General features: G+C 37.3%; 1 protein-coding gene across 5 annotated transcripts; it reads right to left on the reverse strand.

Annotated features, from left to right (window-relative positions):
• Positions 1-3,088: 3,088 nt before the first annotated feature.
• On the reverse strand, positions 3,089-43,181 carry LOC149843450 (protein REDUCED CHLOROPLAST COVERAGE 1-like). Of its 5 annotated transcripts, none has more exons than XM_089999808.1 (27): positions 42,859-43,181; positions 40,174-40,266; positions 38,756-38,817; positions 37,892-37,984; positions 37,755-37,805; positions 37,214-37,286; positions 28,742-29,032; positions 28,594-28,661; positions 28,273-28,404; positions 27,366-27,407; positions 26,688-27,212; positions 26,410-26,567; positions 25,711-26,230; positions 24,492-24,554; positions 24,294-24,395; positions 23,803-24,120; positions 23,606-23,698; positions 23,390-23,491; positions 23,193-23,297; positions 12,464-12,597; positions 11,722-11,905; positions 11,036-11,167; positions 10,849-10,961; positions 10,426-10,516; positions 7,275-9,924; positions 3,728-3,806; positions 3,089-3,307 (listed from the first exon to the last, which is right to left on the reverse strand). In XM_089999808.1, the coding sequence occupies exons 2-25, from the start codon at positions 40,232-40,234 to the stop codon at positions 7,468-7,470; spliced, it is 5,970 nt and encodes a 1,989-aa protein (XP_089855934.1). In that variant the 5' UTR covers positions 40,235-40,266; positions 42,859-43,181; the 3' UTR covers positions 3,089-3,307; positions 3,728-3,806; positions 7,275-7,467. The 5 variants fall into 5 exon arrangements, with proteins under 5 accessions (XP_089855934.1, XP_089855933.1, XP_089855936.1 ...); XM_089999807.1 differs by having other exon boundaries at positions 28,742-29,035; XM_089999810.1 differs by lacking the exon at positions 37,755-37,805.
• Positions 43,182-72,089: the final 28,908 nt, after the last annotated feature.

Consider the following 72,089-nt stretch of genomic DNA (forward strand, 5'->3'; position numbering starts at 1 on the left):
TGGGTTACAGGTGCAGCTCTGGTTGTATTGACTGCATCCTTTGACGTAATTGGTTATTCTTTACCTTAAGACCAATTGGTTATTGGGTAGTCAAAATCGTAACTTGCATACCCTAGGCTATTCCTGCAATGGGATCGCCTTGATAGAGTTATTACATGAAAGTGCTAGCATGGGTCAATTCACTTTGACCCATTCTTACAGTTTACACACTTTTGTATTATCTCTTCTTACAACCATATTTATGTTAATCCAAACAACTCCATGAACACCATGAAGCCGTATCAAATCCGACGGTTGCCCAAGACAAGGGGATGGTAGTACTTTTCTTAAAGATGCAGATCATTACTCACAAATGAGTAATTAGATAACATGAAAGAAATCATGTATAGATAAATATCCAAGAACCAAACAGACCAGGCAATTGAGTAGCTAGCACCTGGGTGTTTCAAGGGAGTCTCACTGGAATACATTCAAGGATCGTGTTAGGGGGCAAATTCAGTTGTGTGCTGCTCGTTTGTTATCTAGGGCAGGTCGCTTAAACCCGGTGACGGTCAAGATTTTCCCCATGAGAGATCACTTTTTGCAAGTTTTCAGATTGCCAAAAAAGGTTGAAAAATGCCTCATAGCTATTTTCCAACAATTTATATGGTCGGGTAAATCCAAAGGTTTTGGTGAGTTGGTTTGCTATTTTCAAACCCTTCGATTTAGGGGAACTGGAAATCCATAATTTGCATACCTTGAATAAGGCTTTCCTTGCAAAATGGTTGTAGAAGATTTACAAAAAAGGAGGACCGGCTTGCAGTTATTTTCATTGAAAAGTATGATATTATCCGATGACCTTCAAGCTGGTCTGAAAATCAGAAATGAAAGAATGGCTCGGGGATTTGGAAGAGATGGGTTTCGATCCTTGCCGATTTTCATCAAGGGATTAGATTGGTTGTTGGGGATGATTGCACCACGCTCTTTTGGTAAGATAATTGGTGGGGCAATGAAAGTCTTCGAGATACTTTTCCTAGCCATTATGACGTGACTAGAGAAAAGTTCCCAAAAGGTTAGGGATGTATAGTCCTCTACTGATGGTACTTGGGAACATAGTGTTGCCTCGAATTTGGCTTTTCAATAATAGTCGGCCCTAGGGGTGGCAATCGTGTCGGGTTGGCGGGTCAGCATACCTCAACCCGAACCCGACCCGTTTATTAAACGGCTGTGGCAAACACGAACCCGGCCCGTTTAATAAACGGGTAACCCGACATGACCCGCCAACCCATTTAATAAATGGGTTGGGTCGGGTAAACGGGTTCTCAGGTTGGCAGGTTGGCGGGTCGGGTTGGCGGGTTGACCCACCCACCTAACCCGTTTATTAAACGGGTCAGGCGGGTTGGCATACCCCTAACACGAACCCGACCCGTTTAATAAATGGGTTAGGCGGGTCGACCCGTTTATTAAACGGGTTCATTTTTTCCAAACCCGAACCCGCCTAAGAGGCGGGTTGGCGGGTCGGCAGGTCGTGTCAGGTTTTGCCACCCCTAGTCAGCCCTCACTATAGTCAACCAGCTCATTTCTCGCGCACACAATGTGAAGATCAACCTTGATGGACGCTTACTAGCGATGGCTCTTATGTTAATTCCTCTTTATACAAAACCTTGGGATCCCCAAATGCACAACTTCCTCAGAATGTGTTGTGGGGAAGGAGCCTCCCTCTTTGAGGTTCTTTGCAAATTCTCAACGAAAAACTCAACACGAAAATCAGGTTGAAGGAACGAGGGTTCTCTCTAGATAGTCGATGCAGTTTTATGACAACACACAGAGAAAACGCTTCCCCATCTATTTTGGACATCTTGCTGGACCATGCTTGGGGCGACCTTCGTCTCGATTGAGAGGGTATTTCCTTTCCTAAGGACATCCTGACCACGCCCACGCCATATCTTAGCGGGAGAGGAAAGCACTGGAAATTGATTTGGCGTATCTGGATGGAACATGATCAATGCATATTTAGGGGACTACTCGGCGATTATACTGACACTCTAGACAAGTTGAGGTGGAAAGTTTCGGACAAGGCTCGCTCTAAATGGCCAGGATGCCCGATCGATTGTATCGGAGGGAATTGAGTGATCTTATGATGGTTTTTGCAGCGACTGATTTGCAGATTTGGTTCTTGTGTGTTCTTTCTGTATTCTGTTCTTTCTCTTGTATTTGATTTGTTTGGTCCTCTATTTCTGTATTAAACTGGCTGTCCAAATGATACCTCATCGTTTGGTCAGCCATTGCTACCACTTTCTGATTAATGATATTATTCTTTCAAAAAAAAAACATTTGGGTAGCTAGCACCAGCTTCTCTGAGTGAGTCTATAGCCAGTTGGGCCCAATGAAAAGGGCAGGGATGATCACATCTGCACATCACAGCACCAGATATCGCCCAAGCACATAATCAGTCACTCTGGTGCAAATGCATCAAAGCACTATGGTGATGTGGACACAGTGGCTGAAGTTTCAAGCACTAAGATAAACAGTATACATGCATTCAATTAACTGCATGCCTCAGAACACTACATAGTGCAGCAAAGACCATGCACATTAGGACAAAGCCAAGCCAGTTCGCCTAGTTGGGAGCCCTTGTGTGCGACTTAGAATGTTCTTAGTTTAGCCAGAGTTCAGTAGTCGTTCTGAACAACAAATGATGGTAGCAGAAGCATGTAATGAAATAAAAGAACTGAAGCTGCAGTGACTTGAAATCCATTAATATAACACAACCATAAATACCATTTCACTCATAGCACTAGCACAATAGGACATTTTAACATGAAGCAAGCCCACCAAGAAAGATGATGAAAGCCATCGTTCTTGATGGATCTGCCTCCTTAGGTTGAAATACAACCTTGAAAGCTACAAACATGCTACCCAATACAAGGTAGATCTCAAAGAATTTACGGGGCAACCAAAGCCTACTTTTGCCTTTTCTGTATTCAATCAAAGGAATTAGTAGAATGAATGTGAACCAATTCCAAATTAAAGAACATTCTCACACAAAAGAAAGTAACAAAATTAACAAACAATTTGACAAAATTGTGGGAGAATTATTCAACAAAAGGAGGAAAACTGAAGAAATTGAAATTCTTCAATTATTCGTTTAATCAGGATTCAATGTCTGTATTGGTTAAAACAATGACATTGTTAATAATACTTTCTACTCTCAATTCATTGTACAAAACTAAATTGCAAAAAGTCTGTCTCATGATTGGAAGTTACGAGGAAATTATTTGGAGATATCGCAAAAAATTTGGAAAAACTAACTCCGCCTGAAAGATACCTGCAAAGAACCAATCCCCTGCATCAGTTGGGAACCATGGACAATTCATTTAAAATGACGGAGATTGAGGGCTGTCTTAAGGTTTGCATTTGTTGATGACAGCTTAACAAGAAAACTAGCAAACCTTCCATTTGTTTAAGAGGGGAGGGGGAAACCTCCTGAGTTTATAAACAATTTAGTTTTTGAAAGATTCCCTGAATTTCTCAAATTACATACTATCTTATTTTAAATGATACAAAACCTCTCATAGTTCACCATTTCATGAAGAAATTTTCAAATTGCTCCATACAAATGACAATGAGGAGCAGCATGGGGTTGACTATGACCCGCTAAGAAATTAAATTTTCCTAAAAGTGGCAGATAAGGAGGTTTATCAGATTCCTTATTAGAAAGAAAAATCGGAGGCTGTAGAAAGTATACCTGAAAGGATCAACTAGAACTCGTGATTGGCAATACTAGGCGGTTAGCAAATGGACTGGCATCCTCAAAGCATGTGTGCCTGTGTTGGAAACATTAGAGACAGTTTAAAACCTTTAAATAATGACAATAATGTCAAAATAATGGCTGATATTGAATAAGTCAATGATTATGGCAATTTTAAAGATTTGTTAAAGCCAGCATTATGATAGTAGATGAGTAACAGATGTTGCTGATGATGACAGTTGTGGTAGTGGCATGGTGGCCACATCGCTCAGACGATGATAGTTGATAAAAAAATGACAATGATGGCAAGAATGTTTTAAGTAATAAACAAAACCAGAGGAATGGAGTAAATGGTAATGTTGATGATCACAACATCAGTAGTACCATATGTAATGAAACCAAATGTGCACAAGTACAATGCCACTAATGGGCAACAAAGAGTGCACAAACACAAAAGCCTCTAATGGGAAAAATACAATAAGCCACAAAGGCTAGCACAAATAACTCACAAAGAATATTAGAGAGAGAAAACACAAAATATAAAAAATATTTTATATTGAAAATGCTTGAGATAAGCATACCAAAGAGAGGCAAAAGGCCTCTTTAAATAGGCCTTTACAAGGCTCTAAGAGACACTGGGAAGCCGCCGATGGCTTTAAGGGCCATTTACAAGAATGCTCATTCAAAAATGCGAAAGGGCCAAAATACAAAAATAACAGAAAAATAAAAAGTACAATGATATACCATCTGCGGTAGAAACAAAGGAATTAAAAAAGTTGGTGCTTTGCTCGGATAGAAGTGAAGCATTTGAAGTCATATGAAAAGAAGCACCCGAGTCAAGTATCCAAGAAGACACCGAGAGGTGATGAGACCACGACATCGGAAGTGGATGGGGTAGAGGAGTTGTTTTTCATAAATTGTTGGAGAGCTTCCGTAAGTTGAGTGATGGATTCTTTAATGTCTCTATCCCTCTTTGATTCTTCATTTGCTTTGAACGACTTCTCTTCAACGAAAGTCACTTTCTTCTTAAGCTTGGGACAATCGGGTTTGATATGTCCTGGCTCATTGCAAAAGTGGTATACAATTTTTGTCCCTCTACCATAGTTATTCCTTACAAAGTGAGGAGGCTTATATGTCTTTATGTTGTTCTCTGATCTAGAAACTGCATGTACTTCATCAACTTCCCTGTTCATTGAAAGACGAGTATCTTCTTGGCAAAGTTTGGCAAGTGCTTCATTAAGAGGAGGATGAGAGGTTCTATGAAGTAAAGATCCTCTACTTGCTCAAATTTGGGACGAAGGCAATGAAGAAATTGAAAGAATTGTTCTTTCTTTATTTGACATTGCTTCATCTCAATAGTTCCTCCTTCCCATTGAGCTTCAAAAAGAGCAAGTTCATCCAACAATGAGGATAAGGTACTAAAGTAATCACAAATAGACATATCGCCTTGCTTTGTAGATCTTTTTCTTGCAAGAAGAAATGCCTAGCAAGGTCCTTCATAAAAATCTAAGCTTCATTGGCTTTTCTAAATTTTGCAAGATTAGCACAAATTGAGTTCAATGTTATTCATGAACCATACCAATATCTTAGCATGTTCACTTTCTCAATCCTTCATTTTAGATTGATATTCTTGGATAGCCTTTTCCTTTTCTTCTTCATTTATAGCTCTCTCTTGACCTCCTTCCTTTTTAGTGAACTTTAATTATGGATCGGGAACCATGTTGCTCACATAGTCACAAAGTTTCTTTTCTTTGAGGTTGTTCTCCGTAGCGACCACCCACATTATATAGTTGGTTCTAGTGTTGTATCATTACTTTGGGGGAAAACGATATGATACACACTCGTATCTCGATACATGTGTGTATTGCACCTTTATCGAGTGTATTGTATAATACAGCCCCTGTATCGTACGATACATATCTTTTTTTAAATCGCATTTCATAAACTTGGTTATTTTATTTATGTTTATGTAATATACATGTAATATTATCTATGATTCTATATTAGTTGATGTTTGATGATGTCTTATATCATAGAGACATAAATGTGATTTTATGGTTGTATTTTGTGCAATTCATCATTGTTTCATGTGTTACTAATTTTTTTTTTCAAGATTTTTTTTTTTATTTAAAAAAATTATAAGAAATTTACAATACATTTACGATACAATACAATGTTACTTTGGGCCCGACCGATACAGGTAACGATCTGATACTTACACCCTTGGTTGGTTCTATTCAACTTAAATGAAAGATCGATCTTTGCATCTTTGTCAGCCATGACGAAAAAAAGAGATTTGCTTAAGGAGTACAACCTTCACAAGCACTTCAAACAATAAGGCCCAAGGGTGTAAGCACCAAGGTGCTCTGATACTATGTAATGAAACCAAATGTGCACAAGTACAATGCCACTAATGGGCTACAAAGATGCACAAACACAAAAGCCTCTACTGGGCAAAATACAATAAGCCACAAAGGCTATCACAAATAACTTACAAAGAGTATTAGAGAGAGAGAGAACACACAAAATATAAAAAATGTTTTATATTGAAAATACTTGAGACACACATACCAAAGAGAGGCAAAAGGCCTCTTTAAATAGGCCTTTACAAGGCTCTAAGAGCCGTTGGGGAGCTCCCAACGTCTATAATTATAGCCGTTGAGAAGCCCCCAATGGCTCTTAGGGCCATTTACAAGAATGCCCTTTCACAAATGTGAAAGGGCCAGAATGTAAAAATAACAGAAAAATAAAAAGTACAATGCTGCCCCTAATGGACAGCTCCAATTACATAATAAGGAAATCACAAAAATGCCCCTATAGGACATTAATAATTACAAATCATGTAAGCATAATATATATACATATAAATGTATATATATATATATACATAAACAAGTCAATATATATACATATATAAATATGTATATATTTTAACACCATCATGGCTGTAACTAGAATTTCCTAAAACAAACAAAATAATAATTATGATGTTAAAGATTGATGTTGAGGTCTCATTGAAAAACAAAAAGAAAGAAAGAAAGGACTGATGCTGAGCTGAGGGCCATACATGAAATGATTAAGAAAATGAAAAAGAAATTGATGCTGATGTCATCTCATATATGCCTTTTGAACTTTGAAGCAAGTATTTTACAAAGAAAACGTAAAGAAAAAATATCAATAATCAACCAGATTATAAATACTAGGATATAGAAAAATAAGGAAATAAAAAAGCTGTGAACTGGACAGGCCTATTAATTTTGATGTTCGAACTCTTATGACACACACAATCTGACAAGAACCACCAAGGCCAAGCCCATACCCGCTGGCACTCATGAGACAGCAAAACATGAATGTAGTCCTTTCTGAATTGACTGACTAAATTCCAACTTGGATAATTCCAATGAAGCCATTTCTATCCAAGTTGAGTACATAACAACTCACCCAATGCATCAAATGCCCTAACTTGACACAAAAAGCTTAAAACAGCATTAATGTGCTGAAACTCACTGAAACAAAAAGGTTAAGTACCAGCAACAGGACTTACCTGCGTTTCTTTCAGCAGGCCCAGTGAGAACCCCAAAATGATTAAGATAGGAATGTCCAGTGCCATGTAGCCGTAGTATGTGCGGATTGTGAATAAAGAGGCAAAGTCCAATAGCCTGTGAAATGGGAAATAAATCCAGCAAAGTGAAGCAATATATGCATCATGTCTCTTATGAAGGTTAATCACCAGAGTTTTACGGAGCACTAGACTTAGCCTCAGGAGCCTGAGTTGATAAACCATCTTGAGAAGAAGAAACATTTGTAGATTTGGGAGCTTCACTCCCTCTTACCACTCTGTTGTAAATAACCTTGAATGACTGTGATCCGTATGGTCTATTCAGCAAACTCATTGGCAACCTAAGATTCTGCTTTCTTGTTCTTCTCCCTTTTATCAAAATGTTAAAGGTACCATCCCCCTCAGTTCTGCTGTTCCTGGTATTTCTATTCTCGCTGCTTCTCTGAGATTGATCTCCTGAGATGGTGGTTTCTTCACTTGGCAGTTTACTGCATCCCTTGTCACTGTCACCAATTTCAATTCTACTTGAACCTGATTCCTCATCTTTTATCTTCTCTCCAGGTGCATCATCAGATAAAGTAATTGTACCACTTGCAACTTGCAATGAATTAGCCACAATTTTAGCTTCATCTCCAACCATTGATTCAACTGAAGGGATTGAAGTAGAAGTTTTTGAGTCATCAGATGGTACTATATTCATCTCTTCAACTGTGGGTTTGGGTGCTGGATCAATGACAGGATGTAAGATGGAGATTTCAGGTTGACAACCTGGCCATACCATTCCAGGCACAAATTCTACTGCATTTGGGTTCATATTGCACTGCCACAGATTGTTTGCATGAAAATAATTGCTGTTGACAACAAAAGTGCGACTTGGTAATGGTTGGGGTTGGGGGTAAGGAGGATACATAAAGGGCAATGGGTGTAAGATATTAGGAGATCTTGGGGATGCATATGGATGATGTGGGGAGGTGCAAATGGGTGTTATGGAAGGTACTGCAGTGGGGCTGGGATGAAGAGGTAAGCTCACAGGCCAAGGTGCTACAGGAGGCATGGTGCTTGCACCTGGATGGAGATTGATGTTCATAGCCATGACTCCATGAACAACTGCAGAAGGGTTGAATGGAGCTGCTGATGCAGACAATTTCTTGCCGTGGATCTCTGAAGCATCCCTTATTTCTGGAGCAGATGCTCCCCCTTCTATCTCGCTTTCTCTGGTTGCCAAATTGTTCTTTGCTGGATTTTCCCCTTCTTTAGGTGACGGAACACTAAAAGATTCAGCTTCTTCCACAATATTCATTTTCTTGTTCTCGTCTGCTGACAACTCACAGGTGCCGGGAACAGATTCTGCTTCTTTTATCTCTGATGACTGACCTTCTCCAACACCCATATTGCCACTGGCAGGAACTTCTCCTTCAGATACATTGACGTTTACCCTCTTATCCATCAGAATGTTGCAGGATTCAACTTCTTCAAGATCTGGAGAGACGAAATAAAAAGTATTTTGCACCTCTCCAGCCTTTAACTGGCTCTCCTCTTGCATATTTGAAGCATCCATATGAAGAGGCTCACTTATTCCTACATAATGCTGGTCTTGCTCATGGTTCTCTAAGACTACACTTCCCTCTTTTACAATCAAAGAGTTCACAGCATTATCCTCACTCGTTGCTTTTTCAACTTTGTCTTTCAGTTCTATAACAGCTGAAACTTCAGGTGACACCAGCATAAGATTCTCTGTTTCATTCTCTGTGAATACTTCTATACTTTGTCCACTCTTATCTGAAATAAAGGATTCCTGAGTCTCACTTTCACCCATTGAATCTGGATTATCAGCATTTTGTTCATTGGGATGTCCACTATGCACCCTCACAATTGCCCCTGGTGGTGCCAGTGCAACGTCCTTGTAAGAAGGAGTTTTCCCAAGGCTTGCTGTCAAGGTGGAGGTCGCAACTGCAGAGTTCTGAGGAACTGCAACATTTTGATCACTTTTAGTCATTGTTCTCAGCCCATCTATTGTTTCAGATGTCAGTTGAGTTCCAGTTACTGGATTGGACACCTCACTGCCAATTCTTGTAACACCAGCAATATCAACATTAGCAGATGAAGGTGTTGTCTTAACCCGGTACGTTACAGACTTTACTATTTTTCGACTGAATATGTCGGCAGGAGAGGTGCCTTTGGTTGATTGATTCTCCATATTACTACCAGAAGTAACAGTTTGCTTTTTCAACATATAATAGTGACTGTTGGGATAGGAATTTCTTGATCTGGGTTGTAGTGTTTCTGTACCACCTGGTTCCTTCTTCTGATACACAGAGAGCTTTCCAACATTTGGTTGCTTCTGTCGGGTTTTTTGCCCAGTGAGGGTGGCAGATCTTGGCCTTTGAACAGCTTGCCATCCATCTTCTCCCTCAGCATCGACAACAGGGGATGCATTTCCCCCGACACCATACATCTCGGTGAAGGTTTCTTCTGCAGGAGGTTTAGACTGCAACTGCATAGCACTGACCAAGTTATCTGATTCACCAACATCAGTTTCACTAGGCCTTGTATCTTCCTCAGGGATATCCACTGAATCTTTCAAAGATTCTTCAGAGCTTGCTCTGACATAATTTTGGTTTGGTTTTCCTTTAACCTGAAATGAGGAATTCAATTTCAATTGCTTGTACTACTATTGTTCTTGGCTAGTTAACTCAAGAAAGGATTTCCTCATATTGTGTTTCTTTATTGATGTTAAAAAATAAGGCAAATATCTATGAATAGATAAAACCCCTTTTAAATATATGCATGAAAAGCTTCTGACATCTCAGAACTGACAAAGCCCCTGTTTGGTAGATGATACTGACACACCTGAAATGCTTCCTTTCCAGCATGACAATAATCTTTCATTTCAATTTCTTTTATAAAAAAATGCTAGTTACATATGACACTTCAAATGGAGAGAAAGGAAGTGTTTGAGAACAAATTTTGGGTTTTCTTGCCTACGTTTGAAATGAACTGAACCTTTCTGAGCATCACTATGATTTGACTAGGTCAAAGTGGAGAACAAAGTCCGAACTATAAACTTGATAGAGTTATGCAAATTAATGCTGAAGTCATACCAAAAAAGCTCAAGCTTGGAACTACTTGAACATACCTTTGTACCGATACCTCTTCTCTTGCCACCCTCAGCATCTCTTCCCTTAAGATCATGGTTGGGATTTATGTAGTCAAGCAAATCTGACACACTGCCACAAAAGAGGGAAAAACAGAACAAACTCATCAAAAAAATGAAGTGAGCAACAATATGCACTTCCCTCACAGTGATGATATTTAAGGAAATGATACCACCCAGGTGTGTTTGTGCACTTCATATCACTAAAAAACATGTTTGCCATAGGATTTTTTTAGAGGATTCTTTTTAGTATAGTTCTGTGGCATCTCTCAGTTGCCAATACTCCTAGAAATAATATATCAGCCGGCATATCTAGTTGCTACATTTTATAAGAGAAACTAGCATGTGAACAATCTCTAAATTCTTCACGACTGGGCAGTTTCTGTTACTACTCTATTTGACTACCTCAGGTGGCCTTTACTGGCAATGGATGCATCAGGCTTCCGAGTTCCATTTCGAGCAGCTTCTTGCTGCTCAAAAGCCTTAGATTCAAAATACTCAAGCCAAGCAGCAGCATCCTGCAGTATTCAACAATCAGTTTATATATTTAAGACAACTGACAGCTGATTCTGAGTTACCCACAAACAAGTACCTGAGTACGCAGGTCGTCAGGACCTAGTTTGGCCCTAAGAATCTGCAATGTCGTCTGCTCATGTTGAACACTCAGAGGATATGCTTCCATTAAGGACAGAGCAATGGCAATAGCATGGTAGCTTGCAGCAGTCTGTAGAAACATTAGGAAAAATAAGATTGCTTATGCCTCAAAGTAAGGAACCAATTAAATTTGATAAATAAGAGAGACTCATGAAAAGCAATGAATCCTAAAAACTTAGAAAGCCAAACCATAATTAGCAACTTCCACATGGAAATGCACAACAGTAATCCACCTAAAATGTGTCGGCACAGTGAAAGGTTGAGATACACAGCCACTCGAAAACAGGCCACAACAATTTAAATTCATGGAAAGAAAATCAGCATTCAAGAAAAAACATGGCTTTTCTTCTTGGAGAGAGGGAGAGAGAAATTTCATGTCAATTTGAGGAGGACTAAGATAGGTTTTATATGAACTCTATCTGATTTGCAAAGAATATGTGTAGCTATACTGCAGTATCTGAAACTGAGTTTGGGACACATTAGACCAACTTCTGTGACAGTCCTACCTTACTCTGGAGCAAGTAAAATGCCCTCAAACACCACGTCATATGCATGTCTAATATTTGTTCCAAGACAATAGAAAAGAAAAAAATTAAAACAAATTGATCCAAGTGTAAAAGGAACCTGAATATGATCTGGACCAAGCAACTTTTGGTTACATTTGAGGGCCTTGTGCAAATATCGAAGTGCCACATGTACATTTCCTAAGCCCTCCTCCATCATAGCAACATTGATATATGTAGCAGCCGTGTTTGGATGAGATGGCCCACATGTAAGATGTAATAGATATAATGCACGCTTCACATACCTGATTGACCCAGGAGATAATATGAGAGAGAAAGAGAGAGCACTTTTATTGAAAAATATAGAGTTTTGAGATAAAGAGGTAGTAGTGAATCAACAATGCCAAGTGCAAGAAGAAGCCTTGATCTACCAAGAATTTGCAGCTAAAAGCACTAGGTATGATGTTTAATAAGCAATAAACAATTTGAAGAACATGTAGCACCGAATATTCTGTGCTAGGATAATTTGGTCAGCCATATATTGTACACAAGGACCAAAATAATCTGCATGCACATACATATTCACATAGATAAATATATCAATCACACACACATTCATTTATTTTTGTTTACATATTTTATGTTATATTTATTTATAACAAAGTAGACACAACACACACATACATACACACACAGGCACACACAACATACATATATATAGCCATTTTTTCTGCCAATACATCTACTAATTTATACATAACAAAGTGGATTGTTCTTAGTAACATGAATGCTTCTTGTAAAATAAAAAGAAAAGAACTTGCAGCAAATGCATATTAAACAAAGCTATAAAAGAGTATTTGTACTTCAATGCCAGTTCTGTGTGTTGTAGGCGATAATAGAATACTGCAAGGTCCCCATAACTCTTCATAGTATCTGGATGGTCAAGGCCAAGCTCTCTCTCATTAATATCCAAAGCTTTTTGCTGATATATGGTCGCCTGTGAAGTTCAACAAAATTAAAAAAAGACCATTTACAACTAAATTGCAAACTCCCTTGATTTTCACATTGACAAAGCATTGCAAGAAAGAATCATGAATGGAAAACATAAAATTAGATGAGAAGAAACAATGTGCAGAATTGAAACAGTAGTCTAGAATAAGAATTGTGTAATCTTCTGAGAATAAGTTCAGTTTACATTAAACCTTTGAAGACAATGACACTGTTACTGTTTTAGTAACTCATACAGGTTAGTTCATAAAGATATCATTTCCATGTTTCCAAAGATTGTATGCCATATGATACAAAGGGGTACAATGACTCGTTCATCATATTCTTTTATATCATGGCCTGATTGAGCCAATAGACAAGCAACCATCTGGTCTTCTGAGAGACCAGAATATTGGCAGTCTAAATAGTTTTATAGTTGTTAATAACAAGGTTGTCCGTATCCTACAATATGGCTAGACACGTATCATTACTTTTTTATCTAAAGATATGATACACACTCATATCACGTTATGAGTGTGTATCGTACCTATATCGGGTGTATCGAATGATACACCCCTGTATTGACCCGTATCATACGATACAGGTCTAGCGCACTTTAAAAGAACCGAAAATAGGTCTTTTTCGTTTTGGGTTTAAAAGCCCTCTTAAGGGCTGACTTCTACACATGTGTAAAGGTTCTTGGAAGGAGACCCACACACCCTAGGTTCCGTAAGATCGATTTAGAGGCCAATTTTTGGGCAAGGGAGAAAGCTTTTGCAATTTTCTCAAGTAAAAGTGCATTTTCACCCATTTTTTCATTCAAGAAAATGAGTTAAGTAAAAAATCTCTATTATTTGACTGTTATTGAGTGTTTTTGAGGAAAGATAGAAGGAAGATCCGGCATGGTAATGGTGCACTCAAGTAGCAAGTGAAAATCAATTAAGAATCAAATGCAACTATTGCCAAAATAGTTTTTCGAGTAGTATCTCTTGGTTGAAGCATCATTTAACCGGAACACATCATAATGTGCAAGCATGCCCATCAAGAAAATTGTTGGATGCCATAAAATGGCAATGCCAATAATTACTTGATGATCTGAGAGAAAAACGACAAGAAAGAGAGATGAATGAGGTATGCGGAGTCTTGAGAGGATGCATATTACGAAGATGAGCTCCCTACTTCTGATCCTACAACCCATAGCATAGGATCAGAAGTAAGAAGTTCTGCAACGAAGAGAAAATGTGTGGCTGGTGCGAGTAGTAGTGTCGCAGACACAAAAAGAAGAGCAAGAGAAAGAAGAGGAGCAAGAGGAAGTTATTTAAGAGGAGGACCAGGAAGTAGAGCTAGAGGCTCTATTAAGAGCTTTTTCCCGCCTATGATTGCTCCTGGGGCACAACACGACATTCGTACTGCTATGACTCCTTAACATTAAATCGAGCAGGCGGATGTTATAGTTGAGAGATGGTTCTATGATGCCTGCATTCCTTTCAATGCAACAAATTGCTTTCATTTTTAAACCATGGCAGACGCCATAACTAGTATCGGGTATGGATACAAGATGTCTTCGTATGATGCTTTAAGAAGAAAGATTTTAGATGCTAACGTGAATGGAGTGAAAGCTTATTGTGATAAGATGAGGTAGTTATAGGGAGACTGGGTGTAGCATCATGGCAGATGGGTAGACAGATAAAAAGTTTAGGACCTTGATAAATTTTCTTGTCTATTGCCTCAAAAGAACCATGTTTTTAAAATCAATTGATTTGTATGATATGCCAAAGACAACTGATGTACTGTTGATGGTTTTTGACCAAGTTGTGGAAGAGGTTCAACATCAAAACATTGTACAATTCATTACTGATAATGCAGTAAATTATAAGGCAATAAGTAAATAATTGGCCAAAAAAATTTGGTTATTCTTTTGGACCCCGTGTGCTGCCCATTGCATAGACCTCATGCTTGAGGACATTGGCAGCATAGATGAGGTACATCAGACAATTAAATGATGCCAAAAAATTACTAAATTTATTTACAATCATGCATGGGTTTTGAACCTAACGAGAAAGTGCACTAGTGGTGTTGAGTTGATTCGTAGTGCAATTACTAGATTTGCTATAATTTTTTTTTATAGTGTGAAGTTTAGTAAAGAATAAAGTTGCACTAAAAAAATGTTTTCTTTAGATGAGTGGAATGCATATCCCCATGCACAAAAAATAAAGCCTAGAGAAATTGTAGATATTATATTAAGAAGTAGATTCTGGGATTCATGCGTGAAGTTATTGAGAATAATTATATCTTTGGTGAAGGTGCTTTGATTGGTTGACAGTGAAGACAAACTAGCTATGGGTTATCTTTATGAGGTCATGGATAAGGCAAAAGAGGCCATTAAAAATAATTTGAAAGAGAAGAAAAAAGTCTACATACCTACATGGAACATCATTGGTCATAGGTGAACTGGGCAACTTTATTAACCTCTTCATGCTGCAGCATACTATTTAAATCCTGCATTTAGATACTCCCTTACTTTTAAAATACACATGAAAGTCAACAAGAGACTTTTGGATTGCATCGAAAGGTTGAACCCTAATTATAGGGTTCAAGATCAAATTCATAAGGAAATGAAAACTTATGATAATGCATTGTATGATATGGGGAGACCTACAGCAGTGCGAAATTGTGCCACAATGTGTCCAGATAATTTATTTTGTCTATTTACATTTAAATTTTAGATTGTTATTTAGTTATGCTATTTTGTATGATTGCATATTTGTTATTTATTTTAAACTGTTTTTTTTCAAACTTATGGTGGGCCAGGTTTGAAAGTGATGTTCCAAATCTGAGAGCTTTTGTCATTCACATTATAAGTTAAATATGTAGTGCAAGTGGATGCGATAGAAACTGGAGTGTCTTCGAGCAAATTCATACCAAAAGAAGAAATAGATTGGAGCACAAAAGGCTCAATGACCTCGTCTGTTAAAATATGTATATATATATATACATATACTTATATATATACATTCGTATATATATATAAGTATATATATACATATATGTATATATATACAGTTTCCCTTTTAATTGAAATACCCGATAGGGGTATTCTTGTAAAACCACAATGTAATCTTTTCTTTTTGCTTTTTTGCTTTTTTGCTTTTTTCTCTTTTTTCTTTTTCCTTTTTCCCTTTTTATTTTCTTCTTTTTGTAAGACCACAAGGGCCCCACACTTGTAGTCGTTGGGGCCCCAACGGTCAGATTTATGACCGTTGGGGCTCCCAACGACTACAAGGGAGCCCCTTGTGGTCCCCTCCTTTAGACTCCCTCCTCTATAAATAGAGGAGGTATTCTCCTCTTGTAAGCATTGGGTTTTCACCCTTCTCTTCCCTTCTTCAATAAATCCAACTTATGACTTTAAGTCATTTTCTACTATTGAGAGTTTTGTGTGTACACTTTTAGTGTTTGTGTTCTTGGCTCTTGAGGTCACTCTTAAAGAGTGCTTTTTACTTCATTGGTGCTTCCGCCTCTTTTCATTACATGGTATCAGAGCTCGGTTGGTGATTGGGCTTCTCTTTATTATCTTGGAACGTGTGCCTCTCAATTTTTAAGAAGAAAGGAAGGATATTTGGTGCCGATGGAACGTGATTCTAAAGTGGAGCTTTCTTTTAAGCTAAATGGGTCAAACTATCTCATGTGGGCCTCTGCGATGGAAAATCATCTAAGAGGTAAGAAACTTTGGGGGTTTGTTATGGGAACTACTCCCGAACCCTCTTTTGTTCTCACTAAATTTGAAAATGAGGTTGAAAAAGCTTTAGATGGCGATGAGCGCATCAAAGCTATCAATGAACATCAATCCAAAGTTGAGGATTGGGAAAGTAACCATGCCAAAATTTTGGCATGGTTTATGAACAATGTTGACCTTAAAAATTGTGCTAATATTGCCAAATTTAGAAGGGCCAATGAGGCATGGTTTTTCCTTAAGGGTATGTATACCCAAAAGGATCTTGCTCGACAATTTTTTTGTCAAGAAAAAATTCGTTCCACCAAACAAATGGATATGAGTGTCCGGGACTATTTTAGCTCTCTAACCCCTCTTTGGGATGAACCTGTTCTTCTTGAGCCTAAATGGGTGGCTCCGGAAGATATTGAATTAAGAAGAGAACAAATTGAAAAGGAGCACTTCTTTCAATTTCTTCATGGTCTTCGCCCGGAATTTGAACAAGTTAGGGCATCTATTCTCCATAGAAGCAAAGCCCTACCTATTGAAGACGCCCTAGCCAAAATATGCCAAGAGGAAACTCGACTTGGCTTAAGCATTAAGAATGATGAAGTTTTGGCCGTTACTAGGCCCGGATCAAATGTCAAAGCCTATAGACCTCCTCACTTTAACAAAATAGTAATGGGCCTAGAAAGGGAATAATATGTCATTATTGTAATGAACTGGGACACATTAGACCGGTTTGTCCCAAACTTAAAGGAAAGGTAGTCGCGGTTGGAGAAAATTCTCCAAAGAAGGAAGAAGAAAGTGCCAAAGAGGGAGATATCAAAGAGACTCTTAATCATATCTCTGAAGTTATCCAACATCTTCTCAAGACTTCTTCCTCAACATCCGGAGCCGCCATCGCCTATTCTTCATCACCTCCAGGTATGTGGATACTAGACTCCGGTGCTTCCTTTCATATGACATCTCATAAAAACTCTCTTTCAAATGTTTTTTCCGAACCCATATCTTTTTATGTTTCAACGGCCGATGGAACATCATTGAAAATTGAAAGTATTGGAACGCTTGATTTTAAAAATTCTTAAAAAAATTTCGTTCCTAAAGTAAGAATCGTTCCAAAAATTAATTTAAATCTTTTTTCCGTTTCTTAAATCACCGATCATGGATGTCAAGTCTCTTTCTCACCTAAAGATTGCACCGTGCAGGATCTCCAGTCAGGGAAGCTGATTGGGCAAGGCCATAGAAGGGTTTATCTCTATTTTATGGACTTTTTGACTCTTCCATCTAAGTCATCTTGAAATCTTGTAAAAAACAAAAGTATTGGAATTTGGCATGAGAGACTTGGTCATCCAAATTTTGTAAAAATGTCTCTTTTTCCGTTTTTGAACAATACTTGTAAAGACAATCACATGACTTGTAAAGATTGCATTTTTGGGAAATCTAAAGCTACTCCATTTCCTCAAAGAAGTTACTTTACCACTCGGCCATTTGAACTTGTTCATTCCGATGTGTGGGGACCTTCCCCTATTTTGTCTAAAGGAGGATTTTCGTATTATGTGGTCTTTATTGATGACTTCACTCGATTCATGTGGATTTACTTCCTAACTCGCAAATCCAAAGTTTTCTCCTTCTTTAAAGAATTCCATGCAATGGTTAAAAATCAATTTTTGGGAAATCTATCTATTCTTAAGTCCGATTCGGGAGGCGAATATATGTCCAATGATTTTCAAAGCTATTTAAAAGAAAATGGAATTTGTCATCAACGTTCTTGTCCCAACACTCCGCAACAAAATGGTCTTGCGGAAAGAAAGCATAGACACATAATAGAAACCACAAGAACGTTATTAATTTCAAAAAATATCCCAAAATCCTTTTGGGCCGAAGCGGTTCTAACCTCAACGTATCTTATCAATAGAACCCCTTCATCCTCTTTGAAAAATCTTTCTCCATTTGAAAAACTTTACAATATGTCTCCCGATTATAAAAGACTAAGGATTTTTTTATGTAAATGCTTTGTTCTAACTCACAAAAATGATAAACTTTCTCCTAGGGCTATTGAATGTATTTTCTTGGGATATGGCGAAAAACAAAAAGGTTATCGATGTTTTGACATACTAAAAAGCAAACTTTATATCTCAAAAGATGTCACATTTCTAGAAGAAGAAAATGGTTTTTCGCACCAACCAAATGAAAATATTGATTATTCCTTTTTATTTGACTTATTGCCTCAAGAAAACATCATAGATTATTGATCCTAGTGAACCCCTTGGTGAAGATCATTCTGATCATCCAAATGATGATCAAAACTTAGAAGAAAATGTTTCAAGACAAATACAAGTCTACTCTAGAAGGAATGAAAGAAATCCTCCTTGTGCCCTTGAAAAATTCTCTCAAAGTGAGTCAATCGAAGAAACCTCTCAAAGAAAATCAAATCGGATCTCCAAAATACCCAATAGATTTGTTTCTTATGATTCTTTTTCTCCTAACTTTCGAGCATGCCTACTTGCTCTTCACTCTTTTCATGAACCATCTCATTACAATGATGCTAAACAATATGTTCATTGGAATGAAGCTATGGAACTAGAACTTAATGCTCTTAAAAGGGTGCAAACTTGGAAAGTCATTGATCCTCCCAATGGCAAGAAACTCATTGGATGTAGATGGGTTTTTAAAGTAAAAACTAAGAGTGATGGTTCATTGGAAAGATATAAGGCTAGGTTGGTAGCCAAAAGATATGCCCAAGAGTATGGGATAGATTATGATGAAACTTTTGCCCCAGTTGCTCGAATGACTAGTGTCCGAGCTCTTATTTCTATAGCCTCTATTAAAAAATGACCAATCTTTCAACTTGATGTCAAAAATGCCTTTTTGAATGGTAATTTAAATGAAAAAGTTTATATGGAACCGCCTCCAGGTATGAATTTAAATGGAAAAAATTTGAAATTAAAAAAGGCTTTATATGGACTTAAGCAAGCTTCTAAAGCTTGGTATGATAGGTTTAGTAATGTATTAATCAATTTAGGATTTTCTTCTTGCTATACTGACACTGCTCTTTTTGTTAAAAGGACAGGTGACTTCATTATTATGCTTCTGTTGTATGTTGATGATATGATCATCACTGGGAATGACAAAAAGGGAGTAAATGATGTAAAGTCTATGTTAAAAGAAACTTTTGATATGTCTGATCTTGGATATTTGAGATATTTTTTAGGAATTGAAGTGGCTTATTCCACGCGAGGATACATCCTATCAAAAATGAAATTAGCTGCAGAAATTTGTACCAAATCAGGAATATTTGATGAAAAGAAAGTTGAGACTCCCGAAGTTATTAATGCGAAACTGAGACTTGAAGATGGTGTTCTTCTTGAGGATCCAACCCCCTACCGTCAATTAATCGGATCTCTCACCTATCTATCCATCACACGTCCAGATATAGCTCATGTGGTTCATGCAGCAAGCCAGTTTCAGCATGCACCTACTTCGGTTCATATGGCGGCCGTAATGAGAATTGTGCGATACATCAAAAATACTATATCCAAGGGACTCTTCTTATCCTCTTCCTCATCTCTTGACTTAACTGCTTTTACTGATGCTGACTGGGGAAGAAATCCCAATGATCGTATCTCAATAACGGGTCTTTGTATTTTTTTAGGTGAATCCCTCATTTCGTGGAGATGCAAGAAGCAGTAGAAGGTTTCACTGTCATCCACTGAAGCTGAATATCGAGCCATGGCAATGACAACTATGGAAATCGTATGGCTCAGGAGTCTCCTTGGTGACATGGGCGTCCCCATTTCCACTCCCACCAAGCTCTGCTGTGATAACAAAAGTGCGATATACATTGTCAGCAATCACACTTTTCATGAGCGGACCAAGCATATCGAAATTGATTGTCATTATGTTCGAGACGAATATCTCAGAGGGACCATCTCATTACCATATGTGACTTCAGAGTATCAACTAGCTGACTTCTTCACCAAGGCGCTCCCAACTCCACGATTTATGTTTCTTCTTAGCAAACTTTCGGTCTTCTCCCCGTAAAGTTTGAGGGGGCGTGTTAAAATATGTAATATATATATATATATATATATATATATATATATATATATATATATATATATATATACATATACTTATATATATACATTCGTATATATATAAGTATATATATACATATATGTATATATATACAGTTTCCCTTTTAATTGAAATACCCGATAGGGGTATTCTTGTAAAACCACAATGTAATCTTTTCTTTTTGCTTTTTTACTTTTTTGCTTTTTTCTCTTTTTGCTTTTTCCTTTTTCCCTTTTTATTTTCTTCTTTTTGTAAGACCACAAGGGCCCCACACTTGTAGTCGTTGGGGCCCCAACGGTCAAATTTATGACCGTTGGGGCTCCCAACGACTACAAGGGAGCCCCTTGTGGTCCCCTCCTTTAGACTCCCTCCTCTATAAATAGATGAGGTATTCTCCTCTTGTAAGCATGGGGTTTTCACCCTTCTCTTCCCTTCTTCAATAAATCCAACTTATGACTTTAAGTCATTTTCTACTTTTGAGAGTTTTGTGTGTACGCTTTTAGTGTTTGTGTTCTTGGCTCTTGAGGTCACTCTTAAAGAGTGCTTTTTACTCCATTGGTGCTTCCGCCTCTTTTCATTACACTCGTCTACGTTCGCTATAACTTACGACTGAAGCAGAGGTATATATAATTGCAAAGATTATTTGTCATTTTCATTTAAAACTCAACTAATTTTAATTTTTTCATATCACCTTTTTATCAAAAAATTATTGGCAAATAGGCACAAAGAGCAATTGATCCCATCAATTTGAAACATTTTGATGAATTTGATGCATAAGTTAAAGAAGAAGCAGGTGCTCTTTTGAACGAAGAAGACATTCAATGGATTAACACGGAAGGAGAACAAGCGATAGATGATGAAGACCTTACGTTTATTGGGGACGAAGTGGATGTCGAAGAAGGAGAAGAGAAAAAAGATAATGAAGATGATTATGATTATTAATGTATCATATATTCATGTTTTATTAAAAAACTTGTTCTTATGCGATGTTTTTGTTTAAGTAATATGAAAGTATGACTCTTATGGTATGTAATAGAGACATAAATGCTTCATAATGTGATTTTATGTATGTAGTTTGTGCAATTCGTCATTATTTCATGTGATGATTTTTTTTTTAATTTTTACTATTTTTCTGATTTTTTTATTTTTTTTATTTTTTTTATTTTTTTATTTTTTTATTTTTTTTATTTTTTTTATTTTTTTATTTTTTCTTGATTTTTTTGGATTTTTTGAATTTTTTATTTAAAATTTACGATATATTTATGATACGATATGAGACGGTGTTACTATTGGGTTGACCGATACGGGTAACAATACACTACTTACAACCTTGGTCAACAGGGTCGACAACCCAAATTCATCCTGATTTTTCTAACAACTCACACTTACAAGTTGGATCTTCTAGGATCCAGCTGTGAATGCATTTGCTCATGATATGATCTGGAATAGCACTACATCCAGGTCTAACAAGATTCAGGCACAATTTTTATGGTTTAGCAAATCATCCTGGATGGACCTGAATTTGGACAGGAGACAGAGGCTTTGGTAGATATGCAGCAAAACCTAGTTTAACCCCTATGTAACATGGACACTTCTAAACGAGAAATTCACCCGTGACACTTGGACACAACTTCCTTTGTGTCAGGTGAAGTCAACCATGAGGTCCATCTCTGTTTGAAAGTAGATTCACTTAACCCTAAGTCCAGTTTTATCTATATTATATACACATATTTTTAAAATTGTCGTGTCGCACCCTGCGCACCTGCACCCGCACCTATGTGACATAGTTTAGCCCTTACAATGTATAGTTTATGTACCTAGTTATGAAACATTGAGAACACTGTAGCATGTACTTAAACCCACTCTAGGGATCTCCACATGATTTTTTTCCCTGTTTTTTTTTAGCATGACCAAGTTAAAATTTTAAAAACACCACCGTGGTTGCAACCCATGGGTCGTTATTACTTGAGTCATAATAAATAACAGTTCACATTTACAGCAGAAAATTTATAGGTGATAACAACTAAGATTTCAATGTCCTAACACAGGACATGATAATGTTAGCCAAAATCCTAGCAGGTGCACAATCATTGAATAAAAAAAGTGACCACATACCAATAAGCAAGTTACAAAAATATAGAGGCACTGAAGGAACCATATCTAACTTTCGAGCACCAGTACAGTTCAAAATAAAATTGCTTGCACACACACACAAAAAAAAAGTGGCATTTGAATGCACACACATGCACACTTATAACACTCTCTTTCTCTTTCTCAAAGACATGATTTAGAACTGTTAAGGAATTAATATCAGCATATTACAAGCTTTTGGTCGTACCCACTCATGATTTTTTCCTGTATTTATAAGGGCATTCTTGTAATCTCATGTAATAAGTGTGTACGAGTCAAAGTAAGAGGTCAACCTATTTTGTAGTAGGAGGTTAGGAGGGGTTGACACATACATTCTTTGTAACTACATTTTTTTGTTAATGAAGCAACTAGACTTCTTCTGTATTTGTTCTTTCTTACTCCTCCATGGCTATACCATGCATCCTTGAACTTGTACAAGAATCACATGACTAGATTGACACAATATGAGATGTTTGTGCTGTATTTGACCATTTTTTCCCCTGTAATTCATGACTTTGATTCCTTTCTTTACTTAAGGGTCTTAAGTTGGGACCTTTTTTTGTCTGAGTGCCTCTCCCGCATCCTACTTGTCACAAAACTCCTGTATCCATATTGTATGCTGAAATGGATATTTCAGAAAATTATATAATCCAAAAGTCAAGATGAATACATAATTAGGACCACACCTGATTAAAGTCACCAGTATGATAGAGAACTACAGCTAGAAGACTGTAGGCTCCAGCGGTCATCCGGTGGTAAGGGCCACATACTGCTATAAGCTTGGCTAAAGCCTGCAATATCCGACATACTTTCAGAATCATAGAAGTGACTCATAGCAGGTTGCCATGCATCAGTTTATTAGTCAATGTAGACTGCCAAATACCTTTGTTCCATGGTTGACAGCATCTTCAAGCTTTCCCTTATCAAGAGCTGTTTTTGAAGACTCCAAAAGGGTTCGCCCATCTGCAGATGAGCAAGCAACTTGCTGCCATAAAATGAAAATGCAAAGCATTAAATCAACTATCCATCACTTAACCCAAAGCCATGCCACTTGGTGAAAAACATTTCACAAAGAATGATGGCATGTACATTGGATCACCTTATGCACTGGTATGAGGCTAACAACATCCCTTTTACAGAAGGGCTTTGGACCATCCATATCATAATCACGAGGAGAGAGCTCAACCCCTACCTGGAGAAATATTTAATTATAATTAGTTAAAGGTGGAGTTCCTTTTGGGAAAGGTTAACAAAACAAATCCAGCAGATTTAAATGATAATGAAATTGCCCATTACTTTATGGCACAATCCCCTTAGAATAGCAAACTTTCGTATGTCTCGGTAGCTGGTGTTGGTCAACTCCCACTTGTATCTCTTCATCAAGAATACCTCTAGCCATCTCCACACAAGGAAATTTACATTGCAACTGCTATGAGATTCCCCCAATTCAGGAACCCCAAGCAATAAGTTTAGTGCTGCAGCTATCAAGGCAGCCAACTCTTCTTTACTAGAAGCTGCAGCAATCACAGCTTGAAGGATATGCTTGAAAGCTCTTACAATCATCTCATGAATACAGAGTGACTGCACATGTGAAAGCTTTTCTGACAGTTTAACCTGGTTCACAAAATAACAGGACATGAGTCATTGGAGACTGTTTTTGGCATAGTGTAGTACAAAATTCATACTAATAATTAATATCTAGCAATATAAGGAATTAATCACAGCTCAACTTCCTGACCTCAGATGACAGGTTATTTATTACTTAATACTTTAAACATGATACTTACAACATGTCCAAGAGAGTGCATCTGTAGGCCTCTTGTATGCATGAAGTCAGTTAGTGTCCGACCATCAACAGGTGAAAGTTCCAATGAACCAAAATCTGCAACCTAGTATGAGAGAAAAGGTACAGCAAGTAATTTTTCTATGCAGCACAGATATGTGTGAAAATAAACAAAAGAGGACTAATTACAAATCGTAAGTACCAGCTTAGGTAGTGCAACTTCTTCATAATATTTCTGTGCCATCTCATGGAGCTCCTCCAGTGACTGTGAATAAGAAAAGATGAATAAGAATATTTTCTAATTCATATACTTGAAGTGATGGACATCTATGTCACATATAGACTCTCCATTAGGTATGTACTCACCATAGTTCCATATGACAAAATTTAGTATCATTCGAGGTCTAAATTGAAAATACTGCCCATGACCACGGAAGAACTCTGTTATTCAGAAGAGCTCTGATTGACCTCCAGAAATCCTAGCATGGAGTTTTACAGGGATCAGAACTCTTCCAGGTAAATTCTGCAGCATGACACTAAGTACCATTCCTGCAGCATCCTTATCTATTGGGTCTGGGATGACTCAAGCCATCCCTAGGTCTCATTTTTTGACTCGTGCAGATTGTTGAACCAAAAGTGTGAGTTTTCACCAGGATTTCGACCTTGAAGATTTAACCAGTATTCCCAAGAGAGAAACAACACTATAACCTCTGCAAAAATCCTATTAAAGGTGCTCAAGTCCTGATGAAGTGTTGCAGTTGACTCAGGGCCAACATGAGAAGATCAAGCCAATACAGAAATTGACCTTTTTGGCTAGGAGATTGTGGTTCAGGACAACTTGGTCAGGTTGAATAGCCTCCAATTAATGTTGGTTAGATTGATATAAGACTCAACCAAGTCGCCAAGGCCACAGTGGATTCACTCCAACAAGGGAATCCTGTTAATCCCTATTTAAGCTTTTTCAGAAAGCTGTAAAACAATATTCAACAAACAGATAAGGACATAAGCATAAAGTGATGGAGACAATGCACACTACATGAAAGGTCTGGTCTCATTCAAGGGCTGAGTCAGAGCTCATTTTGTTAAGCAACCCGAGTTTCTGGCAGACCATGATCTCTCAGATTTAACCTGCACTGCTGAGAGGTAAGGGAAACTCATGTCAATTGAAGAAACATCTGCATATTTTCCCCGACACAACCTATTCAAAGTCTTAACAAGACTAAGTGTGCCTCTAATTGTTCCTCGCCAATGATCTTAAGTAATTGGATGAATAATTTGGTCTAGTGTCAGTTAAAATAACAGTAATTTTGTTTTTGAGAGAACGAGTAATAAATAACAGTAATAACCACATTACTAGTTCCATTATATGCAAGATGAGAACACACCCTTAATCCTTATCTCCTAATAATTTTAGTACCTACCTTGCAGTGAAGACCAGTTTCAGATTCTTTCAACCGCGTAAAAGCTGAATCAGATACCAACAACTTAAGTGCTGCTTCATTCTCCATTGCTTTGTTTACAGATTCATGGTCAACAGATTTAGAAATTTCACTTTCACCGGTAGCTTCATTGTGTTTCTCATCATCAGGACACAATTTTGGACTGCATGTATCAGTTTTTTTCTTCATACTCCTGATCAGCCGAAGTGGCTTTCCAAGCCCCTCTACAGTTTTTTCAGTTTTGGCCTTTTCATTGGATTTCTTTTTTTCTTTTTCAGCAGTGATTTGATCTTGCAAATATTGTATCCAGCATGCTCCAAGTTCCCACCTTATAAAGTTGCCTCTATCTTGTTCCTCTCCCTGAAGCTTAGTCAAGCTTGCTTCCAATATTCTCTTGACAAAGTTTTGTGCTGAACGAAGCTCCTCAGTTTCCAAGTTTTGTATCTGGGGAAGTAGTTTATTATGCTGCTGAAGTGGCTCTTTGTGGAGAAGTGTCCTCAAACTGAAATATCCATATTCATAAATATGAATATGCATGTTAAAATGAAATAGGAATAAAAGCCCAAAACGACGAGAGACTGAAGACTCTCTAGCAATTACTTGGACAGAATTTGACAAAAGATTGGTCAAGAACTTAAAAGTAAAAACAGAAGGTAGTTTTTCAAGGAATTAACAGATAACCTATTGATGTTTAAGGCATTGGAGCCCCCTTCAGGTTGATCACCAATCTCATAGTTCCCCACAGGAGAGATAGTGTTGCCTTTCCTACTGCTGTCCACTTTAACTACAGCAATGTAACCACTGTATCGTACATTCATGACACCTAGAGTGGCAATATCCTGCAGTCAAAAGCTCATATTCTTGGAGCTGAGCAATATAACTTTGAGAACATTAAATTTCACATACAAGCATGCAAAGAAAAATTCACATTGACAAAGACAATGATGTTAGGATTTTACATGGGCTGCTGTATTTTCGTCAGCAGTTATTCCTTTCAGCAAATTCCTTTCAGCAAGTTTCTTGGGGTCCATCCCAAGTGTTTTGCTTCCATCAATTCTTGTATCCACCTTGCAGCTAGCATCAGGAACATCTTTTGTGACTCTTATGCACAAATCTCCTACTTTCTCCATGTGCAGGATTTTATTACTGTCAGCAACAGAAGCAGAATCCGGCCTCTCCATAACGCTCCGCACAGAGGAAACAGCTCTGAAGATTGCAACATCTACAAAAAGGCTGTGGAGCAAGAAAGCCTTCCGATCACGAACCTGCCTTTCCTCTGCTGTCTTGCAAGGCATGGATGCAAGAAAAGAAAACTCATCTGCCCAAGGAATTGTATCGAATTTCCCATCTCTTCCTAAGCCACCTCCATTCCCTCCCCAAGTCTCATCCTCTGCAGGAAGTGCAGGAAAATCTGAAGGTGACTGCGAAGCTACATGAGGAACGAGCCATGTATTTGCACGGAATCCATAAGGAAGATTTCCAAACTGCATGATAAAACCAATTTAAGTATATAACCATATTGTAAATTGAAAAGCATTTAGGCAGTAGAACAAAACTGCAAAAGTTTAAATTTCTAAAGTAAGCAGGCCCAGTTTTGTCTAAAACATAAAATTTATCATTTGACAGAACACAGAGACCTTGTTGCGCTCTGAGAATGCTTTCATGAGATCATCATAGGCCTGCATGAAAAGGAACCAGAAAGGTTAATTAACAAGTTAGAGCTGAAAATAAGAACTGCAATGCAAACTTGAACTCAACATATAACCGAATGGAGTATCAAAATGCAATGAGTTACAATTAGACGCATTTTATGAATTTCGGATCAGCTTCTCTAATACAAACCAGCCTTTGTGGTCCCACAGTTTTGAGTTTTTGTCAACAAACATTGACAAAATATTGCGACATGCCCTTAAGAATTTTTCAAAACTAGAAAGCATGAAAAACCATGATATTCAGAGAATAGTGTCTAAAACTGTAAAAAAGATACACACACACACACACACACACACACACACACACACACACACACACACACACACACACACACACAGAGAAATGTTAAGATGGTGAAGGCCACAATTTGTTCAAAGAAGCCCCAATTATAACATTTCACTTGTAGAAGAAAACTGCTTCAGAAAAACAGAACATACAAATAACAACCCTCATTCCAAAAAGAAAGAAACGATTTCTATATATGAGAAAATGAAGCCTCTGTTTGGGAGCGTTGCATTGGCATGGAAACACCATTTCTATGCGTTGAGTATGGAGTTGCCAAAAACTTCCACTTGTGAATGGTGTTGAAATGTGGTGTTGAGGCTGCCAATTCCATTCCCATTGCAGTGTTTTGGCAACACCACTGCTCCCAAACAACAGAGAGCATGAGAGGCAGCACTGGAGAAACCACAACACACCTCCGATTCAAGGCTCCCAAACAGAGCCTTAAAATTTTCCATAATGATGACCAATGCATGACCACATACAAAAAGTACAGTATGACCAACAGATCAAGACATGTCTCAAATTGGAAACTTGGTGCAGACTAACATTATCAAAGGCTCTACTAAGTTGCCGAAGTAAGTCAACAAGGTTGTGACAAAGGATTCTCTGCTTCCCATCTCTGTAAAACCCCTTGGTGCAGGCTTCAACAACAAACAGCTTGCCATTGCAAAGTTTCACCTGCCCATCAACGAAATCAAATGTAAGGCACAGCAATCACATGTTACAAATACAAGAATCGTTTCTGGTTCAAGTGGAATGATCTTAGCGGAATGCATAAGACCAACACGATCGGTGCTATGCAGACAACAAGTTTCCTATAAATCGACAGTGACAGCAGTTGCAATACAATGAGAAAGAACTGTTTACTTCAAGAGAGAAGAGATCTCCATCAGAACGATTTTCATCACCACTTGGCCTTGTAGACCTCCGTATGACTGCAAAATTTTAAAGCAATGCATGGATTCAGTGTTACCAACATAAACTATATCGGTTTGAGAGAGAGAGAGAGACTTACATTGTAGGGGTGGGGTGAGGTGGGAGAGCGAGAAGAAGTCGTAGAAATGGGCGAGGCGCGGGAAGGCACCGGTCATCTCTCCCTCGCCCTCGGTGACGTCCGTCGAAGAGGTGGGGGTGGGGGTGGTGGTGCTGGTGGCTGCCTCATCTTTTGATGGTGGTGGTGGTGGGTCCTTCTTGGGGTCGGCCGGCTTCGACCTGCCGTTGGCGGAGACGCCGAAGCAGGTGGTGCAGGCAACGATGTCCAGCAACCTCCTCACGTGCTCCACCGCCTGCTGCTCCTCGTACTCCTCTGCTTTTCCCACCAACAACAAACCCATGTAAGCCCATAGCACTAGCACATCCAGTGATCGAACCCCAGTACTTTACAAAAGTACTCGATCCACAGAAAACACAGAAAATCGCTGCGCGTGTGATTATTATGTGTTGTGTGTGTTTGATACAAAGAATCGCCGTCCTACAGCGATTTTCACAAACATAAAAAAATCGCTACACAAAAAAACACTATACTTTGTAAAGTACTCCTTGGATCACATAACCACCACGTAGGAAACAAGCTTCTTCTTCTCTCTCTCTCTCTCTCTCTCTCTCTCTCTTCGAGGTATCAACACACTGTCGCTGTAGCGCGTCAGATGGCTGATATTTTATGACAGAAACGTAATTTTATCGGTAGTGAAAATATCGTAACAACTTTTTTTCTCATATTTCTATCGGAAAATTGGCAAAAACAAGTAAATTAAAAGATAAAAAAACACAAAGTAAGATAACAAATTGTGAAGTAATACGCAAAAAAGAAAAAAAAAAGTTAACTGATGTTTTAATGATACTATAACGATATAAATGTAATATCATAATAAAAAATTGATATTTTCATCTAACCACTAATAATGCAATATTTTGGCAGTTTAAAACGGTAATTAAATGATTGTATTTTTCATTATTTTCTCAAAATATCACAAATCTGTTACACTGACTCATAGTAAAGTTAACAGAGCAAGAAGTGGGGTGGGATTCAAGACTGATGCCTGAAGCAATAAACTAATACAAACCCCAGTGGCACATCGTAGCTTTCGGGTCGTGGGTCCCACTCAGGGTTTTTCTCACTTCAGCGAGAGTTCCTCGTCATAAAGAAAAATAAGACTTCACACCACCATGCAACGTCAACATGCCTGACAGCCATCCATCTTAAGCATTTATGGGTATGGGCGCTTAAATAAATGTTGAGATGGATGGTTAGCAATAGTGGAGCTGCATGCTAAGCAAATAAACAACTTGTCTGGTAAGAGCAGCCAGTGCACGTCACCTTGTGTTGTGTTGGAACATTGCAGGTTCAAAACCCAATGGTAAAGTTGTATATCTGGTAGGGGTCTGCCTAACCCCCGCTTGCCTTTAAAAAAAAGAAGAAGTAATAAAGCATTTTATTTTTAAAGACAAGTTGAGGTTAGGCAGACCCTACCAGATATCTCAGCCGAGGGATTCGAACCTGAGTCTTCTGTTAGGAAAGTTTTAAAATATTAATAATTACTACCAAAAGAGTTTTGAAAAAGTTTAGTTCCATATCTAAGAGAGAAAAGTTTTTCAAGAGATTTAAATAGAGAGTTTGTTATCTATTCTTTACTTTGGTAAGCCTTGATTCTTTAGGTGGATTGCGGACGTTGCTGCACATCGTGCAGCAACGGACGCGCCGTTCGCGCACACGCGCGCGCATATCCGTTTTGTTTTTCGATTTGAGTTATCTGGCCGTTTGAAAAGCTTTAAGTTGCATGCATATCGAGTTAATGTTGCATTGTGACTGTTGGGCGGTTTTGGAGGCCTTTGATTGACAGTCAAAGGTGGGTGATCGTTCAGGTACTTTTTCGTCATATTTTCAAACCGTCAGTTTTATGGCCATTAATCTCATTTATCGCAAAACGTTTTGGCCTCTCTAAAAGTCTATAAATATCTTCTATTTTCGTCTTTTGAAGAAACAAGAATTTTCCGACTCTCCAAAATCTTCTTCTTCCTTCTTCTCGATTTGGCTTGCAGAGTACAAGTGTGGTAGAGATCATCTGTCCTTGCGAAGCAGTGACACATTGGGAGGTTCAAGCCTAATTGTATCCTGTGAACTCAGTCGCATCAAACCCCTTTTCGCATCTTCGAACTTCCCGGAGTGGGGCGATTGAAGTTCTAAAGATAGCGATCTTAAGAACGTGCCTCTAGGCTTGACATCTCTTTTCTGAAATCCATTTTTCACAAGGTTGGTGTAACAATTTTAGAACTTCAATATGGCCTCTGGTTCGACATTCAACTCCATCAATCTACTTAGCCGTGACCTTGAAAAACTCGATCGATTTGATGGGTCAAACTTTAAGCGGTGGCAATCAAAGGTCTCTTTCTTGCTATCCGAGCTGCATATTGACTATGTTCTCAAAAAGCCCTGTCCCACTGTCGCTGCTGGAGAAGTTGAGACAGAAGAACAGAAGAAAGAGCGAGAGAAGTGGTTTACTGACAACTACCGATGCAAAGGGCATATCCTAAACACTTTAGTCGATTCTCTCTTTGACTTGTATTCACCATTGGAGTCGGCTGGAGAGTTGTGGAATGCTCTCGAGATCAAGTACAATGCAGAAGATGCTGGTAACAAAAGGTTTATCGTAGATCAGTATGTTAATTTTTCTATTGTTGATGATAAGCCTATACTTGCTCAAATTTATGAGATGCAAATACTGGCCTATAAGATCAAAGGAGAAGGTATGTATCTTGATGATGACTTCCAAGTTGTTGTCATCATTGGGAAGCTGCTGGATTCCTGGAAAGAATATAGGAATCACCTAAAACATAAAAATGAAAAAATCACTTTAGATGGCCTTCTTAAGGACATTTGAATTGATGAAGACACTCGTCTTCGTGACAAAAAGAATTCGAGTCCTAAAGAAGGTTATCCTAAAGTGAATTTTGTTAGTAACAAGGGTGGCAAAATCATGAAAACCCAGAAAATAAAAAAGAATTTTGTGAAAGGGAAAAAGCCAACTGATAAAAAGAAAATTAGTTGCTATGTTTGTGGCAAGTTTGGTCATTTTGCTAGAGAATGCAGAGAACGGAAGAGGACTGGTCCTAAGCCAAATGAGTCAGAGGAGAGGCTTGCTGTTGTAATCTCTGAAACCTTTATGGTGGCTGCAAATAAGGACTGGTACCTGGATACTGGAAGCACTGTTCATGTGGCAAATGACAGGAACTTGTTCAAGTCGTATGAAGTAGTGTGGGAGGGATGCAATCTCTTTATGGGAAACTCTTCCTCAACTAAAGTGCTGGGAAAAGGGAGTGTGGAAATTAAGTTCACCTCCGGGAAATTCCTAACACTTGAGAATGTCCACTATGCTCCAGAAGTTCAAAAAAATTTAATCTCTGCAGATCTCCTGTCACAAAATGGTTTTAAGATTGTTATTGAGTCTGGGATTGTAACTGTGACCAAAGGAAAAATCTTTATAGGAAAAGGGTTTGCCACTGGTGGTATGTTCAAGATGAGCATAAATGAAGCTACTACTTCTGTTTATATGGTTGACTCCTATTTTCTTTGGCATTCACGATTAGGACATATAAATTCTCGTTGCATTCATAATATGAATAACTTTGGTCTTCTTCCGTGTCATGTGAGAATAGAACATAAACATAAGTGTGAGACATGCATTCAAACTAAGCTAACTAGACTCCCGTTTCCTAGTGTAGAAAAGAATTATAAATTGCTTGAATTAGTGCATTCTGATGTGTGTACGATGGATAATGTTTTGAGTCGTGGTGGCAATAGGTACTTTATTACCTTTATAGATGATTACTCAAAATTTTGTTATGTTTATTTGTTGAAACATAAATCTGAAGCATTTTCCAAATTTCTTCTTTATCTAGCTGAAGTACAAAATAGGTTTAAAACAAAAATTGTACATTTAAGAACATATAGAGGAGGTGAATACTTAGGTGGAGAATTTGATAAATTCTGTGAAGATAATGGTATTATCCATCAAACGTCAGCTCCTAGAACTCTTGAACAGAATGGAGTAGCAGAAAGGAAAAACAGAACACTTGTAGAAATGATGAATGCTATGCTGCTTAATACGGGTTTGCATTCTAACTTATGGAGAGAGGCTATACTTTCTGCTTGTTATATTCTTAATCGAGTTCCTTATTCCAAATCTGATAAATCACCTTATGAATTGTGTTTTGGTAAGAAACATAATCTTAGTTATTTTCGTGTTTGGGGTTGTTTAGCATATGTTAAAATCCAGAAAATAAAAGGAAGAAGGTTTGACCTAAAGCATTTAAATGTGTATTTGTTGGGTATGCTGAACATAGTAAAGTATATAGATTTTTGGACATTGTTAATGATGTTATTGTAGAATCTAGAGATGCATCTTTCATAGAACATAAAAATGCATTTGATTCTCTTCTTGATGGCAGTCGGATTATAGTAGATGAACTTCCTGTAAATGACATGATTGAATATTCTAGTGATTGTGTTGATGAACCAGAAACTGAAGTTAGACTCAGTAAACGCATTAGAAAACCAACTAATTTTGGTTCTGACTTTTATACATTTCTAATTGAGAATGATCCTGTGTCTTTTCAAGAGGCTATGTCTTCTCAAGATGCTGCCTTTTGGAGAGAAGCTATTAATGATGAAATAGAATCAATTATGTCTAATAATGTTTGAAAATTAGTGGATTTACCTGTTGGTTGCAAAACTATTGGCTGCAAATGGATTTTCAAAAAGAAATTAAAAGCTGATGGTACAATCGATAAATTTAAAGCACGTTTGGTTGCAAAAGGCTTTAAACAAAAAGAATGTATTGATTATTTTGATACTTTTGCTCCTGTAACCATAATATCTACTATTAGAATTCTGATTGTCATGGCTGCCATATATAAGCTCCAAATCCATCAAATAGACGTGAAAACAACCTTTTGAATGGAGAATTAGATGAAGAGATATATATGGAGCAACCTGAAGGTTTTGTAGTGCTAGGGCAAGAGCGCAAAGTTTGCAAACTTGAGAAATCCTTATATGGATTAAAGCAAGCCCCTAAGCAATGGCATAAAAAATTTGATAGTTCTCTGGTGCATAATGGTTTTAAAATTCATGATGCGGACAAATGTGTCTACAGTAAAGTAGATAGTAGCTCAATTATTATTATTTGTTTATATGTTGATGATATGCTTATTTTGAGTAACAATAGTGAATGCATAAATCAAACAAAAAGATTTTTATCTTCCTTGTTTTGTATGAAAGACTTGGGTGTTGCAGATGTTATTTTAGGAATCAAAATTATAAGAAATAAAAATGACATTGTATTATGTCAATCACATTATATTGAGAAAATTCTTACAAAGTATGGATATTTTAATAGTTCACCAGCATGCACCCCATATGATCCAAATATGAAATTGACTCCTAATGATGGTGCTAGTGTTCAACAATTAAAATATGCCAGTGTTGTAGGTAGCCTTATGTATGCAATGAACTGCACAAGGCCTGACATTGCCTATGCAATGAGTAAAGTGTGTAGATACACTAATAATCCTGGTCATCAACACTGGAATGTAGTGAACAGGATTCTTAGATATCTAAAGCATACTTTAGACTATGAAATTCACTATACCGAGTTTCCTGCTGTTATTGAAGGGTATAGTGATGCAAGTTGGAATACTGACTTTGAAGATTCCAAGTCTACGAGTGGTTGGGTTTTTACCCTTGGAGGAGGAGCAGTTGCATGTGGGTCTAAGAAACAGATCTGTATAACTCATTCTACAATGGAATTTGAGTTTATTGCTTTGGCATCTGCTTGTAGAGAAGCTGAATGACTTAAGAATATGCTAGTGGATATTCCACTAGGTGAGAAGCCTATACCTGCTATTTCAATGTTTTGTGATAGCCAATCAGTTATATGTAAAGCAGGTAATATGAAATACAATGGGAAGTCTAGACATATTAGTCTAAGACACAGTTTTATAAGACAAATGATTGATGACAATATTATTTCATTGAAATATGTGAAGTCATGTCAAAATTTGGCAGACTCATTTACGAAATGCCTTTCGAGAGATGTCATCAATAAAACATCGAGGGGAATGGGAATTAAGCCAATTAAGTCATCACCTAAGGATACCCAACCTAGAGCGCTGGAGATCCCACATGCATAGGTTCAATGGGAAATGAATTGGTGAATGACAGATATTGAGCATATTTATGTAAGCCCATTACTGATGTGTGCTCATGAGCTGTAACTAATATGAGGGTTGAGCTAATAGCTCTTAATGAATTTGTAGGCCTTAAGGCTAAGGTGTGTGTTACAGTACACCTAGACAAACTCACCTATATGAGTGTAGAAATGTGAGCCGTTTCTTATGAGAATTGGCAATTCTCTAGAGCACTCATGAATTCAGGAAAGCACAAGGCTCTAAATGTGCCAACATGAAATCCACACAATCGAACTTTTGAAAACCTATGTATGATTGAAAACTCCGTTAACAATATAAGGAGCTAAGTTCAAGGTAAGTCCACTTAGCACCTTGGTTAATTTAGGTTTTCTTTCAAATAGTGGGGGTTCAAGTCATGCAGACACTCTCACTAATGCATAAGTTTCTATGCAAGCCAAATATATTTTAAAACTAGTGGGGGATTGTGATGAAAGTTTTAAAATATTAATGATTACTACCAAAAGAGTTTTGAAAAAGTTTAGTCCCATATCTAAGAGAGAAAAGTTTTTCAAGAGGTTTAAATAGAGAGTTTGTTATCTATTCTTTACTTTGGTAAGCCTTGATTCTTTAGGTGGATTGCGGACGTTGTTGCGCATCGTGCAGCAATGGACGCGCCGTTCGCGCAGACGCGCGCGCGCATATCCGTTTTGTTTTTCGGTTTGAGTTATCTGGCCGTTTGAAAAGCTTTAAGTTGCATGCATATCGAGTTAATGTTGCATTGTGACTGTTGGGCGGTTTTGGAGGCCTTTGATTGACAGTCAAAGGTGGGTGACCGTTCAGGTACTTTTTCGTCCTATTTTCAAACCGTCAGTTTTATGGCCATTAATCTCATTTATCGCAAAAATGTTTTGGCCTCTCTAAAAGTCTATAAATATCTTCTATTTTCGTCTTTTGAAGAAACAAGAAATTTCCGACTCTCCAAAATTTTCTTCTTCCTTCTTCTCGATTTGGCTTGCAGAGTACAAGTGTGGTAGAGATCATCTGTCCTTGCGAAGCAGTGACTCTCTGGAGGTTCAAGCCTAGTTGTATCCTGGGAATTCAGTCGTATCAAACCCCTTTTCGCATCTTCGGACTTCCCGGAGTGGGGCGATTGAAGTTCTAAAGATAGCGATCTTAAGAACGTGCCTCTAGGCTTGACATCTCTTTTCTGAAATCCATTTTTCACAAGGTTGGTGTAACACCTTCAACTTGGCACAGGACTCCGCTTACCACATGGGATACTACCTCGGTGGTAACTACAAAAGCATTTAGGCAGAGCAAGGAGAAGCATACTACAAGTGGCAATAAAATTGAGTACAAAGCAACATTTAAAATACTAATAATCACAATAATAAAAGAACAGTTAGAAGTTTGTTTTTTTAAATGGTTTTTTTAAGAAAAAGAATCCCCCATAATTCTTCATCTGATTAGGTTTGGATTTGTGTCTTCAATATCTGATTAGGTTTGGATTTGTTTTCACCCATGCCTTGCTGCCACCAAATTTCACCAATTTAATTATCAGCATTCCCAAAGGCAAATCTGAGCTCATTCCCAGCTCAAAACCACGTTGAGACTCAAGATTCAAATATGGTGAATAAAGGTGCGCGTGGGTCCGGCCCGATTGACCCACTGGGTCCGGCCCGATTGACCCACCTAGCAAATCGTATATAAGCATTTTGGGTTTGGCCTTGGCATGAATTTGTAGGACCGTTGAGCAACGATATAGGGAGCAGCTTAAGCCAATTGAGGCTTGTAACCGTAGGACCCGGACTTGGATAAGTGAGCAGACTAAGCTTCAAAATAGCTAGTCATCCACACCAAACCCGAATCCAAATCCGATTAATGTTAATCGATAGTCCACCTAATACAACTAAACTGATCAAGATTCAGTTGGATATTCGATCCAAATCCAAACCTTGACATCCCTATATTAGACCATCAAAAGGGTAGTTTTAGGCACACCCATGTGGATAGAAATTTGGGATGGATATTTCCCTCTACCCATTGTGTAACATTCCAACTTGGCCCAATTTTCTGACAATGGTTGCAGCAAAAAAACCCTAAATTTGGACCAAGACCCATTCTACTGGGCCAGAGTAACTTTCAAACTCAGCAAACCTGGGCCCACTAACTTGGCCTAGCCAGCCTGAAACATGAAAAATCTGACATGGGTTTGATGCCTTGCAGCTCTACTGGTCTCTGATAACATTCAGACCACCAGCTTGAGGTTAGCAGCGAGCCCAAATAACAATCAAGTTGGTTTTACCTTCAACTAGGGTGAGAACTGGGGGCTTCAGTGCAGAGATGTCCACTGAATCCTTCAACCTGTGTCCTCTTACCTGCAAGTTGCAACATTAAAATGTGACCCGAATACCCCAAGTTTGGCAACAAAACCAGCATCCCAAGATTGTCTAGAAGAACTTCTTTTGTGGATCTTCTGTCAAAGATATGATGCACATTATCAATAAAGATGATCAGTTCATCAATTGCAAGGGTTTGGTGTACGATATCTGGCTGAACTGGATCCATTTGGACATATTTGGTAAACCCCTTCCCTGCCCAATTAGATAAATGGTGAGGGTTTGTTGTTTGGTTTCAAAATTCAAATCCAAATGAACATCCATGCACTTATATCATTTGAAACATAAATTTAGATCCACCAAGGGTAAGGAGATAATGAGGGTCCACTGAGATGGCTGGATGGTTAGGTCACTATCATAATGGTTCGAACCCCATGGGAACTATCCCCCAGCTTGACTATCAAATTTTCAAAAAAAAAAGAAAAAAAGATCTAACAGAATTAGGACCTGGAAGGCGAGGTCTATGCTTAGATGCTCAAGTTGGACACTCATTACAAACTGAACCAAAGCAAAATTCAAGTTGAGATGTGAGAATATTGCTAAAAAGGTATGAGAATATTGCTGGAGCTTGACTGGGATGTTACCTCATGGGACAAAGAATAGTTGGTTATGCTGCATGTTTCTGTGTTCACTGCCAACAGTCTGCGAACATCAATGATCCTGTCCGTCGATATTCCCTGCACCAAAATACATCAAAACATGGACTATAAAATAGGAAGACAGACATTTCAACTTTGCATAAAAGTGCCATAATCAGTGTGGTCCCTTATTTCGGAGTGCTGGAGAGGGGCAGATTAAAGATGGTGCTAACCAATGTTGTCAGTATCGTATCGGCAGAAAAATCAATATACTTCACCCCTGAATCGGATATTTTTTAATAAATGTAAAAAATACTTAAAATTAATTTTTAATATTATTTTAATAGCTTTAACATGTGTCATGTTCTGATTGACACTTCATTTTTTTAATTATTTTTTTTGGCCGATTCAGAATGATTCCCTTATGGGTATAGGCCGATTCACTTGAATCATTGGCCAAACGATACAGGACCAATACCGATACTGACAACATTGGTCCTAACCTTCTAGGTTTTGCATGAAGTGGTCGCTATCGAAGCCTGAACACTGAAATTGACAGCCTAGGCACTTTGCCATTACACCAAGCAATGGCCCACGCATTTATGTTCAAACATACTGATCATATCAAACTCAAACTGGTGGATTTGATTCATGAGCTAGTAAAAGCTATCCTTAAGCATGTACATGGCTGACACAGAATATAAAACTTGCCTCTAACCAATAGGTTAGATGGATCCAATCTTAACTCTATCTTGTGATCCAACAACCCATTGTACATCTGCTATATATCCTTGGGGATCCACTTTATCATACCTGGACCCCCTCGCGCACCAACAGCTAGGCTTAACATCTAAATTTGAAATTCCATACCTTCAAAATAACTTGAGAATCATTGGGGAGGTTCACTGTGATGTCCAAAACTACTGGAAGAACTGCATAAAGATAAATAATTGGTCACTAACAAATTAGTGCAAACACATTGAATTTGTTCAAAAGTTGTAACATTAGTTCTATAACCCAAACTCCCAAAAAGTCATTGGCCAGATAACATCGCGTTGGTTCTGAATGGGATACAATCTAATGACCAAAGTTCAATCATCATGCATATGCATAACTTGATGAAGCACTCAACCAACGATAATTGCTGTGAGGAGGCCATATCTTGGTCCAAAAAAACTAGATTGATAGTACAATCAATCTTTTTGGGTCAGCTTAGTTGAGAACTCGATCCAATTCCCATATGCCTGATCTAGATTTCAAATTTACAACTGGGCAAATTGGCTATCCAGCCCTTTGTCAACCTTTAACTTGATAGGGTATAAGCTTACATCCAAAGGTCGAACATAACATGATTCAAATATATGCATGGTTCAGAACCACAATATGTGTGTGTGCGCAAGCACAAGTGCGCATGTGCATGCAAGCGTGCATCCATGTGTGCACAAGTGTTTACATGAGAGAGAGAGAGAGAGAGAGAGAGAGAGAGAGAGAGAGAGAGAGATGCAGGAGTGGAGCAGAAGACCTGGGTCCAAATAGATTCGTATGGACCCGGGTCTTCTGTTTCACTCTTGCATCAGAGAGAGAGAGAGAGAGAGAGAGAGAGAGAGGTTTAATTCAATCACGACTGAAATACCCAAATCCTTGGCATGCAACATAAAGGAATGTTTGGGGCCTTTGGGCATAACACTGCATGTGATAAACTTCAATGCATTTCTTCTTCTATCTGAAACATCGAGTTAATAACACTTCACGTGATATTTAACAACCCTAAGGCACACCTTTTATGTTTAGGGTCAGCCTACCATGCAAAAAGCTAACATTCAAAAGTTAAAAAGAAACTTTAGCAGGTCCATTGCAAACCACGTTTAGTAAATATAGATTGTGTTAATCAAGCGTGGTTCTTGGCTTATACGTTCACATGGAAGGCGGATCAGATGCAATCACATTGCACACTTTAGGGTGCCACTGCACCGTATCTACCTTCCATCTTCTGTTAGGCCCTACAACTGAGAGGCAGTACCTTAGAGATGGAGGGCATGCAGTCAAGTGCAGTGGCACACTCAAAGTGTGCAATGTGATTGCACCTGATCTGCCCTCATTCACACGCGGCCAAGCCATAGTTACTGGAAGTGGACTTCCGAGGAAACACACTTCGGAATCGAGAAATGTGGCGTTTCACTGATAATAGGGGAAGCGATCACATTCACAGTTCCAAATTATGGGAAGTGCACTTCCACAAATTTTTGTATAGTCAAGTTCATGTGTGTTTATGTGCATGTGGTCCTTACTCCTTTCTTCTTTCTTCTTCTTCTCACCCTTTGGCTTGCCACGACCTCCTTTTGGTGCCATGTTGAAGAAAAAATTAACTCCAAAGTTGAATCCTGAAAAGGATATGATAACACTCTTCATTACGAGAACATCAACAACTCACTGTAATTCATAAACACTTTAACAAATACAAATTGTTCATGCAACTTTAACGAACACAAATTGTATATATGTGTATCATCAACTAATTAAGATCAAGCACATGTATCAACAACATCATAGTCAAAACTTAAAAGACATTATATATTAACGAGTATCATCACATCACTGTCAAAAAATAAATGTGGTACTTATGAAACTAGGTGTACTCCCTGGTGGGCAAGCTGACCTGTGGTTTTGCACAAATGAACTCGGTGGGCAAGGCGGGATCTTTTTCAGGCATCGAAAGGAAATGGAGCAAAAACGACACCAATAATCCCAAAAAGAAGTAACTAAGATTTGGATTTCATACAACACATGGCATTGACAAGGTGGTACGTATAAGACTAGCACACTTCCTGAACAAACTGGTGACTCCCCGGGACAAGTGGTAAGCTCACAGAGTTTTACGCTGTCACGACAGTGATCGCGAGCACGGCGCTAGGTCTCCGATCCTGAAAGCGGTTTCTCCGTGTAAATATCAAAAAACTTCCTGAACAAACTGAGCTTAATTGCCTTCATATAAGCTCGGCTGTTTTGCCCAATACAAGCTTCAAGTATGAACCTGTGTAGTTCACCTCATGAAAATCTCAAAACTAAGCCCAAGCGGACTCGTTGTGAATGCAAGCCAAGCTCAGGCTAGTTCATTTTTTGTGTCGATGATAAGATATACATCTTTACAAACCTATATATCATAGCTTAGAAAAAAAAGCCAAAACCAAGCAACCCCTGCTCAAGCGCGGCTCGTTTTAACATAACAAGAGCCATTTTTTTTTGTAACCTGAACGAGCTCACACACTGAGCCAAACCGAGCCAAGACACCAGTAAATTGGTTCATTTACCAGGCCTACTAAGTGCAGCACTTTTTTTTTTTGAACTTTCCCACCAATGACAGGAAGACAACAAAACGGGCTCTTTATCTGTGAGGCTCTGCGGATGAGCCAAACCTGCTTTTAAAGATGTGTTGCAGTCCGTGTCACTGTTGAGCCACTACTGCCTAGTTCCAGGATGACCAGTTTAACGATATATAGCAGGGCTGCTAAAATTAAGCAAAGGAATTAACGTTAACAATTTATTTAAAATAAGGAAGGCAGCATGGTGCTCGAGTTTTTCTTTTTTTAAAAGGCAAGCTGGGGTAAGGCAGACCCCACCAGTTATTATTCAAAGTACCACTGGGTTTTGAACCTGCAACATACCACCACAAGGAGACGTTCACTCATAGCTCCTACCAACCACGCGGAGGTGCATGATGCTCAAGTTTGCATGAGCCTCTAATCTGGACCGTGGGATTTAAAGATTATAGCGATAAAGACCATTTATTTCTCTTGGTTTAATGAACCATTCAAAAATTTTCACAAAAGAAAATGTCCCCAAAAATCTTGATATATCATTTTATAGTAAATCATGGCTTCGGATTCTTCAATGCTCGTAAGGGCAGCATCTCAGATATTTACCAAAAATGAGCGATGCAGATTCTCCCAAGATGGAAATCGGATGGCACTAATTTATCTTTCCCCATCTTAGTGTGGGGGCACTCCAGACCATGTATTGTAGACCCTACAGTGCTTCTGGACCGTCGGATTGTCAAGATGGATGGTCTAAACGATGAGCTCATTTGAGACACATGGAGGGTGTCCTAAATAGTAAAGTCCTAAATACTAACATTGAAACCAGACACGGACTCAGACTTGTGGAAAGTTTGACCTGATAGCAAACTCAACGGGGCTCCGCCTGGTTGGTTAGAGCTGTTAGTGCACGTCCCCTTGTGATGGGACGTTGCAGGTTCAAAACCCAGTGGTACGTTGAATAATAACTCGTGGGGGTTTACTTAACCCCAGCTTGCCTTTAAAAAAGAAAATATCGTTACTTTCATGAATACATCGACCACTTTAAATTGACCTCACAAGGAGCCTCTCACACACTAGAAATGATTTGAAAGAAATAAATAATTAATTATTTTCACCGTTAAATCTTTTCATTTTCAGGAAAAGCGTTCCCTTTCAGTGTTCCGGAAAAGAAGCAATATACGTCAATAAGAACATTAGTTTGTCAATAAAAATAAAATAAAATGAGGTACTGAAATTGTGAGGGGTAGTTTCTGTGTGTGGCACAAAAGATAAAATCACACCCAAGTAGGGGTATATCTGTAATATCAAAATCTAGTAGGGTGTTTATGCAATTCCCCGTGTCATGCTATCCTCTCCGGAGAGTTCGTGCTTCAGCAAATTATATTTGTTTTATATATTTTATAAATTATGTAAAAAAATAAGAAAGTGTAGAACGATAAATCTTTCTGGTCAAAAAAATAAAATTCCAAAAAAACATGCAAATTAATAAAAGAAAACAAAGCAAAAAGAAAAGGATTGGTAACCTACCAAAAGACAGATGAATGAAGAAACCATAAGCAATTTCACAAAAAGAAAAATTACAAATTCTTGTGAAAACACGGAAATTAATATTGCAAATACAATTGCTTTTTCTCAAATAAAGGTTTAGAGGGAGCATACCAGAAGGATGAGAGGAATGGTTGGTAGTCTCTGGAAAACGAAGGATTTTATTCTGAAACGAAGGGGGGCCCGACCGCCATTAAAACTTCATTTTCCAAATCCTTCCTTCCTGAAGCTTCTAGAAAATTCTAGATGGTGGTGGTCATGAAGAAAGGGGAAGGGCTTCGATTTACCGTGGAAACTCTTGCACGGATAAGGAGTGGTGGTGGTGGTGGCGGAGGTGATGGGGAGGAGAGAAGGAATGAAAGTATTAAGAGTGAGAGAGAGTGATATAGGACGTGGGTGTAGAGGCGGAAAAAGAGATAAGAGAGAGAGACTGATAAGGTAGGAGGGGCGGAGATTTAAGAGTTAGGGAGGGAGTGCGTCCTCTGGCTTTAGGGTAGCAGGATTTTCCTTTAATTCTTTTTTTTTTATTTCTTAAAAGATTATTTTATGATATTTATTTTGTATTTATGTGATACTTAAGAAGTTTTTTTTTTTTTTACAATTCATAATATTGTTCTTTATATTCACATTCATACCCGAAAAAATGACTTCAAATGCATCTCTTTAAGGTTAACCAAAATAAGGTTACGCTTTTTATTCAAAATCTTGATTTTACCCTTATAGCTAACCAAAAAGTCGATTTTAACCTTTAAAATAGCAATTAATATGCCTTTCCTTCTGCCTCCCATCTCATTTTTGTTTTCCCTACTCACTTTCTTGATCCAATATAACGCATCGTCATTTTAGCATGACCAACCATCTTACTCGATCTTCAATCCTAGCCGTAGGATCAGGTGGGCATGAAATTTCTGACCCGAATATTATTCGGATTGACCTAGACTCGTTTCCGGGTATGGACTTAATTGAGCTATGGTTTTTGTTGGTTACCTAAATACACTTGACCTTTGGGTCATTTCATATATAATTTAGGTAAAAAAAAACAAGCACAAATATCACTACATGTTATGTTATCTAGGGATGCAAATGGTCGTATCCAGGATAGAGGTTTTGCAATTTTTAGCTGTTCCGGATCTGATATGGATCCAACTTCTTATATATTTAGTGGTTCCGGATCCAAATCGTTTTGCATCCCTACTGTTATCCAGGTAGTACAAGTGAATCTTGATGGTTTGGATGCTCAACCCGATGTCATTCTACTGGAGAGAGAGAGAGAGAGCTTAAAATGAGTAAAGAAGATTTCATGATGGTCTAGAGGTTCTTATACACCGTTTTCTTGTGTTGCCCAAACACAATTTTGCCAAAATGTGATGTCAAAATATGATTTTCAAGTTAAAAAAAAATGTATTGTTGTGAATGGAGTTGCCCAAAACATCCTATCATAGCTCTGATTGGGAGTCTTGCATTAGGATGATAACACTATTTCTACTTGTTGTCAACATGTACCATTGAAAATGGAGTTGCCAAAAACACTCTTGTAAGTGTCCAAATGCGTTCTTGGTGCTGCCATAGGGATGGCAGTGGACCGGGCGGAAACGGGCCTCCGCCCTACCTTGGCCCGTTTAGACCGGGGATGGAAGACATGAAATGGGGATGAAGGAGGGGATGAACTTATGCTTTCCCCCGCCTTACCCCATCCCTGTCCTCGATTCCTGCCTTGCCCCGCCCCGCCCCGCCCTATCCCCGATCTTTCTTTAGAGATGGCAATGGACCGAGGGAAAATGGAGCTCCGCCCCGCCTTGCCCCGTTTGGACCGAAAATGGAGGAATATGAAATTGGGATGGAGGTTAAAATCAAAACCTGTGTGGGGATGAAGGGTAAGATTTTGAGACATGGCAGGGGTACTGGAAACCTTGTCCCCCTCTCCTGCCTGGGTCCACTGCCATCCCTATGTTGCCAACTCCTCCTAATGCAATGTTTTGTCAACACCACCTTTCCTAAACAATCAAAAAACATGAAATTATGTTAAAATATGGTGTTGGGTCTAATAAGTTTATTACCTCAGCATTTTAGTCTTTTAGCAACACTACTACTCTCAAACAGTATAGGGTGTTGAAACCACAAAGCACTGCTCCCAAACAGCAGTGGGTATTGTTTAAAGCTCCCAAATGGAGCCTAAATGGTGATTTTCTCTTTATATCCCAACTTAGTCAGCCTAGAAATGGAGATGCAAACGGTTCAGATCCGGAACAGCTAAACACATAGTGAAGTTGGATCTGTTTAGACCTAGAACATCAAAAAATTATAAAACCTCCATCCCGGATCTGACCCATTTGCATCCCTACCTAGAACCTACTATTTCAATAGGGTTCAGTCACCATGCTCTGATGCTAAATCGGTATCTTTCACAAGACTCAGTACAGCAAGCCTAGGTCCATAAGGTATGGCAATTGCGATTGAATCAGAAAGAGAGAAAAGGACATTGAGGTCTAGCCAAGTCATATAAGTAAAGGCCCATATATTTCACTTTGATGAAATTTACTGGTGATGCTAATGAACAGTTCTATACACCAAGAACGAACCACACAAATTCTTTGGTTTGCAATATAACCATTGGAATTGACAATCCATGCATGTAGGGTTGCAAACTGTGGGGGATCATCTAGACTGGATCATGTTTGACCATACACTAGATCTGATTTTCAATGAATGGGTCTGGTTCTAGATCTGGATCTGACTCGGAAATACATGGTAAAATTTCAGATCCAGAAGACCATTGGATGTGTTAATTAAATTCAAGGATGAGGTTGTGTTTTGGAATAAACATATTCTATTGATAGCAAACAAATTAGATGCATGGTATTATTTGTCTTTGAAAATGAGGGGAGTTGGTGCCTGATGGATACTTGGGTCATCTTAATTATTCAAGTTTGGTCCTCTCCCTTTGCTGAAAACCAGACAGGGCATGGAGATCGTGTGTCCATCTTTCTTCGGACTCATGCAATATTTCGACTAATATTTTTGGCTAAAATTGAAATGGAGGCCAACGAAATACTTGGATGATTAAATTTAAGAGAAAAAAAAAACAAAAAATCAATGAAAATCGCATGGTAGTTCTAATATTTTCGGTTCTTATATTCTAATAACTATATATAAATATATATATTCAATTAAATTTTTTTATTAATTGTATTTTTTATTTTGATGGATGTAAGTGTAACAGTGATCTCCACGGGTTCTTTAACGTAGAAAAGGGTTTTGGCTCATGTGTTGACAATGTGTGAGCACAAGTTTGAAGGGCTGAAAAAAGTCGACGGTCTATAGCGTATCAAATTTTCATGGCTCGAAAAGAAGTCGAGAAAAAAACCAGGATGGAGTATGCGCGCGCGGGGTGGGGGCCAGGGTGATCTGACGATTCACTGCCATCCATCCATCTCCGAGATGGACGGCTCTCAATCCGATGGTGATACGTGGCCCACTCATTACACAACTTGTCAGAGTCCCATAACCACACGTCTGAAGATGAGGTCATCACCTGCAGTCGTCCATCTCCTGCCATCCCTCGTGGATAGATCTTGCCGGACTCCAAATTTGTCAGCAAGGTCTTCACAAGTTGTGGTTCAACTTGGACCGTAGATTTGTTAAGCATACGGTTAAGATGGATTGTGCCTAGTTTCCTATGCTTATGCTGGGCAGAGGAGAAGGCTTCTCATCCAAAAGCCTGACTGTTCTGGAGCTCTCTTCCAATGTAATGGTCCTCCTCCTACACGCAAAATGCCAAACTTGTATTTTTCATTTCTCTTTTTACATAGCTTGGACTTCAACGTACCTGACCCGACCCAAACTTGAATTCCCCAATAATATTCAAATTGATCTGAACCCTATCAGAGCAATATGCGGGTCCGGTTTGGGTTATGTTTTTTTGTTGGGTACCCGACCCGACTCGAGTGTTTTATATGTATTTTAAGCCAAAAGTGAACTTCTGAAAATATATGGATCTAGGTTTGAGATTTCGTTTTGGTTAGCCTTTGTTATTTGGGCGGGTTCAGGTATACACCCTGATGGGTTGGGCACCCGACCCATTGGCAGTGCGGGCTTGGAGTACGTTTGGCATGCACCAAGCAAAATCCATGATTTTTTTTTTTTGCTACATAAAGTGGAAATTCAAGCCCATAAATCCTGCTATATGAGCCTGAATTATTTATTAACTTTTTAATAATATAAAAATTATAAAATTAACTATTGTATAGTAACTTGGTAACTATTACTATTTACCTAATTAATTAGTTATATTAATTGATGTCATTTTTGTTGCAGCATCGAAGCATGCAGCTTCATTTCTCCTGACCATCCATCTGGACATAATCAAGATGGACACCAAACACATTTCAAGAAATGTCAGACGAGCTGCACATAATGTGGAAAATGATAGGAAGTCCGAGGTAATATTTTCTTCATTTAGAGCGTGTTTGATGGGAGCAATTAATTCTCCGTACGTAAACTAAAAACTTTGGGTTTTCTGTAAGACTCGCGTGCGCTTATTGAATCAACTATTTTTTAATAAAATGTAAAAAAAATACTAAAAAATAAAATTTTTATATTTTTAAATATTATTTTAATGATTTTAACACACGTCACGTTCTTATTGACACGTAATTTATTCTATGATTTTTTTGCCAATACAGAATGTTTCACTTGATAATTGCCTCGAACCATGTAGATGTTAATGGTTGGTTTGTCCCAAAAGCCCACTACACCGTCACCGCTATGGATGGCAGGGGCCGCCCCGTCTCAAAATCCTACCCTCCATCCCTACATGGGTTTTGATTTTTACCTCTATCCGGGTCTCCATCTTCGTTTCATGTCCTCCATCCCCGGGGCAAAGCCGGGCGGGGTCCAATTTTCCCTTGGTCCACTGCCAGGGGCGTAGCTAGGATTCATGCGAGGGGGGGGCAAACAGGGGTGTAGAGAAAAAAAAATTGTGTGATAGTCGGGGTTCGGGTGCAGCACCCCCGAAAAAAAAAACTTTTGAGATAAAATAAAAAATGGCTAGAATTATTAATAAAAATCTATTTCATATGGACAAATCAAACTATTTGCTGCAGTCAGGGCTGGGCTAAAAAATGGATAAAAATCTATTTCATATGGAATCAGGGCTGGGCTAGGACTGGGCTTTTAAAAAAAATTAACTGTTTCGGGAGGCAGGACTGGGCGCCCCCCCTAGCTACGCCTCTGTCCACTGCCATCTCTAAAAAAGGATTAGGGACCGGGGCGGGGCACTGAGGGGATTGAGGACCAGGATGGGGCAGGGCGGCAAAAGCGTAAGTTCATCCCTGCACGGATTTTGATTTTAATCTCCATTCCTACCTCCAACCCCGTTTCATGTCCTCTATACGGGGTTCAAACTGGGCAAGGCAAGGCTGGTCCCGTTCTCCCCTGGTCCACTGCCATCCCTAGTCACTACTTCATGCTTCCTAATTGTCCACAAGAAAGGGTACATTTGAAGTTAACTAATAAAATAATGAAGATTGAAAAAAAAAAGGCTTTTTAGACTTACTCCATAAATCAGGACATTATTTCTCATCCAAAAGTGAGAAACCTCTCGTATTAGTCAATGAACTCTCTCTCTCTCTCAAAGCTGAAGCACTATGCCCATTTTTCAAGTACAGGGAAAAACAAGATGTCTCGAAAGTTATTTCATAAAGTCGCCCATTTTTTTTAAAAATATCATGATTTTATCGTGACATTTTCAAAGGCTGATATAATACATCAAAGATGTGATATTTTAACAAATAAAGTTTGTTAAAATACCTCATTTTTACATCAATATTGACAAAACATCCTTTTGCTATATGCTTATATTATTTATAAATTTGTATGTATTTTTTCATATGCAGATTTTTTCGTATATTTTTTAAAAGAAAACAGTTTTTCCAAAATATCACGAGATTTTCCCTCACCGCGCCAGATTTGTAACATTGAAGCAATGCCCACGTCACGTTAATGGAAAAGCTATGTCTTGATAAAATCAAGCCACCAATTATTTGTTGCTGTATTCGGCAATCATGCAATCATTCTCCATATATATATATATATATATATATATATATATATATATATATATATATATATATATATATATATATAATTGACAGAAGGAAATATATAAATAACAGAGAAAAGAAAAGGCAAAAACAAATAAAAAGTGAAAGAAAATGAAGTCATATGAAAGGAACAAAGAGGGTTTGTTTCTAGAGGATTAAGACCTGCAGAAAATGAATATAAACAAGTTGAGACGTTCACTCAACATCCCCTTCGGCCACTCCCTCTAACTTATCATGTTTCATTCATATGAGACTCTTGTTTCTTTGGTATTAGACAGGGGAAAACCTGGCCCGGTTAAAAGGCAGAGTCCAAACCCAGTTTGATATCATAGGAACCCTTATATAGTACAGTTTTTGCAACCCTAGAATACATCTGCTTTCTTTTGATTTTTTTTTTTGTATGGCTTGGCCAAGGGAAAACCACCTCATCACATACCACACATTGACTGGCCTCTAGTTGGTAAACCCTTGAGATCCCCTGCTCACAGGGGAGCGCATCAGGTCATGCTGAACATAAGCGTTTTTGCTCATGCGGACATTGTGGCCGTCTGTTTGCATTTTGGATGAATGCCACGTGGTTTCGTTGACTTTTGAGCTTTTTAAAATGCAAATCGGATGGCCACGATGTCAGCATGAGAAAAAACGCTCATGTTCAGCATGACCTGATCCGCTTCCTGCTCACAGAGGCAGGTTCAAGTACAATGATATTGCACAAATGCAATGCGCCGCTACACCTTATCACCCTCAATTTGCGGTTGGGCCTCCTGTAAGAGTGGAGCCCAACGGCGAATGAATGGTGATAAGGTGCAGCAGCACATTGTATTTGTGCAATGTGGTTGCACCTGATCTCATCAGGGAGTACACCCAGCTTCTTCTCATGGGTTTGGGTATGTCCTGTCAACATGGTGACGCTGGATCAGGTGGTGGGGCCGTCGGCCACCCCTTGCCTGCCAAAGAGCGTGTTGCTTCGGCCTTTGGACTAAGGTAAGGAAAGAGAAAAAGAAAAGGATCATATTCAATCCAAGTTAGCGTGTAGGGTCATATGCATCAGCCCTGGTCATAGCCTCTTAAGGATGTCACGCACCATCCAAACCCAAATATGGGTGATCCAAATGGAGTCCCAAACAACAACTCAAATGAGAATCCTAATGAGGATAAATCCAATGGTGATAAGATAAGCAAGTATGCTGGAACAGATAACCTTGGCAATTCTAATATAACATTTTTCATAACCTCTTATTCTAAGTGTAACCTCTCCTTAAATCAAGGAGATCCTCAAAGAGGATGAGTTGTACACATTCCATTTAATGGAACCTCTATCTCTCATGGCAAAGATAGAGAAATATAGAGAGATTTGTGGACGTAGATCTATCTAGACCGAACCATGTTAAGATGGTTTTGTTCTTGTGTGTTTGATGTGCTCGTTCATTCTCCATGACTTATCGTTTATGGTATCAGATCTTCAAGATCAAGTGATCATGAATCTCAACTCGTCAAGCCTTGCAACACAAACAAATCCAGGTTCTTATTCCTTGGTTTCCTTTCTTCCTACCCCATCCAATCTACAATACTTGTCCACCAAACCATCCTCCAATATTTTTTTTGCAGTGGGAATCACAATTTAAACCACTTTTAAACTGTTTTGGTTTAATAGGAATTGTTGACGGGTCATCACCATGTCCAAATAAATTCTTATTTGTTGAACCTAGAAAAGAAGCCACTCGTCAAGACCAATTACTCTTAAGTTTGCTTTTGTCATCCTTGACAGAAGAGGTCCATAGCCAAGTAGATGGTATGACGACCTTGTTGGTCACATATGACCTCCGTAGCCATATTTCACTGAGAGTCTCACCTGTTGAAGAGAGAGTTGAGCCCACTCTCTCTCTAATGGGTGAAACAATCCAGATGAGGGCCTTATGCAAAATGAAGTATGCTTTATTTTAGATAAGCTCAATCGTGAAATAGTTAAACAGTTTACAGTTGGGTTATCGGCTACCTAAGAGCGAGTAAATGGCCCAGCTACTCTACTCTCTTATTTAAATGAAAGAGGGCTTACTCACTGAGGGAAATGATATCGTGTGAGAGCAAACCCCTCTTGAAGAAGGTCGTAAATACCCCCCTCAATCCCTCTGTCTAATTCGATCCTTTTATGGTATCAAAGCTAGGCTCTTGCTGTATGTAGAGACTCCTCCACAAGTCGCCTGTCGCAACTCAAGCTCGTCTGTCACCGCTCGGGGCCATTGATCCTTCTTCATAGTTCAGGTGAACACAGAAAATCAACAAAAGGTCAATCATTTTTTTGTTTATAAGGCTCATCAGAAGAGGTTGTCGGATTCCGACAACCCCTGCTTTTGTTTGGAAGTAACAAGCAAAACAGACCAGGTCTCTGGTTTGCAAGTGATAGTAAAAAAAAAAGGAGAGGGACACAGAAGAGGTCGTCGGCATCGGGCGACCTCAAAAAAAAATAGACATTTTTTTATTAAACATTTTTTTAGGGTCGCCACTAACAGGCAACCCCCCTCTTCACCCAGATATCTATTATAGAAGGCCGCCTACATAAGGCAACCTTGAAAAAAAATGAAAAAGGGGTTAATCTTTTTTTTAGTCATCGGATTATTAGCACATTTTTTTTCGATGACCCATCTAGCAAAATGATCAAACCGGATGGTTATTGCAGAAAGGGAAATCTAAAAAAAATAGAATATTTTTTGTTTGTTCCATTTTTTTTTCTAGGGGTTGTCAGTATCCAGTGACCTCCATCTTCTATTTTTTTATATGTAGTTACAGGTAAAACTATACAGACTCAAGCAATCACCACGTCAGTGGTACTTAAAGTTTCATAAGGCTATTACGTCATTAGGATTTGTGGCAAATAAATTTGACCACTATGTTTATGTTTGGAAAAGTGGGAGTAAATTTGCTATTCTTTCATTATATGTGGATGGCATTCTTTTGACTGAAAACGACAATGATATGATTGTCAAAACCAAGTCACGGTCAAATTCTCAATTCGAAATGAAAGACATGGGAGAAGCATCCTATGTTCTTGGAATTAAAATCACTCGAGATAGAAGTTCCAAACTTTTAAGCTTGAGTCAAGAAAGGTATTTAAATCATATACTCAAAAAATTTAAAATGAATGATTATAAGACTGTTAGACCACCTATTGTAAAATGTGTCAAATTGAGTAAGAATGATAGTCCTGATGATGGACAAGAAAGGAAAAATGTTCCTTATGCACAAGCTATTGGAAGCTTGATGTATGATATGCTATGCACAAAGCCTGATATTAGTTTTTTTGTTGGCCTCGTTAGTTGTTACCAAAGTAATCCTGGTTGGCCATACTCGCTGTTGAGAAACTCTGTTTTGATGTCACATAATATGATGCACTGTCGTATTTGATATGATAATATGTCCTCTTGAAAAATGTTATATTATGACTGAATATGTTTTGCCATAAATCTAACGAGTATTTGATGCAAGGATATCTCACCCAAAAAGGATGGAGACTTCTTGTTCAAGTACAACTAGTGCAATCATACTCCTTGAAGAAAAAACTTGATGAGCCATGAATTCCTAAAGATCAACTGAAGAGATCGGCTACCTCAAGATGAAGATTTTTTTTCTTTAGAGTCATATGTAACAGAACCTTCAGGAACATGCATATTGCATATTACATACTCATTCATAAAAAAACTATATCATAAAAGTATACGATAGTTTCAAAAAGCTCCTTTTTGAAAACTACTAATTGTACCTTCTTACAACCCTTTATGAAAAAGGTATTTTGACATGAGTTCAAAATGTAATAATTGTACCTTACATTATATACAAGACAACATGAAAAGAAATGTAGGAAAAAGACAAAACATGAAATCGGCTACATAGAGAAAAACAAATATAATATGTTTTCTTTAAAGAAATGATTTCAAATATGGGTAAAAGACAAAACATGAAAATCGGCTACACAAAGAAAACAAATATAATATGTTTTTGAAAAGACTCTAGTTACCTTCTTTAAAGAAATGATTTCAAATATGGGTAAAAGACAAAACATGAAAATCGGCTACACAAAGAAAACAAATATAATAAAGGTTTTTGAAAAGACTCTAGTTACTTTTTTACAAATCCATAGAATGTCGACTTACTTGAAGTCATCATTCTCTTTGTATAGCATTAAATACCTCCTGTAAGAAATCCTTGTCAAAATATCCTTCTCAAGAATGTCGACTTTCTTGTAGTCCTCATTCTCTCTGAAGACTTTGAAAACCACAACATAAAGAAAACACTTGACATGACTATGTACAAATAAATATCTCAAAGCACTCATTGTACTTACACTCATTTAAAGTAAAGAAGTACTTATGTACCTCAAATCATTAATTAGAATAAAGACAAAACCACAATCCAACGTTCAATGTACTATTGTAAGAAATAGACTTTTTACATAAAATATGTATTACCTAAAAAATTACAACGACTAGTGTACCCTATATTTTACTTTTATGGAAAAAGACTTTTTCGAATTTCTCTAAAGATGTTTTTGAAATGACATATCATTTCACATCTCAAGAAGGCTACGATTTCAAAATGTAACGACTACTTTTTTAAATAAAACAAAAAGGCTATATAAACACACTCAAATAAACTATTCAACATGGAATGGACATGTGAGCTTACAACGAGAAAAATTCCTATTTGATATTTGAAAAGAGAGCCTTGAAAAAAAAGAGAAAAAGAAAAGAAAGAAAAGAGAAAAAGTCAAGTCCAGCTCTTTGACAAAGAGTATCCTCTGAGTGACAAACAGAACATTCTGAGAATCATTTATTCGTGCATTCATATCATTCTGAAGGTTCTATAGGAAGTATTGTAACTATGTTATTCATTGTTTTCCTTCTTTGTTGAAAGAAGTAGACCTCTGTGAAAGAGGGTGTTGCCCTTCTCTGTTGAGAGAAGAAGACATCTGTGAAAGAGGGTGTTGTCCTTCTCTGTTGAGAGAAGAAAACCTCTGTGGAAGAGGGTGTGCCCCTTCTCTGTTGAGAGAAGAAGACCTCTGAGGAAGAGGGTGTTGTACTATTTATCCGGTGACTCGGATGTTATAGTGGAAACCTCAAGTGGTTTGCTTGGGGACTGGATGTAGGTCTGGGTACTGACCGAACCAGTATATATTCTGTGTTTTATGTGTTGTGCCTTATTGCCTGATTATTTTATTTTATCGATCTTTATCGTATTTCACTATTCACCCCCCCTCTAGTGGAATTTCACTGGCAAGTAGTAAAAAGAATATTTCGATATTTAAAAGAGACTATAAACTTAAAACTATGTTTTTAAGCTGATTCTTTAGAATTAATTGGATATTCTGATGTTGACTTTGTAGGTAGCAGAGATGATAGTAAATCCACTTCTGGATATGTTTTTCTCCTTGAAGGATGAGCAGTTTCCTGGTCTTGTAAGAAACAAGGTTACGTAGCTCATTATACTTAGAAAGCTGAATATATGCATGCAATGCAGCTGCTATATTTGTCGTTTGGATAAGTTGCTTCATTAATGATTTGAAGCAGGATATAACAAACAGGTCAGTCCAAATTTATTGTGATAATTAGGTTACCATCTCTCTTATGAAGAGTGAAGCAGATAATTCAAAAAGTAAACATATAATGGTAAAGTACCATTATATTCATGATATGATTAAAAAGAATGAAATCAAAGTCAACTATTTACCTACATCTAATATGATTGTTGATCCTTTGACAAAAGGCATATCAGAGAAAATGTTCTCAAAACATGTATCTTGTATAGAATTGAGATATGTCTAACAAAGACATATATCTGGATGAGAAACTAAAAAATATAACTCATTCTAGGAATGTTGATGCAAGGGAAATACTCTAATAGTGGGAGGCAAAATCCTGCATCATGATTAGTTTCACATGGCCAAGTGAGAGATGTTGGCCACACATGACCTCTGTAGCTATGTTTTATGGAGAGTCTCACCCTTTGAAGAGAGAGTTGGGCCCACTCTCTCTCTAATGGGTGAAACCGCCCAAATGAGGGCTTTATCCAAAATGAAGCATGCTTCATTTTGGATAAGCTCAATCATAAAATGGTTAAATAGTTTAGAACTGGGTTATCGGCTACCTAGAAGGGAGTAAACTCTCTATCTACTCTACTCTCTTATTTAAATGAGTGAGGGCTTACTCACTGAGGGAAAGGATATCGTGTGAGAGAAAACCCTTCCTGAAGAAGGCCGTAAATACCTCCCTCAATCCCTCCGTCTAATTTGATCCTTCAGACCTCTTAAGAGGTTTGGAATTCTTTAGGAAAGATGTACGTGGCCTACTCACGAGCATGCATTCAGCAATTGCGAACTCAACTGCAGTCTCTTAAGAAATGATCATGTTTGATTTTCTCTTATGTCTCAAAGGCCAAGGCCATAGCTCCTCAATTAGCTATGGCCTCCAAACCTATCATTGAAGATGATCTCGTGATATACATTCTAACCGAATTACCGATAAATGAATATGGGTCATTTAGAACCTTTTTGAATACTAGACTTAAACCAGCTGGTCTAGATAAGTTGTTAAGTCTATTGCTCATCCACGAAGCTTCATTAAATGATTTTGATCAACTTAAAGCCCCGATACCATCAACAAATTTGTCTCAACAGCAGTATAACAATCAAGACCAATACCAAAATAACAGGAATTGTGGTTCCTACAAACCACTAAACAACAAGAATCGGGGTCGAGGAGATGGTCGATATCAACGAAACTTTAATTTTGGACATCAAGGGGGTCAAAATCAAGATAGCAATGAGGCGAACAATGCTGCAATAATTTGCCAAGCATGTGGTAAAAAAGGTCACAGTGTATTGCAATGTTACACTTGCTCATTTCAGAAAAATTATGTTCCAGCAGAAGCATATCATGCATCTCCATACCCATCGTTCGATGATGGATCATGGTACCCTGATAAGGGTGCTGCACATCATATAACTTCATACCTCAATAATTTATCAATTCATTCTGACTATCAAGGAGGTGACTCAGTGAAAGTAGGTAATGGAACAGGTTTGTGAATTCATCATTGATAATTTTGTTTTGCTTCTTCATATTCAAAGTTTGTTATGAAAAATATGCTACATGTTCCTGATATTAATCACTACTTACTATCCGTTCAAAAATTCAGCAGGGACAATGATACTTATTTTGAATTTCATCTTAATGTTTGCTATGTTAAGGATCACAAGATAGGTTGAACCATGTTGCAGGGATCAAGTAAAAAGGGATTGTATCAGATTGGAATCGAAAGATAATGATAATAAAGGTGCATTAGTCGTTGAGAGAGCATCTACTACGCAATGGCATAGATGTTTAGGACATCTTACTTTTCGGACAGTTCAATCTATCATTAACAAATTTAGTTTACCCAGTTTACATGATCCAAGAAATAAATTATGTGAAGAATGTCAGCTTGGCAAGAGTCATACTCTACCATTTGAATATTCTAAGTATCCTATTTTGGGACCTTTGGATCTTGTATTTTCTGATGTGTGGGGCTCAGTCCCAGTTCCATCCACTCGTGGACATAAATATTATTTGCACTTTGTTGATGTGTTCCCGCGATTTACTTGGATATATATTATCACTCGAAAATCAGAAGTTTTAGACATTTTTCAAATGTTCAAATAATTAGTTGAAAATTTATTTGGGCATCATATAAAATATTTGCAAACTGATTGGGGTGGTGAGTACAGTTTTGTATCCAGTTTTCTCAAATCATATGGAATTTGGCATAGAGTTTCCTACCCTCATATTCATGAGTAAAATGGTTTGGGTGGACACAAACATCGGCACATTTATGAGACATGCTTGACATTATTAGCTCAGCCGAGTCTTCCAAAAAAGTTTTGGGACTATGCTTTTACCACATTTGCCTACTTGATTAATAGAATGCCAACTTCAGTCACCAAAATGAAATCACCTTATGAACTTTTGTTTAAAAGGCCACCTGATTACAAGTTTCTTAAGGTGTTTGGTTATGCATGTTATCCATGTATCCACCCATATAATACTCACAAGCTTGATTTTTGAAGTATTAAGTATGTTTTTCTTAGTTATAGCCATCAACACAAAGGATATTTATGTTTGGATATGAACCATGATAAGATGTTTATCTCATGAAATGTTATCTTTGATGAATATTCATTTCTCTTAAAACAAGACCCAATTGTAGCTAGGCCAAATTCAATTACCAAATAGGCTCAAACCACTGTCTGTCCTCTTACCTGTGTTACCTACTAATAATTCACTTCCTTCCACTGCTCATCCTTCTCATATTGCTCTTGAAAACAACACCTTCTCTTCGTCTCCCTTTGTGTCAAACTCTATGTCTAACCCCACTCCAAGCTTTGGCGAGTCTCCTAGCCCTACTCCCTCTCTTACTCTTACTCTAACTCACACCGACCAAATGGTGACCAAATCCCAAACTGGATCACTTAAACCCAAAGTATTTACCTCTACTTGATACCCCTTACCTGTGGCTCTTTTTACTAAAGTCTCTAGAGACTCTAAACCTACATGTTTCACCCAAGCCAATAAGTGCCCCCATTGGTGTTCAAGCTATGGTTGATGAGTTCAAACACACTTTTACACAATAATACTTGGTCCCTTGTACCTCCTATCTTCCACCAAAACATTGTTGGGTGAAAATGAATTTTTAAAAACAAGTGATGTGTTGATGGCTCATTGGAATGTTATAAGGCCAGACTTGTTGCCAAGAAGAAGGGATAGATTTTTTCAAAACTTTATGCACTGTGGTGAAACCACCTGTCATTCACATGGTTTTAACTATTGCGCTCTCTTTTGGGTGGTTTATTCACCAATTGGATGTTAATAATGCCTTTTACATGGAACTCTCTTTGAGAAAGTTTATATGTCTCAACCACCTGGATTTTCAGATCCATGTTTTCCTAATTATGCATGTAAGTTACACCGAGCTCTCTATGGTCTCAAACAAGCAACTAGAGCATGGTACGAACGTTTGAGCTTCTTTCTCCTTCAAATCATATTTTGTAGTTCCAAAATAGATGCTTCTCTATTTATTCAATTGGATGAAATGTGTCAAATGTTTGTCACGGTTTATGTGGATGACATCCTAATCACTTGAAGTTCTTCAGTTGTTGTCCACCATTTCATTTATCTGTGCAGTAAGGCATTTGTTGTTTGTGACTTGGGTGAAATTCATTATTTTTGGGGCATTGAAGTGGTTCCTTTCTCCGGTGACTTATTTCTTTCTCAACAAAAATACATTGTTGACCTTTTTACATGAACTATTATGGATGGTGCTAAGCCAGTGTCTACACCTTTGTCTTCCTCTACTAAACTATCTCTCTATGATGAAGACCCCCTTCCTAATCCAACTCAATATCACCAAGTGGTAGGTTTTGCAATGAGGTACAATGACTCACCTAGATCTTGCATTTGCCGTCAACAAGGTGTGTCAATTCATGCACTAGCCCACTACATCTCACTGGATGACTGCCAAACGTATTCTCCAATACTTAAAGCATACTCTTTCGCATGGGCTTCTCTTGAAGAAATCCTTTTATCTATGCCTCACTGCATTCTCTGATGTTGATTGGGCTGGGAGCCTTGATGATAGAAAATCCATTGGCGTCTATGTTGTTTTTCTTGGTTCTTCCTTGGTCTCTTGGTCTACTCACAAATAGAACACTGTCTTCTGATCCAGTACTGAAGCTGAATATTGGGCCCTTGCCTCCTCCACAACAGAAATTCTATGGCTCAAGCATGTTTTGACTGAACTTGGGATCTCATTGGCTACTACACCCACTCTCTGGTTTGATAATATTGGTGCCACTTACATGTTTGCTAATCCAATTTTTTATAACAGGAGCAAACACATTAAAATTGATTATCACTTCGTTCGAGATCATGTCTCTAAGAAGCATATGTGTGTTAAATATGTTTGCTCTATTGATCAACTGGTAGATATCATGACCAAACCATTGTTTACTACTCGTGTTTGGCTACGTGACAAGCTCAACGCCCATAAGCGCTCATTGTGCTTGAGGGGAGCTATTAAGGATATCACACACCATCCAGACCCAAATGGAGTCTCAAACAACAACTCAAATGAGAATCCTAATTAGGATAAATCCAATGGTGATAAGATAAGCACAAGTATGCTGGAATAGATAACCTTGGCAATTCTAATGTAACCCCTTTCGTAATAATCTCTTTCTATTCTAAATGTAACCTCTCCTTAAATCAAGGAGATTCTCAAGGAGGATGAGTTGTCCACATTCATTATAATGGAACCTCTATCTCTCATAGCAAAGATAGAGAAATAGAGAGAGATTCGTGGATGTAGCTAGGTCTATATAGACCAAACCACGTTAAGAGGGTCTTGTTCTTCATTGTTTGTTGTGCTCGTTCATTCTCCATTGTTGATCGTTTATAGCCAAGGCCCCATGCTATACATGACATGGCATGATCAACATTCCAAATCACCGTATCAGGAAAAAAGGAAAATCACTCATAGAATTTGAAATTTTGTTTCCTGAAAATTCTTGAGAAAATATCAGCATATAAAAAAGCAAAGATATATCATGTTATAAGATTATACAAATTATAAAATCTACAACCCTAATTGATGGCTAACTAGATAAGGGTCTGGGATGGATGACTCACTACTTCACTCAACACAGAGCGACAATCGAGCTTCTCTTCGCACTGCCCTCACCAAACAAGGCACCCTCGAACCCAAAGGTATGCCTACACTCTGGCTTCAACCCGCAATTGTCGCAACTGTCGAACACACTAAGTCCCATACCTTAGCGTGCCTCTAGCAACTCCAACAACGGTCCACCGCATTCCACTGCCACCTTCTGTCGCGCATAAGCCCTGATTCATAGGGCACTTTCTTGGTGGTTGGTGAGCTCGTAATAAGCAAACACTGCCCTTTTAGTGTCGCCTTGACCCAAAGGATTCATTCTCTTTTTAAACACACATTTTGTATGCCATTGTGCCTCGCAAAGCTTTCGAGGCATGAAGGAAAACAACAATCTTTCTCGCCCACACAGAAACTGCACATTGTTGTCCTGAGCTGACTATATAGTTGGCCTTCCACATAGCCAATCCCACTCCAACAAACCAGTCTTCATGTTAACTCCACCATGAAGCATCACACTCCATCTTCAATGCTCCGAAAATGCTTTGGCAACATGAAGAGAAACCCGGCCAAAGGCTCTCCGACACATTCACCACTTAGGCACTTGTATGTTCCTGCTTTGATACCCAAAACTGAAGCAAGGTACCATCAATCACCAAAAATTCATTTAGCACCTTTATATCCCACAACAACTCCTTGGCACATACTTTTCCATCCATATGAAAATCTTCCCCAATTAAGTTTGAGAAAACCATAAAGATGATTTATGAAGGTATTTACTCAATCAAAGGTACATGTTAAGGAATTCAGAACGGTGGTTCATAAAAAGCAAGGTGGATTCTGCAAAGAGGCACCATTAGAGATAGAGAATATATACAACGTGATGGAGTGTGAGAGCTCTGATGGCACAAAGGGGTGGAGAGTCGGTGGCCTCCACCGCCAGACAGGGAGAAGGGAGATATAACTGGCAAACATGGCGAAGAGGAGTTGGTGTTGTGTCTAGATCAATGGAATGATGCCCGAACATGGGCACATGTAGTAATGAGAGGCCGTCTGCAGCCAATGCAGTCGGCAGTGGAAGTGGTGAAGGTTGACCAGAGCAAACCCATGGCTAGGGGTGGGCATCGGGCAGGCTTGGCCCGCTAATGGACCGGTTGGCCTGTTTACTAGGGCCGGGTTTGGCCTGGTTCATAGCGGGCACTGGTTTGAAGAGAAGCCCATTGGCCCAACGAGCCAATGTGAAGTGGGTCGGGTCTGGCCCGGCCCGACCCAAACCCATTTATAGGTTATTTTTTAATAAAATTAATACATTAATTCTTAGAAACAAAAAAATGAATTAAATGAAAAAACATAAAACTCAAAATAACACAGAACATTTAAAAGCATTTTTGATATTTCCAAAATAAGAGATATACAACTTGAAATGGATTCAACCATGGGGTTTATGCTTTGAATGCAAAATCCACATCCACCCATGTTATTGTGATGCCCAGAAATTCCTCCAAAGGATAGATCACCATGACTGCCTTAACATATTATCAAATGTATTATGATATGATGCTACATCATGTAAGAAAGGTAAATAGTAATATTTAACAAATAACAAGTTTTCATGCAACTAATTAGGTAAATAGTAATAATTAACAAATAGCAAGCTCCCATGCACATGCAACCAACTAGGTAAATAGTAATAGTTATCCAAGTTACTATGTAGTAGTTAATTAAAAATATATATATATATATTATTAAAAAAATAATAAATAACTCAATCCCATTGGGTCGGGCCAAGCCCGACCCACGTATATAACGGGCCAGGTTTCAACCCGGTACCTAACAGGCTCGGGCCAAAAATGTAATATCTGTAATTTTTAAATGCTAAATACATTCATGGATTTTGAACTGGACTTGGATATGATCTGTATTTCAAAAGCTCGATCCAAATAATATTCAGATTTGGATCTCTTATAAGATCTCAATACTAATCTAGAACCATACTAAAAAATAAAATGGATCTGGATATTATTCAAATAGATATATTTAACATATTTGGATATTTATTTGGATCCATATTTCAGTGGCATACTTATAAATATTTAAATTGTCCAAGGATAAAATAATAATTTCACACCTAAAAGTATATTTAGGTAAATAACAAAATTGTTCAAGGGAAAAATGATAAATTACTACCAAATATTAAGGGACAAAAAGATAAATTTCATAACCCAAGTGACAACTTGGTTATGTGGAATCAGACCAAGGCTATTTTGGTAAAAATAAATAAGATTTATGAAATTAATAAAAGAATAAATAAAAATAATTATAAAAAAATAAAAAACCATTGAATTTCATGGTTTTGATCAATGGTTTTGAAAGTGAGCCCCACCTGAGAGGGGTGAGTTGCCCTCTCCTTCTCTCCTTATGGCGACACCTAGCCAGAGAGGGGGTGAATCACCCCTCCCCTCTCCTCATTGGACACCTAGAGGGGGTGACCTCCTCTGGGGGCCATAAATAGCCCCCAACTACCTCTCTCTCTCTCTCTCTCTCTCTCTCTCTCTCTCTCTCTCTCTCTTCTTCCTAATTTTCTCTCTCTAAACTTGACCCCTTCTTTATAGAATTCTGAACCAAACCTTCATTAATTTTCTGATCCACTCCACTAGAAGTCGTCGTTACCTCTACAACTTGATAGTTTAAGTTTGTTCGGGGGCCTTGCTCGAACAAATCTGGCTTTTGGAGCGCTGTCCAATTTAAAACATGATAAACAAATATGATCTCTCCTATGACTTGGCTGTGCACGTCCCTTACATAGGTTAATTCTTGAACCGTATTTGAGATGCTTTACACGGTGCAACTATGACATCGAAAGCCTTAAATGGCCACCCTCCTATAACATGGAGACCCCATTATCGTGCACCCCTTAGAGTGCACTTTTAGGCACACAGGCAACTATTGAGACGTATTTACATGGACATCCACAGCACCAGAGGCCTTGACGGGCTGCCCACTTTTGTTTGCGAAACTCCTCACCACTGCACACCTTTCTTAATACTCTTGCCTTCACTAAAACACTTTTCATAGTTCACTTATGACATTGGTTGCCTTCTCGGCTTTCCTTCTTTGCTAGTGAACCTCTCTATATGCCACACACGCGTGTGCATAACAACACAATACTTTGCATGCACTCCTGCATTTGTGCGCCGCCTCTACGTGCGGCAGACCAACACAAACTGCACCTAGTTGCGCATCCCCTCGTTTGACTCAAGCAATATGCTTATGTCCACTGTTTGGCTGCCAAAATATCTGCTCACCATTAGAAAATTTGATAACATATAGTGGAAGTGCTATCAATTTTTTTTAGAAACTTTGAAACTACACTGCGAAAGCGGTGCCCAAACTCCCACAAACAAAGTATGTACTCATAACCTTAATTTGATCAATTGTTTGCACTTATAGGACTTCCTAACTCTTTTCTGAACCTTTAAGATTTCTTTTACGCATTACATTGTGGTAATTATGCCAAAAATTTTGTCTCATTATGCTTCTGTATAGGGGATGTTCAATTAAAATTTTTGTAAACAGTTTTTGAAATTTTAAACTATTATAGGGGAGGTTCTGTTGAAAATTTTTAATGGTGGTTCTGTCAAAATTTTTATAAATATTTCAAAAAATTTGAGCGGCTATAGAGGAAGTTATCTTTAGATTTTTGAATTAATATAAAGAAAGATCCTTCGAATTTCAAATTTATATAGATGAAGTTCTGCCGAAATGATTATTGAAATCTCAAATTAATACAGAACCTGTATGGTTTAAAATTTAGAAAAATTATAAATATTATTATAAAAATAAAGTAGGTATTGTCCCAAAAAATTTTAAAAATTCAATATTGAATTAAGAAAGGTTTTGCCTAAATTTTTATAAAATCTCGAAATTTTGACATCTCAAAAATGGGGTAGATGTCACTGTCACCTATCATTTCAGAAAATCCCAAAAATAGGAAAAATAATTCTCAGAATGACTGATATAAATTATTCCTAAATTTTTGAAATCATAAATAGAATAAGAAATTATGTCTTGTTTGAGATTAAAGAACTCAAACTGAATTTAAAGGAATAAATTTTATTTTTTAAATTAAATTTTATGTTACATGATTTGGTTAAGCTATGAATGCTAACCAAGGACTCTGGGATTGCTCAGAAATCCATTCATGATTGAATGATTGAAAATGCATAATATGATACGTTAAATTATATAGATATAAATATTGCATTATTCATAAAAATCAATTATGACAATCAAATGTGGTTAAAAGATTTTAAATGTATATTGTAGTGCAAAATGTTTTCAGAAATGAAATAATATTTTGTGTTGTGAATTCATGCTATTTATATTAAAATTCAATTTTGAGCAATTACTGCATATTGATGCATTTGAATAGCATAAAAAGTTTTATGCGTATTGACTCAAAAGAATAAATTATTGTAAAAAATGAGCATGAAATACAAAGGATGCTTTGTAATGTGAAATTATGTTAATTGTGGTGATTTTTGCATATTAACATATTTTTAATAAGCATGAAATTTTTTATGGATATTGCATAAATGATGCACTGAATTGTGTGGTTGCAAATGCTATATCTTTCATGATAATTATTTTTGAAATGCATAAATGTTTGAGGAAGCAAAATTATGCTTCATCTGTAAATTCATGTTATTTAAATTATAAGCATGTGGATTTTGAAAATGCATATTGATGCATATGAATGCATATGAGTTTTGAAAATGCATATTGATGCATGTAGGTATTGACCCAAAAGTGCAACTTATTATGATATTTAAGCATGTTGCATTAATTAAAAAAATAGCATGCATTAAGAAATTATTTTCTGAAAGATAAAAATAGTTGCACTAAAATATAATATGAATAAAATGAATGCTATCTAAGGTGAGCTGTCCCTATGTGGGACCTACTTAAAATTTAAGTAATAATAAAATGAAATGAAGCATTAAATACGAATGCCTAACTAACCTAGCTAATATACAAAATTAATTAATAAATAACCTACACTACATAAAACATCTAAGTCAAACTCACCTAAATGAATGAGATATGAGATATGAAATGTATTAACTTAGCCTAACTAGGGAAAGGCAATTAGTAAGTAATTAGGCTAAATGGATTTAAGGTGGGGCCCATGTGCAATTTCCTTAGGAGGGGTCACTTACCTTTCAGAGCCAAAAATGTCAGCCCAAGTGGGCCTACACGTTTTTGTCTCAATCCCTTAATTAAGGAGATGATATCCTTAATTAAGAGTTGATCTCCTCTTTAAATCAATTCAAGATGAATTTAGGTAAGAGATTTGAATTTCAAGTCTGTTGCCTAAATTAAAAAGAGAAGGAGATCTTCTTGGTTGGACCCTTGAATGAGAACCAAGACTTTCCCCAATTGAATTTATGAATTTAAGAAACCACCATACACTTACCAAAATCGCCTATTCTTTGTAATTCCTAAATTGCCCTTCATTTATAATTTGAAATCGTAACACTAAACTAAGCTAAGTGACTACGGATATACTATTATGGATGTTATTTAATTAAAATGCAATGGCAAAAATTGAAGTGAATAAAATGCTAAGTTTGACAAAAAAATATATGCATGCTAACTTAGTTAAATGCTATCTAATTAAGATAGTATGACCTAGCTATACTAACTACAAAATTTAGGAATTTAATAAAACTAATGCAGACTTACTAAAACTTACTAAAGCTTCGCTGAACCAACAATGGTTGTCGTCCCCTATAGAGAAGACGACAACTCTTGTTATTTGAATTTACAAGAGGACCCAAAAAAATGATTTTTACTAAATTGACAATCTAATTAAAAACAGATTTTTTTTTGTAAATGGAAAAACTCAACAAAACTCAAACTTAAGTTATCCAAACACATGGTTTCAATATGCTGCAACTACTGTAAAAAAATCAAAAAAATGACATGCATTCGGACATGACTCGACTCGATCTACCTAGAAGAACGGGATAGGAAGACTCACCTCTAGGGTTGTCCGATGATGGAGGGGAATAAAGAGCAGTTAATGGAGTTAGAGAGCATGCCCAACATGTTCTTTGGTTGTCTGCAGTTTCCCTCAAGTTGATGCACCCGTCCGAAAGCTGAGTTGTAAAGAAGAAGACGTTGGTGAAGAGAAGGAAGAGAGCTAATTGGGGTAGAAGCTCGGACGATCCTCGTTGATGTAGACAGCACACCAAACCGAGGAAGACTCCCACATGATTTGCAGCACCTATAAAGAAAACACAACAGCAAAACAAAGAAAACACAAACAAGAAATGAAGAAAGGAAGAAAAGAAAAGAGGAAGAAGATGAACACGCAAGGGAGGGCATGTGAGACTGAGAGAGGAGATAGGGAGAGAGAGGAGAGAGGTTGGGCGATTTTTCCAAACATCCAAAAACGTCCAGCCCTAAATTTTTTTAACTATTTATACCTCTAAACTTTGTCCTAATTCTAAAAGCTACCTACATGCAAAATTAATTCTAATTACAAGTTAGATTCTTTGTTATTTACAACTAAGTACCTATTTGCTTGTCAACAAGGGTTTTTTTAGAAAAACTTCAAAGATTACACTTTGGATCACGTGGTTTTATGGATATTTAAAGTTTGAGTCCAGTCCATGATCCAAACTTAAGCTCTTGAGACGGATCTGGATCCAAATGGCCTAAAAAATTGCACCAAAACTTAAAAATGCTCTACCTTCCTCATTTTAACTCCAATTTGAGTAAAATTCGAACTGTAACTCTTTTACACCTACATGCACCAATACATGAGTTTTTATCCTTTAAATTACATAAAAATGCAAGAATATGATATAAAAATGATATGCATTTCATGCATCGTCACCACCTCCCTGTCGAATTGGAACATAGGGCTTAATGGGCCATCAAAAAGTTCAATTTTGATATGGCCCAGGCAGGCAGAGAGCATTCTTTACAACTCAATGAGCTAGACGAACTTAAGATTGATGCATACGAGAATGCCAAGATATATAAGGCTTTCACTAAGGCATTTCATGATAAACACATTGTTAGGAAAGTGTTTGAGCTCGGGCAGAAAGTTTGGTTATTCAATTCTCGTTTGCATTTATTTTCAACGAAATTAAAGTCATGATGGGATGAACCATACATGGCAATGAAAGTATTTTCACATGGACCAGTGACTCTGTTAGATCCATGTACCAAAGGCATATTTAAGGTCAATGGGCATAGACTTAAGCCCTACATTTCTGATGGTTCGCAGGTTGGAGAAAGAAAGGTCTTGGATCTCACAAAGGTGTAGGATTTGAGCAGATAGTGTATATTATATGTATATAGTAGGAATAAAATTCTAATGTTTTTTCATTATTTGTTTCACTTTTATTTTTACTTAGATTAGTTTGTCATGCATATGTGCTTTAATATTTGATGCTTCAGTGTATGAGTTTCAGGTTACCAGACACAGAGCACTGCTACAAAAGCATACCATTCGCCAGACCAGTAGAAAATTATGCATTTGTATATACATAGTGGTGGTGCAAAGTCAAGGCAATTATCAACTTAAGAGATTCTGCACATAAACGGGTTGTATCTTTCTTTTCTCTCATTATTTATTTATTTTATGTTCTTTAGTGTGCATCTGCATTGCATGTTTGCATTTTTTGTATGCCACAAAGAATAATGTCATTCAAGCATGGGGGGAAGGGTATAGATGCACACCCAAAACTTTTTGTTGTTTAAGTAGCTAAAACTCATAAAATTAGGCCTTTAAGAAGCAAGTTTTAAGCATATATGAATGTTTTTACATAATCTGACATTTTAAAAAATTTTAAGCCCCATATAAAAAATATTTTTCTGAAACTAATCTAAAAAGAATAGTTATTTATGTGAATTTCAAAAAACAGATCGTATTTGAATGTTAGAATTGCTTTGAATCATAAGTATAAGTATGCACAGTATTTTTTGAAAAACTAAGCAAATGAAAAATACAAAGAAATATGAGCTTAAAAGAAAAAGAGCATATGTTTAGTTGTTAATGTTTTCGTAATCCCCAGTAGTTGGGCTTAGACACAAGTTGAAATGTTTGAGTCTCATGATAAAAAGGATATTGAAGGAGATTGCTTCTTTGTCTAGTCAATATATGTGGCCTATTTGGTTCGAGCAAGTAGAGTCTGATGAGTGTTTATACCTGGTATCCTAAAGCCATCTAGTTTGGAAGCCACCGGCTTGAAAGCCCATTACATGGACTTTATAGAAAACCTAATAGATATAGACATTGCGTATGACAAGAAGAAGACTATACGTAAACTATGAAAATAGAAGGTCTAGTGACTCGAGCAAGTCTGAGGGATACTCTGTATCTGGTGTCCTAAGGTCGTCTGGCCTAGGAGTCACTGACCCAAAGCTCGTTACACGGGTCACGGAAACTGAAAATTTGAAATAGTGCTCAAGTGAAAATTGAAAAAGAAAAAAATATAAAAATTGAAAATCAAAGGAATAAGAATTGGAGCTTAATGATAAATTTATTGCATATAAGTAATTATGAAAAACTGTGCAGAAAACATACAAGTGATGATAAATGAGCAATAACATGATATTACATGATTTTCTAAGAAAAAAACATGGATGACAACATATTTTTAGAAAAGTAAAAAAAATGTTTTTACTGTGGAGGCATGTAAATTCTAATTATGTTATGAGAATGTAAATTACATAAAATACTTGCTTAAACTAATTTCTTAATTGCCTAATACTTTTTGAAAAAAAAATCATTCATGGCATCACTGCAAACCCTCACGAGACCTTACTCGTCCATTGGGGTAACCTAGGGGTTTAAAGGGCTTATTGCATGAGCTAAATGCAATCGTGATTCCTACAAAAGTGAGTTAGGAAGTGCATATTACTTATTTCATTATATGCATTGTTATTGCCAGTTATTAGCATATTATTTTTTTTAGTAGTTTACTAAGGGACTAGCAAGCATTCATGCATGGGAGAATTTAATGATGCATAAAATGCATATTATTTTTATATCTAATTCATGCATTTATATATATTTTTAAGGATAAAAACTCATGTTTATATTGCTTTAAGTGTGAAGGAGATATGGTTCAAATTTCACTCTAATCGGAGTTAAAATGAGAAAAATTGAGCACTTTTAAGGTTTTGGAGCGGTTTGCGAGGCCATTCATATCCAGATCTGATCCAAGAACTCAAATCATGGGTCATGGACTAGATCCAATCTTAAAATATCTATAAACCCATTGATACAAAGTGCAATCCATAAACTTTTTCTAAAACCCCCCTCTTTATAATGCATTTAGGTAGTTAGTTGTAAATATTAACTAGTGCAAGCATTTAGTTAGAATTAGATTAATTTTTAGGTAGGTTTTAGAATTAGGTAAAACTTTAAAGGTTTAAATAGCTGTAAGAAATTAGGGTTCACGTTTTTGGTGTTCTTGGAAAAAATGCCCACACCCTCTCTCTCTCTCTCTCACCCACTCTTATTTTGACATTTTTTTTTCTTCCTTCTATTCCTACTTTTTCTTCTTCCATTTTTTTTTATTGTGCATTTTCTTGTGGTGTTGCTGTTTTATTTTTACAAGTCATGCAGCCCATGTGGGAGTCCTCCTAGGTTCGGTGTGCCATCTACATCAACGAGGATTGGTCATGCTTCTTCCCCGAGCAGCTCTCTTCATTCTCTTCACCCACGTCTTCCTCCTTGAAACTCGGCTCTCGGATAGTTGCAGCATGTTGAAAGATATAGTAGACCATTAAGAACGTGAAGGTGTGCTTTTCGAAACCCATAAACTGCTCTTTCTCCCCCCAAATCGTCGGATAGGCCAAGAGGTACGTCTTCTTCCCATCCCGTTCTTCTAGTTAGATCGAGTTAAGTCATGTCCGTATGTATTTTTCATTTTCTGAATTTTTACAACATTTACGGCATATTGAAATCATGTTTTTGATATATTAGCATTGAATGTCGTCTGGTTTTTCCATGTACAAAAAATTGTTTTAATTGGATAGTCATTTTAGTTAAAAATTGGTTTTGTGTTTTTATTGTAAAATTCCAATTTTAGGGACTGTCATCTTCTCCAAAGTGGGTGGCAGCCATTGTTGGTCCAGTAAGGTTTTTATGTTTTTAGTAAGTGTCATCTAGTTAGTAAGTCTTAAATTTGTTTTTAGGGTAATTAAATTTAGATATTGTGTTGAGTCAATAGTTAACAATTATATTTCTTCTCTAATTAATTAGCATTCACATTTTTTTATACCTTGCCAATTCTGCCCATGCATTCATTAATTTAAACATTATATAGGTTAGGTTAGCTAGATTTTAGGAAGGGAAATTTAGGAAATTCTAAAGCTAGATGATTTTGACAATTTTCGTGGGTTTCTAAAATTCGTGACTTCATTTTGGGAAGTGTTGGGTCTTATTGAAGACATCAATCAAGAGGATCTCCTCCTCTACTTAACTTAGGTAAGAAGACTTGAATTTCAAATCTCTTACTTAAAATTACCTTGATTTGATTTAGAGGAGATCACCTCTTAATTAAGAAGATTATCTCCTTAATTAAGAAGCTAATCCAAAAATGTGTGGGCCCACTTGGGGCTGACATTTTTGGAAACTGAAAAGTTAATTCTTTCCCTGAAAGTAAGATCTTATATAGACCCCCCCCACCTAAATCCCAATTAGTCTAATATTTATGAATTGCCTATTCTATTCATAAGGTTAGTCTAATATGCATGATTTCCTATTGCATTAAGTATTTAGGTAAGTTGACTTAGATATCTTTTTTTTTCTTGCATGTCATTTACTAATTGATATTTGCATATTAGGTATGTTAATAAATCATGTGTAATCAATTTAATATTGTCATTTCATTAGTATTTAAATGTTAAGTAGCTTCCACATAGGGGACGATTCATAGTGACTAATATTTAATTTTCTTTTAGTATGTCATTTAGGTAAGTTGGTTTATGTGCATGTTGCATTTCATACTTGTTACTTTTCATAGATGTAAGTAGGATTCATGTGTTTACTAGTAACATTAACTAAAGTTTGCGTGAATTAGTTAAGTTTTATATTTCCATTTCATTATTATTTATTGTTAGTTAAATATATATATATAGCATAGTTATCACTTTCTAATTCTCTTTATTGTAGTGGTTAGTAGTCCTTTCATTTTAAGTATAGTAGAATAGATCCCATATAGGGGACGCCTGATATCTTGACAGATTTACATTAGCCTTGATTTCTATTCATTATGTACCTTAGTGTTTCATTCATTTTCAAGTGTTAGACTAGTTAAATTTCTATAAATTAACTTAGGTTTATTTTTATATTTAATTCATTTAGCCTAATTAAGTTTTGTTTACTATTATTTAGCAGAGTCTAGGATTGAGATGTCTGTTGTTACATGTGTCGAAGATTAGTAGTGCAAGAATTCAATGATTTTTAAATTGGTTTTGAATTGATTTTAAAAAACCAGAATTTATAGTTTGTTGCACTCATCATTTTATACAAAAAAAATTAGAGTTTTAAAGCAAAACTGGTTCTATTCTCTTTATTCAGGTGTCCTCTAAGTGCATATCAAATTTCAACTTATTCAGAATTGATTTGGTTAGATTTTTAAGCATTTTTCAAAAACTGGTTTTTCGAAAGATTGAATTTTGAGACAGGCAAATTTCCAGATTTTAAGTGTTCTTGAACGCTTATATCTGAAGATTCTGGATGATTTTTTGAATCCGAAAAGAAGAGTCTGATTCTTGCACGTGTTAGAAATCCAACAAAACAAATTTCATGATTTGTGGGTTTCATTTGCAGTTTCAAACTATCTGTTTTCAAAAGTCTATCAGAAATGCATTCCTGCACTATAGCGAGGATAAAACGCATTTCAGTAACCAAGTAAATTTTGGTAGTTTTCATAGTTTTCTGTAGATTATATAGTTTATTTGTTTGATTTAGTGTAATTAGTAGTAGAATAAATTAGTTGCTTTATTAGAATTTATATCTTACTGTAATTTATTTAGATTGCAAGTTAGTGTTTTAATTATTTTTAGCATTAACTTTAATTGTATTTTTGGCTTAATTGTAGTGATTTCAGTTGTTGATTTTTTTTTTTTAGGTTGACAAGCATATTATAGGTCAAAAGGTCTATTTACATTGACAATGCGAATGTCATAATTTGTGAAAAGATGAAAATGCCCTTTGGACTTGGAGGAAGCTTCAACAACATAGTTTAGAATTTTTTTTTGTTAGTTAATTTTTATTTACAATAGTGTGTGAATTAACTTATATTTTTTTCATTGTAGACTTATTGAATTATTAATAAATTGAAGTAATTAGAGTTAATCTTGAATATTGTCTCGTTCCCTATGGATTCAACCCGTACTCACCACGATTGTGGAAGTCAGTTTTTATATTTGGTTGTCAATTTTCTAAACTTTTATTAAAAAATTTATTTTAAAAATATCATTGCAAAAGTACAACCAAATTTTGGCGCTGTTGTCGAGGAA

Source organism: Nuphar pumila, chromosome 3, assembly GCF_984573655.1.
Source record: "Nuphar pumila chromosome 3, dmNupPumi1.hap1.1, whole genome shotgun sequence".
Lineage (NCBI taxonomy): Eukaryota > Viridiplantae > Streptophyta > Magnoliopsida > Nymphaeales > Nymphaeaceae > Nuphar > Nuphar pumila.

Excerpts from the sequence above, each read along its gene's own strand:
- LOC149843450 (XM_089999807.1), bottom strand. The coding sequence starts at position 40,234 with ATGGCACCAAAAGGAGGTCGTGGCAAGCCAAAGGGTGAGAAGAAGAAG. Across the intron at positions 24,396-24,491 it reads AAGTTGCACTACCTAAGCTG|GTTGCAGATTTTGGTTCATT; the intron begins GTACTTACGATT and ends CTCTCATACTAG. Across the intron at positions 23,298-23,389 it reads CTGTCAACCATGGAACAAAG|GCTTTAGCCAAGCTTATAGC; the intron begins GTATTTGGCAGT and ends CGGATATTGCAG.